The following is a 72089-nucleotide window of genomic DNA, read 5'->3' as shown; positions in this document are numbered from 1 at the left end:
CCCAACAACAACTAGCAAGCCAAGAACAACCACCCACAACCACGGCCAAAAATCCAAATTAGCCAAAAACCACCACACAAATCACCACCAAAAAAAATCAAATTCAAGCTAACTTGGCCAAATTGAAATGATTTTGACAACTAAACCATAAAACAAAATAAACCCAGAAAACCCAATTGGCAATTTGGCACAGCTAGCTAGTGGAAACAGCGCCGAAACTTAATTGTATCACATAGCAATAATTAATATTGGTCTAGCTAAAATATCCCCTCAATCTCAAATATTATAAAAATGTCTTTTTTGTTGTGCTGGTGGATAAGATTGAAGAGCCTATTTCAAGCCAATCTTCTATGTTACTGTTCGAACCAAAGCCATCAAAGGCAAAGGAGCTTGGTATTGGACTCACTTGGAACCCATTCTTGTCAAAAACCCAGATACCAACCTTCCAAAAGCTGTGAAGCTCAAGTGCTCTCCATGCAACGCCGTTTTCTCAGCCTCTAATCCTTCCAGAACCACCTCTGAGCACTTGAAACATGGTACTTGTCCAAATTTCAACTCTGTTACTGTCTCTTCCACAAAACCCAGTTCCTCTTCTTCGCTCTCTCCAATACCCATTTCTTCAATTCCCTCTTTACACAACAACAATAACAGTAACAACCATAGAATGGAACAGGGCCCGGCTTCAACTCGGCGGTGGCGGTGGCTGGGTGAGATGGGTCTCAGCGATGAGGGAGAGAAAAAAAAAATGAGAAGGAAAAAGGTAGAAAGAAGAGAAGTCGGAGAGAGAGGAAAAGAAAGAAAAGGAAAAATATTTTTTTAATGAGAGAAGAGAGAGAGTTTAATAAAATATTATTATTATTTTTAGCTATTTGCTACAGTGCACATCTATATATGGCTGTGCACTGTAGCAATGAAGGTAAAGTTTTTACCTTTAGCTCCACTGCTGTAGAATGAATTTTTGTGTTTTGGTGAAGCTAAAATTGCTATATAGTTATTTAGCTTCACTATTGTGAGTGCTCTAACAACAAATCAGGAGAGATACATAAATCCCTCCACCCCATGGTTGCCTTTCCTTCATTAATTCTGTCCATTATGATAGTTCACTAAAAAAAAGGTAACAGCATTTTTTTTTTTGATAAGTAAAGGAAGATATATAAAAAAGAAGAACTCAGCCCCGTACATAGGAAATGTACTAAGAAGGCAAAAACATCAAGAAACCAAATTACAAAGATCAAACAAAGCAGGAAGAGATAAACAAGAAAAAGCAGGTAAAACTAAGCACCATTCGAGAAGAGTAAGAAAGAAAAAAGACTTAAACTCAAGAATGGACCGTTCACGACCCTCAAAGCTTCTAGCATTCCGCTCCCTCCAGATACACCACATCAAACAGTGAGGCACCATCCTCCAAATAACTATATTACGATGACGCCTGAAGTTGCAAGACCAACAATCTAACAAATCCACTACCCTTTGCGGCATCACCCAGCAAAAACCACCCAAGCAAAAAACCATACTCCACATCTCAAAAGCAAAAGGACAGTGAAGGAGGAGATGATCAACAAATTCCCCAGACCTTTTGCACATATAACACCACTCAAGAATAACAAGATGCCTCTTCCGAAAAGGTAACAGCATTTTAGAAGTTCCCTTTATCACATTACGCTTTACTCCCAACATCAGTTACCAATAAATAAGGGAATAAAGCACTATGAAGCATCAATGATAGAAGAACAGTTCCTAATGAGCAAAACCCAAAATGGTGATGTGGCAGACAAATTGCTACTCCCCAATAACTGGCCCTATACAAATAAAGCACTCTTTAGGCCACCCATATCTTCGTAATATAATGGGATACTTTCAAGCTGATCAAAGCAACCATTAGTCAGAATGTACTGTGATTGGTCAAGGCAACTGAGTGGACACATACCTCTTCCAGATTCCTTAAATGGGTAAGGCTCAGAGTCTTTACAGGACAGAATTTCTACATTTGTAAACCCAAGGGAGGGGAGGTTCCCAGCCACCAAAGGCTCTAAATGGCATAAGAAGGAGAATAGCATGAAGAATATGCGATTACACATTACCTGAAAGCTAGCTAAGTGCTGCTGATGCTCAGCAAGAGTGGCAGCTAAAGACTCAGCATGGCCACTTGTACCACCATCCTGTGTGTTTCGTAAAATTTCTGGACCTTCTCCATCATTAGCTTTTGCCTATGAAACAACATAAAAATAACAAAACCACATTAAACAGGATGGAGTTCTCTAATTTTTGTTTTTAAAGTGATTTAAACCATATTACATACAGAACAAAATCACTAAGTATGGTACAGCATGAAATGGAAGTGTTTAAACTTTTAAGCAAGGGAATTGTTGCTCCATTCTGGAAAAACCAAAAAACCTATGAGTCACCATAAATGAAGTTTCTAAGGCTATCCAAGCATGCAGGCTAACAAGGGTATGCCCATGTGCCAACAAGCTCTGGCTCAAGTGGCACTTCATCCTCCCACAAGAACATGCGGACGGTGAAGTCATGGGATCAAAGCCCACAGGGGGAATGTGTAACTTACCAATAAAAAAAAAGGGTCAGCCCATGTTTCAAAAGGAAATCAGCAAAAGACTTCATTGGAGTAAATACCAAGAGCCATTTCCTTAACATAAAAGAGAAAGAGAAAGTAGCCGTATAGGGGCTGGTATGAGTGAAATACAATAGTGACCAAAGTACATCTTCTACAGTTGTCACCTAATTAATGAGCACAAAATCACCTATCAAACCAAACTTTGAGAAAAAAACTAGAGTAACAGCAGAACAATAACATTTCAGGGATAACAGTGGAGGTGTTAAATTCAATCAAGTTCCAGAACTAGTAATTTGAATCACTAAATAACATGTCTCAACTGCAACCAAAATCTCAAACACACCATTGCAACAATGACTAATAAAAAATTTTACATCATAAAAGACAGCTTTAAAGAAAAGAGCATACCAGATGAAGTGACTGCTTATGAATACGCTGTAAAGCATGTGTCCAACGCCTGATGATTTCAGCTACATCAACAGTGGGCAAGACTCTTCCACTTCTATCATCTACTCGAGAAACTGTTTCATCATTTACTTGTGAATGGGATGAATCTAAGTTCTTCTTCAGCTTTTCCCTATTTACGTTGACATATGATCCATCACTCTGCTCTTTGTCATCCATATGTGTTGTAGGTAGGTCACTAGGCTGGACGGATAAGACATCGGAATAAGGAACCTGAGAACTCTGATCCATAGCTGCAAGCAAAGATGATCCAGAGATGCGGTACCTAAAAAGGAAATTTATGCATGAGTAGGTGTGTTGGAAAATGGCATCTATGAAACTAGAAAGAAATGGGATGCTAAATTACCTGTGTTCACGGTGAGCTATCAAGTCCTCAATAGGACCTGAGGCAAGAACTTCATGTTGACCTGTACATTAAAATGATCGGCTTTAAAGTCATCAGAGTATAATCACAAGATAGAAAGGACGAAAAGTACGCCAAAGAAGGAAAAAAAATTTCAGCTATTCTTGTTTATTCAGGAACCAAAGCAACATGGATTATTTTCCAAGACACATGTCAGTTTACAGAGAAAGACAGCTCAAGTATTTCTCAAAAATTTCCTTGGTAATTACTGCAAAATCTCACTGATATAATCAATCTCAGAATTTCCCTTGACATAATATGACCTTAAAATAAAGTTACATCCAAAACTAAAAACAATAATAGCCTTAGAAGGAGACTACAACAATTAGAGGAGAAAGCCTTATGACCAAGGCCACTTCTTAACCTATAATCTGCATCTAAACTTCACAAAACAGCAGGCACAAACTACCTCAACCACAGAACTGATGTATTGTACTAGTTTGCACTCAAATGTTTTTTTTTTAAGAAGGCATGAGACAAGATTTAACTAAAAGGACAAGAACTAAATTATCTACTCTCCCCAGTGTAAAATGCCAAACACTGTTCTAGAAAGAAGGGAACAAAATCATGGAAGGCATACAATCTTAGAAACAAAAGCACTCATCCTTCCAAACTCGGTATTAATCCCTAAATGATATAGATTACCAACCTCAATAAATCTAGGAGACTAAAATGAAATAATTTGGATTCTGTAAGAAAATTAGAAAAGAACCACAGTGCTCCAACGCTTACTTTTACGAGCTAATATTGACTCCCACAAGCGAGTAGCCTTTGAAACTAAATGGGAATTCTGACTTGAACTAGATACAAGGTCATCCCAGAGCTCCCCTTCTGACTTCACTTTATTTCTCAAGTCATGCATTTTTTCCAGCTCTTGCTGCAAATAAGCCTAAGTCCAAGTTTTCCAAGAAAAAGCATAAGAAAAATTACAAAGCCATGTGCAAGAACATAAATCTTCTAGTTATTAACCAAAAGCCCATCCCATGAATGTTGATGAGTCTGCACCATACCTCTTCAGCACAAAGACCACGAAACTCTGCAGTCATTTCGTGAGCCAAATTTGACCACATAGCTTGTCGTTGTACTGCTGTTTCTGCATTCTTAAGAAATCTTCTCCGTTCGAGCGCTATTCTTGCCTGTTTAAGACATGAGGTTCATATCACTGCTACTGAATGTCAAGTAGATTTGAAAACTGACGCTAATGAGAAAGCCAATTAAAAACATAAACCAAAAGAAGAGGAAGTAAGACAAGTCAAAACACACACTCACATGATTTTTTTTAAAACATGGTAGCAACCATTATTAGCATTACACTTTAACAATAAGTATTAGAGAACACCAAGTAGTTAATACAGATCATATTAACATTGGTGCACCCAACACAGAATATATGTGACATCCTTGAAAAAGCAATATTTGTATGTAAGGCTTTTTTATATCAAAAGAAGACAATTCAATGTCAAAGGCCGCATCATATTAGAATTAAGAAAATTAGTTCTCTAAAAGAAAGAAAGCGGTGAAACTAGAGAACTATGACTGTCATTCATTTTCAATAATGTCAAACACCTCATTTTGACATAAACCCTATATGAATACAGAGATAAACATTTCTGGCACCTTCTATCACTAACTTCAAATAGTTATGCTTTGCTACTATTATTCAAATGTGAAAGGGAAAAAAAATCATAAAAACAGTACTACCTTTGTTACAGGAAGTAATGTGGCTGCATGGGAAAAGGCTACATCGGTCAGTGATCCAGGCAGTGGATTAGAAGCTACATCAGCTGCAAAAGTCCGTCTATGAACCTCTCGCAAAGCATGCAAAGAAAGTTGCCACAAGAGTTCTACAAATCTGCAGCAAACACATAAAGCTTATAATCTACTTCAGTTACATTGACAACCACCATCCTAAAAACGCAAATTAAGCGACTTTGAAGTTAGTAAGCATTGTCAGAACAAAAGAAGCACGAATGTTTAAGTGCTCATTCCCCCGTTTCATGAATTACAAAATTGGGGCTTCTAACAAATACTATTCACAATGCACCTTTTCTTAAATCCTCAATACACTTATCTTCCATAATTCCCAAAAATAAAGAAAGAAACTTAAAAATCATACAGTTTCCATCTGGGACCAATGTAAATAACCAAAAGTTCCCACTTAAACACCACCCATTTTGGCTTTTACTCGAGATCAGATAATAAACTTCCATTTTCTTTTTTAACTTTCCTCAGTTTTCTCACAAACCAAACACAATTGTACTAAACCCTCAATGTACAGTACAACCAACCTGGGTCCACAACACGTGGCGAGCGAGGAAACCCTGGAATTGCTTCTGGGAAGAGCCCCTTGTGATTCGAGCTCACTAATTATCCCTTGCACAACCTAACCAACCAAAATCCCACACAAAAATTTCAAATTTCAAACCCCCAAAAAAAATCCCAATATGAAAAAATAAAATTTCACCTTCCGAAAATCCCTCGATTGCGCCGAGTCGAAGATTGGCCACACCTTGTCGAAATCCTGAAGATCCCCAAAAAAACCAAATTACAGAAACTGAAAAAAAAAAAAAAAACACCAAAGCAGATCAAAGTAAAAAGAAGGGTAGAATGGGTACTTTGGAGGATTGAATGGGTCCACGGAGAGAAGAGAGAATGAAGTAGAGAAGCTGTTCGCCCAATTTAGGGTTAGAGTGGCGGAAGTTTCCGACCCGAGGAGGAGTTCCGTTGGAGCCTCCGACGACACCGAGAATTGTCGGATCCAGGCCCAATAGCAAACAGTTGGTGTACATTGCACTCTCTAGCTCTATCTCTCTCTCTTTCTCTCTATCCATCGTCATCACCAAACCTGTGTGAGAGAGAGAGAGATTTGTTTCTGTTTCTCTGTGTGTGTTGTTCAGGTTTGTATTTTACTTGTTCTATTTTTTTTTTTTTTTTTTTAATTTGGATTTTTTTTTTTTTTTTTAAACGAAGGTCCTTGGGGAAATATATAATTGTGGAAGTGGGTCTGGAAATTTGAACGGTTAGGGGTGAGTTTGTAAATTTGGGAAAGTTGTTATTATATTTTTTTCGGTTGTTGTTGCTTGTTTGCTTGTTGTTTGTTTGTTTATTATGCTGTAGAGTGAGAAAAAGGGTGTGTGTGGGCCCATGACGATGATAAAAGGAGTGATCGATTCGAAGTCTCTCACGGTTAGTTTAGGATTTTTGAAAAGGGGCTGGGGGGCAGAGGGTGAGTGTGGGCCAATACTAACGTGCGCCGGAACAACTGTTTGCCTGCCATCTTTTCATTTGGTCGTTACTAATGTTTTTTTTTTACCCTCATGGTTGGAACTTTGGAAGATATAAATAATTATGACATGCTATAGATTGAAAATTGATTTCTCTTCAAAAAATTTTTTTTATTTTTTAAATAATATATTTTATTTACCACTTAGGTGTGTCTTTGTAATAGGAGTCTTCGTATTGTTTTACATGTTGTTTAGAAAAAGTTGACTGGTTCAAACAATCAGCCAAAAAAAATTTTATTTTAATTTTTTTCTTTTGTGATGGTATTTATTTTGTTATTTTATTATTATGGGCTAAATATCCGTTTCGAAACAGCTCATTTAATTGAAATTGAAAACTTTGTGCTAAAAGTACTGTAGATAAAGGTAAAAGTTAGCTGAAATAGTACAATGAGACTATGAATAGTATCAAAAAGTACAATGAGACTTATGAATAATAGTAGAAATAAGCCAATGTCAAACGCAACCTAAAAGTAAGATACAATTCATTAAGTGGAGTGCATTATTAGGTTCTCTAATTGAATTCAAACATCTAGTTGTATTGATCAATAAAACACAAATATTGTTTTCATTCCTAAGAACAATTAAGTTCAAGGAGAAAGTTTAGGTCTAAATCAATTTGAAGTTATTTTCTTCGACTCACTATGTAATGATTTATAAAACTTATTTAAATAATGTACATTGATAATCTTATATATAAAATGCTACATATTAGACAGGAGGAAGATAATTGCAAACTAGTTTGAAGTTAAACTTTTTCATAAATTCAATGCAACTAGATGTTTGTGCCTAAGTTTTACCTTTATAAACTCTTCAACATAATGTAAAGGAAATCGCGAGTTTCTTTTCTTGTTTTTCTAATTTAGCTCTAAACCAATTTGGAGGAATCTTCTCCATTATATGATGATTTATAAGATTATTCATGTGTATTATTTAAAAAAGTCATGTGACTAAAACTACATATTGATAATTTCTTTAATCGTCATGTATTAGGCTTAAAGAAGATTCCCATCAGTTTGCAACTAAACTTGTTCCAAAAAAATATCATTAATCTCTTTCTCATTTACCATCAACGAACACATTTGTGCCCCTCTCTTTTGAAACTTGCATGGTTATCTTTCATTTCACTCTCACTCTCACTCTCTTCAATGCCGCCACCACTCTATTAGAGATGGTTACATGTTATTATCCTAGCTTGAATGGACTTACTTTATCCTAACTAGGAGATAGGATATTTATCATTTTGCCCCCAACCCATCTTGTCATCATCCCTAGTAACGATCGCTAAAGTTTTGTCACGAAAAAATTATAAGTGAGGATAAGAAAATAAAACACACAAAATTTTTAATTCCATAAACCTTGTTTATTTTAAATATCAATAAGCCAGTTTCATAGACAAGTTCATCCAAAAGAAAAAATCATAGATGAGTTATAAGTTATAACTAGTAACTACAGAACTCTTCCTGTATTTGGTGTAATTTTTTTTGGAAGGGCAGGGAGAATTAAAAGAGAAATGAAAACACAATGGAAAGTCCTTTTCCTGTGCTACTTTTACCACATTTGATAAAATCATAAAATGTAAATTAAATATCTCCATTGCATTTGCAAAAAATCTTATGCTTCCAACGCCAGTTACTGGATTGTATTAGTTGCTTAGCTTGGTTGTCAATAATTCCTCAATCCTCAAAAGTGCAAAGAATGAGTAAAATAGAATGGTATATACGACACCATGATATGATTGGTTATTGATGGTGATATATATATATAATTCACTTTCCAATAGAAGCCATTGATTTTATCTCCCTTTGATTGCTTCATCCAGCACATTTATGCAAAAAGCTGGTCAGCCAGCTTTTACATGGCCTTTTCATATTATTTTTGTGTCTATCTATTTTTTTTATTAAAAAAAAAGTCTTTTGTATTTATTTTAACTATTTCTTTTGCGTGTGAGAAATAAATGGCTTTTTTATTTTTCAATATGTGTGTTTAATATTTTTCCTGACATTTTCTTTATCTTTTCTTTTCTTGTGAATGCACGTTGTTTCAATTATTATAATGACCAAACTTGTTACACTAATGATTATATGATTAATAAATTCATAATTTATCATTAATTTTAGCTTTTAAGATTAGTGATGGATTATTTTGATATCATAACCACAAAATGATTCTAAATACAAATATTGTTTCCACTTCACATCTCATCTATCAAGAAAAAGTCTAATCTGACACACGAGGGAGTCTTTAAGCCTAAGATTTTTGTATCAATAATAATCTATGATTAAGTTCGATGAAGACATTTTTATCTATTTTATATATATAATTGGAGTAGAATGATTTAGTGTCTAGTTTCCTATACTTCAAAAAATAACCATATTATCTAGTTGAAAATGATTTAACAAAGACGAATAAAGGACACAATAATAAATTGAAAAATACAAAATTGTCATCAAAATTTACTCTAACTAATAATCTCACATACACGCACACATTAAAAAAAGAAAAAGAAAAAAAGTATTCTCAATGCAAAAGATTAAATGAAATAGGTATAAAAAGTAAAAGTAAAAGTAAAAGTAAATATAAAATATTAAAATTCATTAAATTAGGAAATACCTTTTATACTCAAACTATAACCATTTGTTATCCCGACTTTAAAATGTTATATTTTTAATTAAAAGAAGAAGATACCCTAAACAAGCTCATAGTCCATGTAAAAGGACCAAGAGGCCATTTTTTTTTTAATTATTACTCTTAATTATTTTAAATAGGTAAATTAAGAAACTTAAAAATGTTATCAAATTCTACTCCGAATTGTGAGTTCAAGTCAGACCAATTGATAAAATCTCTTAGAGTCGAATAAGAGATATTAAGTTTAATTTATGCCTACACCAAAAATCTATTGGTGTATTAATATGATAATAAAAAAACAATTATTAAGAGCAAAAAAAAGTCATATTCTCAAAACAGGATGTTGAATAAAATAAGGAATGTTTGAGACTTGAGTTATTAAGGGTTGTGAGGGCTTACATATTGAAGGTTCTAAAGTTTTAATTGTTAATAGGGCTTTGTTTGTTGGGCTGGGTTTGGATGATCGAAAAGCCAATGTTAGTTTGGACTGATAAGCCCATTGTGAATGCAAAAATCAGAAAGTACGGCCCGGCCCAAATAAAAAATCCTTAATTGAGAAACTTACACACGTGTGATTCCCACGCGTAGTAAGAGTAGCCTTGTAGGAAATGGAAAGGAAGAGAATTTATTTACAAAGCCCGAGAAGGAGTGAATGAGAGAAAGACCAATCCAGAACACACAAAATTCACAAAAGACATATTTACGTACGAATCGGTTTGCTTTATTCTCTGATGGTTGTTGATGCTTCTTTTCCAATACCTTTGAAAAGAAGAAAGTTCACAAGCATTGATTCCATGGAGGCTGAAACTGCTAAGGTCTTGTCTTTTTTCTTTCTTTTTTTTTTTTTCCATGAACTTCACCCTTTGCAAGATTTTCTTGATTTTTAATCTATGTACTTCAAATCTTTGTTTTTGATATTGGGTCGATCTGGGTTTTGTCTAAGATGGTCAGATTGTGCTTTAATTCTTGGATATTGGAAGATTCTGGTTGTGGGTTTGGTGCCAGTATTGTTTGTGTTTTTCAAATTGGTGTGGTCTTGTTTCTACTCTTCAGATTTCTGTAAAGTTCAACCCTGGCTTCGGGAACAGAATCCAGTGGTAGTTTTTTCTTTTTCTTTTTAATAATTAAATTGTTTGGCAGAATTAAGGAATTTGTGATGGTTCACATTGAGGCAGACAATAATGGATAATATAGATTGAAAGTATTGCAAATTTAGTTTATGGATAATAAGCTTTGTAGTGTATAGGGAATATAGGAATTTGTGATGGTTTACATTGAGGCAGACAATAATGGATAGTATAGATTGAAAGTATTGTAAATTTAGTTTATGGATAATAAGCTTTGTAGTGTTTAGGTGGTATGAAAAGCTCTTTCCTTTTTTTTGCATATGATGGATAGTAGAGTTTGTTATTTCCTTAACCTTGACTTAATTAGAGTTGTAGAATAGCGGAAGCTCAACATACCCAGATTGATTTTGAAAATATTTTGGGCTTTAGAAAGATCTCCAAAAACAAATATTATGAACGAAGAGAACCAACACAAAAGAAATATAGATGCGAACACACCAAGAATTACATGGTTCGGCAACAACCTATGTCCACAAGCGACAACAAAGAAATTTCACCAACAAATTTGGTGTAGAGATACTCTCACACAACCCAAATCCCAAATACACCCAAGCAGCTCTCTTACACAAATAGCAAATAAATAGATGAAATTCTATTCCTATTGTAATATTTGCTGCAGCACCACACTCTAAGAGAGAACTCTTTCAATTTGGCCGAAGACCTGAAAGTAGCATAAATATAGAGAGAGCTTAAAGACTAATAAGTCGGATAAACAACTTCCGACAAGTCAAAGTCGGCTATCAATTGATTGCCCACACAAATTTCCAAGCCATGTTAACAACTGATGCTTTTCTAGCTCTTTAATAGTTTGAATTGGCTAGTAGAACTAATATTTGCTACTTTGATTTCTCTCTATGTGCATTACTTTCCCCAATAAATGGTGATATATCCTGTTGAAATCTTGAAGAAAGTTGCTGAGTGTCTTCTCATTTGAAGGAAGCTAAATAGGTTTTTTTTCTCTTCTCTGCTTTTGGGAAGGGGGGGTGGGGGTGGGGTTGGTAAGTAATAACAATTTTATTGAAAGGAAGAACATTTAATTACACATGATTATCAAAATACATCCTCTCAAAAGTTAGAACTAAAAATTCAAAACAACAATGAAATCCTAGAAAAGCTAAATAATTATTGAAAGGTCTTGTAATTCTAGAAGAAGACATGAGTATTATGGCAGCTTGATATAAGAGGTTATGGACTTTAACTCCCAATTATGCTGCCGCCAAATGACCTTTTGGTCAACGGGCATTTCCTAGTGTTTCCAACTTAGATGTCAAGGATTTGAATCGCCCCTCTCCCCCCACTTAAAGATGTATTTAAGAAAAAAAAAAAATCTCAATTAAGCTGCTTGTTCTTGTTACCAACCAATTGCTCTGTCAATGATGGTTCTACCATGAGAGATCAATTAATGGAAGTTTTAAATATCATATTTCCACCATTGTGAGTCTTAAGGTATTCCAAGTAGCATTATAAATACATTATCATAGTGAGAATCATTGTATTTTTGTTTCTCTTAGTTTTGTTAGTATCGACTCTTTGTTGCCTCAAGTCACAGGTTGTCCAGTTTCTTATACGATCTTGAATGGTGAAAGTTTAATTACCAATCTCAGACCAAGATTGTTTCCATTTCAGTGTTGTATGGTTTGTAGTCTATTGTCCTGCTGTGACCTTATGTTGATTTTTTATTTTTTTTACTTTGTTTGGAACGGTATCAGGCCAAGTTTGCAGCTATTCAAGAAAAATTAGGACGAGAAATTCGTGTGTTTGAAACATCAGCACTTTCTCCGTCCTCAAATGAAGTGTCCAACAGTGGTATGAAGCATTTTAATTTTTGCATATTCCTACCCTGTTCCAAAATATGCACAAAGTCCTACAAGTTACCTGTCAGGCCTGTTATGTTTCAGAAGATTCATAAAACTAGTTTTTTGCATACCATGATGATCATATCTCTTTTTCTTTTTCTATTTTTGGATGTTTATCATAGAGGAGACAGATGACTTCTATGAGTTCACAGCAGAGGATTATTATCGCATTTTAGCAACGAAAAAGCAAGGTAATATGAATGATGACCCTATTTTACTAGTAGTAATATTAAAAGACAAGGCTCTTCTTACACTGCACCATTTCTGAAGTTGCAGTTTTCAGAAAGAACTAAATGTAATTCTTATTGATAAATATTATCTTATTGGTGGTCCTCTCTCGCTCTTATTTCTTGAAAGTCGTGTCCCCATATATGTATTTTCTTGTTTTTTATATTTCCTGAGTATGGACATAAAAATTGAACAATAGAAGTTCAATAGAATCCCATTCGACATGTTTAACACATCTTTATACACATGTAGATAAAAATGTGCAAGTGTGAGTGAATGTGCATGTTTGTGATATTGGATACTTCCTCTAATGCGTTAATGGAATAATCAACAGATAAATACTTGAAAACACGAAAACTTCGAGAAGCAGAAGAGGCAGCTCGCAGGTCAAAAATAACAAAGGTGCTCAATGGACCTTTTCTTTTATAGACTTTTTTTAATCATGCACATATAATTATGATCAAGAAAGCCCAACTTTGGATTGATTCAGTAGAGTATTAACCTTTTTATTGAATTTTTTTCTGACTCATGTATTGCAGGCTGTAATTAGGATTCGCTTTCCTGATAATCACACGTTAGAGGTCACATTTCACCCATCTGAAACAATTCAGAGCTTGATTGATCTTCTCGTGAAAGTGGTTGCTCGACCTGAACTACCATTCTATATATGTATGCCTATGGCAATCAAACTATTACTTACCTCCATAACATGTATTTTTTTTTTTTGGGTAATAGTTATCTGAAAGTAAGATGTAAATAGGGATTTCTAAAACTGAAGCAATTAAAGCATAAATTTTGGTTATGTTGCAGTTACAACTCCTCCTAAGAAGCAAATAAAAGACATGGCACAGGATTTCTTCAGTGCTGGCTTTGTTCCTGGGGCAATAGTGTATTTTTCATATGATCTACCAAAAGGTTAGTAATTATTTTGAATGTCAAAATTCAATTGATATATTTCTGGCTGAATGTTCATGTCTAATTGTAACTTTTTCTCGACCATATTTTTTGTAGCCGTAAATGCACTTTTAGTTCCTATATTTTGACCCTATTTCTATTTTGGTTCCTACATTTTGTTTTCATCACCCAACTAACAACGAAAGTTGACGTGGCTGACGGTGGAATAAAAAAATATATAAAAAAATCACGTCAGAAAAAATAAATTAAAATAATTAAAATAAACTTATGAGGATTTTTTTAAAAATAAAATAAAATATTCTTTTCTTTTTATTATATTTTTGGAAGATGTGTTCTTCACTAGAACATGATTGTTCATGTTCTTCGTTGCCCAGAAAATTTTATTTTCTCATTGTTATTTATTTACTTATTTGCTGAATCTTGAGGTCCTTGTTCCAACTACCAACATAGCAACTACTATCAAGCCTTCCATGCTTCCGATCGGAGCTCCACGACCCGCAATAGGTGTCCCCGTCGGATCCAATGAAAGTACCCAACCCTTCCATCCGACCCGACTTGAAGTCCCCCTCGTAGGTCGCCCCAGATGGCCACGAGAATTTGCCCTTTCCGTATACTTTGCCACGTCGCCACTCGTCTTCGTACATGCACCCGTCCGTCCACAAGTACTTCCCAGATTTGTGTGGTGCGTTCCCTGACAAACCCCCAATGTATGCAATGGCACACTCCGATGGTGGGTTTGTGGCTTATGATTTTTGTTGATCTGAGTTTTCACCTTGTTCAAATTTGGGTTGGTGAGGAGGGCTTAAGGTTCAATCAAGGGGATTTTCTGACAGAAAGAGTTTGAGGTGTGCTGGGTTAATGCTTTTGTAGGTATTTTGTTCAAATTTGGGTGGGAGTTGTGTTTGATTTTCTGGGTTTGTGCTTGAAATTTCTGGGTTTGGTGTTGGTGAGGATAGTTGTGGTTTCTTTAAAGATTCTGGGTTTGTTGTTAGTGTGGAATGTGGATAGTTGTTTGTAGGTTATTTCTGCCTTTTTGAGTGTTTGATTTGTTGGGTTTGTGTTTTGATGATTGCTAGATTTTGTGTCTCCAAATTGAATCTGATTTTGTGTTTCTAATTTGGATTGGTGGGTTTCGAACTTGGAGATTGGTGTTGACTTTGTGAACAAAGAGGATACAGGCCTGTTGATTTTGATTGGTGTCCATTGGGTTCAAATTTTTGGGTTCAAATTTATGTGTTCAATTTCTAGGTTCGGTTTCTAGATTCAATTTCAGATATATAGATCTGTTGATATTGGTTGATTATTGTTTGAATTGAATTTTGAATTTTAATGTGTTTGGTTGTAAAGAAAATACAAGAAAAACAGAGAAAAGAAAATAAAACAAGGATTAATTTGACAAAAACATGAAGAACATGGACAGTCATGTTTTGGGAAGAGGAACACGAACATGTCTTCCGAAATATTAATGAAAAGAAAAGAAAATTTTATTTTAATTATTTTATTTTTTAAAATCAAGTTTAGAATTTTATTTTAATTGTTTTTCTGACAAGAATTTTTTTTTATATTTAAAATTTTGACGTGGCAAGGGTGATGAGTGCCACAGTAGATTTTTAATAATATTTTTATTCCACCGTCAGCCATGTTAGCTTTCGCCGTTAGTTGGGTGACGAAGAGGACCTAAATGTCAGACGTTAATTGGTTTAGGGACTAAAAGTGGTAAAAACAAAATGTAGGGACCAAAATAGAAATAGGGTCAAAATGTAGGGACTAAAAGTGCATTTACGCCTTTTTTGTATACCTACCATAATGCTAATTAGGGTTTTTTTTTTTTTTCCTCTATGATAATGCCTTTGTCCTATATGTGCTCACTAGGCTGAGGATTTTATTCTTCTTGGTCCTTTACGATTACTCTCTTTTATGTGTTAGACAATGACTGATTTTACCTTTTTTTTGTTGATAAGTATGATTGATTTTAATAGCATGCTTAAATTTCAACACGGCAGTGATGTGTATGGTGGAGCAATTGTATAGTGAAGCACTTAATTACATTGACATCCAAAAAATGTATTATTTTTTGAACTATGTTAGCCAATAAATGCTTTTGCCTAATCTAGGAGCAACTCTTGCTTGAATGAAACTGTTGACCTCTAACTCTTAAGAGTCTACCATGGAAATCACTGGATTCATAATTGATCTGCATGGCAATGGTACTCCATGCTGTGAAGCCCTTAAGAACATTGTCTTCTAAAAGATGGACTTGTTTTTGAAACTTTGATAGCCAATAAATGCTTTTGACTATCTAGGAGGACAAAGTTTGGCTACAAACTTGGTTGTAGCCAAGGACTTGGCTACGACTTTCACCAAAAAAAAAAAATTTGGTTACATATTTTGAAAATCTAACCGTTGAATTGCTTGTTTTTTATGTTCTTAACACGCATGTCAAAATTTGTGCCAATTGGATATTATATACTATTCGATTCATAAACTTATTTTTTATGCATAATTTTAGACTACAAAAACTTAAAATTTAAACATTTAATTGATGATATAGCTATTGATTTTTGATTTTCTTGAAATTTTGCAAGCATGGAGGATATAAAGAGAAAATGTTATCCAATGGTAGATTTGTCAAAATTTGCATCTAATAAAAAGATATTGGGTAGAGTTGTAGCCAAACTTTGTCCAAAATGGGAAGAATTTCCAATTTTTTGTTGACTATTGAGGTTAAGGATCTTGGGCTGGTTCCTTTGTTCACAACTACTTATGGTTCAGAAGAGGAAATCTATTTTTTTCCTTCATTTGGACATTTTAGTGGCTTGTCTTGGAGAGTAGGATAGTGTTAACTTTCCTATCAAAAAAAAAAAAAAAAGGAGAAGGATAGTGTTAACTTGACCTTTTTTCTACCACAGGTTATTTGCCTGATCCATTAATCCCCTCTTCCTCTTAAAAAAAAGTGCTTTTAAATTATTTTGTAGGCTATTAATTATCATATGATTACCTTAGAAGACCATTTGGAGCTCAAAACTGAGACTCAGATCATATAATGTCCTCTGAAATTTAGATCCTAGTTTTACTTTTTTGGGGTAGCTCTTGTATACATCCCACGTATTAGGGTTGCACCCATTTTACAATATTTCTTATCCCAAAGAAAAAAGTTGGTCATATTAATTGAAGTAAATATTCTAAAATGCTAGGACATAAAGCAATGAATTTAGTCACCCAATGCACCTGGTAAGCCTGATGAGCGTGCCTGTTAATAAAACACAGAACAAGTGTATATCCACAAAACTGGAGTAATATGTAAATGACATATACTTCAACAGTTTAACTATCAGCTGTACAAACATAAAATCTAGAGTAATATGTAAATGAGATGCACTTCATTGTTGACTGCATGTGTATTTAATTACTCAATTCAGATCATGTAATACTATTTCATAGCTTGTACAAGTGAAAAAGTGTTCTACTGTGAAAAAGTGTTCATGAAGAAGTACTTTTAAGTTAAAATCTAGGTGGCCCAATTCCAAAATTGTAATTTGCATCACTGACAAAGAATGCCAGCCTCACCTCTCTCATTTTTGCGTAATTTGTTTCTGACTTTGTGTTATGCAATTATATGTAGCAGTAACTAATGTAATTTATCTTCTTCAGGTGATGTTGATGATACAACAGATGCCAATTCAGGTCCCTTCCTACAAGAAGAGATCGTGTCTTTGAAAGGGTTGGAACTCATTATTGATCAGGGGCAGCAGGCAGAACCTGCTCAGTCTGCACCGGAACCTGTAACAGCAGCACCCTCCCCCGTGGTCCAAGAACGGAAGCCTGCTGAGAAAAAAACTGTTAAGCCAAAGTGGCTGAAAATGTGATGTGGCTGACTCTGGAGGTCAGCTCCTTGTTCCTTTGTCGAACTTCCATTTTCAACTGGGGTGATTTCTGTTCTTCTCATTATGCTGATTCTGGGTTTAGGTTTGGTTACTGCAGGCAAGCTTCTACATGTGACCTTGCTAGTAGTTGATGTAATTACTATCACCCTTGTCCTTCTGTTAAGGTTATTCATACTCATACAGTGGCAGGGTTGTTGGATGATGGATTTTTTCGTTTTACTTGTATCTTCGAAACCAAGTTTCGTTTCGTTTGTCAATGTGGGCAAATCCCCTTCCCGCTTTCTTCTTCTTGAAAGCAATCCCCTTTCCTGCTACTACATACATTGTACATGAACAATAAGCTAAATAAGCTCTAAAAGAAACCAAACCAACAAGGATGTTGTTCAGTTGGATTACAGGTAGTGGCAAGTCTAGGAAAAAATATCTTATAAGACAATCTCATGAGAACTACCTCTCACAATATTTTTGGGTTCTGTGGCTTCCGCCACACATGTAGATCCCACATGTTCTGAGAATGGTCTTGTGGGATACCATTTCCAAGTCTAGGCCGTTTCTTGACTTATTCAGCCCTCTTGTACTAGGTTTACCTTTTAGAGATTACCCTCTAGACCGTGTCCTATAAAAACCAGAAATTTTCAATATTAAATAGTCATGAGATTGAGGAATCAACCCTCAAGTTAAAAGGTCCTCAACTCAACTTGCAGGGATGGGGTTGGATGGTCGGATTAGGGTCATTTTATCACAGTTAAGAAATTGCATTCTCATTTAATTATTTAAGTCCATTAGTCAATAAATGATTGCAAGTTGTATATTTGGGCATTGGAATGACACGAGGAAAGAATTAAGGATCGGACATATTAACTAGTGTCAGTAAAAAATAAATAAGATATATATATATATATATATATATATATATATTAACTATTGATATGCTCTCCTAAAAAAAAAAAAAACTATTGATATGCTAATATCATGGGTTGGTCTACTCATGTTCAAATCTTTGTCAATCCGAAACAGTCCCAATCCAAGCTTTAAAAACAGTTTAGAATCAAAGTCAACAATTAGCCCATAAAAGACCAATCCAAGAGTTTGGATTGGATCAAGTTAGGTTGAGTTTATGGGCTGAAGACACACCCCTATCCTCGAGGTTCTGTAGCACAGTTTAATTAATCATAGTCTTCCTTTATACCCTGGTCATATTTTAAACACGCATTATTCAATCGACTGCTAGTGCGAGGCCATGGAAGGTCCTTCAACCAAATTTAAGGATAAAACATGGATTATTTGGGGAATGATGAGTAGTGAGTTTGCGGATGAAAAAAGACTTGATCCCCAGTTGATCGTGCTACCCCTTGATGTTAAAAAGAAAAAAAAAAAAAAAAGTTTGGCCTTTTACTTTCAGAGCATAGCCAGTTTTATTAAAATTCTTACTCTTCTCCTCTAGTTTTTTTTTTTTTTTTTTTTTTTTTTTTTTTTTTTTTTTTTTTTTTTTTTTCTAATGATTGCCAATGTGAAAGGGAATAATAAATATAAATCCAAGTTGCTAAATCGTGTTTGATAGATAGCCTTGCAATCTCTACAAATCATTTTTAAAAAAATACAAACTTACCTTACACACTCGTATTAAAGGTATTATATAGGCTACTTCACACTTAATTTACAAAATTCTCAAAAATAGTAGATTTTTATTATTTAGATAAGTAGGTAGGAAGCTCTAATACCAATGACATAAACACAAATAGATATCTAAAAGAGAAGCTATGGAAGAAGCAAGAAATCTATATATATATATATATATATATATATATATATAATTGCCCCTTTTATCTAGTTAAAGTGAGATGCAAGACTACAAAAACTAAAGAATCACCTAATATAATAAGTGTCTTAGATGAATAGTTACAAGCTAAGAATGAATCACGAATATATACATATGTGTCTAGCTTTCATGATAGAAGAAAATAAAAGTTTATACATTAGGTAATTTAGGTGGCATGGGTAAATAGTTACATACATACATGGATGTCTATTTTTTGTTTGCAAAGGTCCAAAGTGCTTCTTATATGCTTATCTTATCCAGTTATCTCTCCATCTAGTTAATAAGGTTGTGATATTCTTCCTCGTCTAATGATGGCAAAGAAACAGAACTCTGACTGTCATCAATTTGACATAGTACTTCGATGTCTACCAATAAAGACAACTTTAATGGCTCATCAAGATTTTTTTCTTGTAGCTAGCTCTACCATATAGGCCATTTAGGAAAATTGCCTTGTTCCCTAATTTTGGTGACAATATTATACTCTTATAAGATATTAAAATAGAATATATCTCATATATATCCTTTTTTTTTTTTTTTTTTTTGAAGTGATCAATGTCTAATCTTACTAAAATTAGAAGAAACCCATATATTCTTTTTGATCTCTCTATGTAGACGTATTTTTGTGAATCATTCACCATTAAACCCACCTTTTTTTATCCTTTCTTTTACCCCTAAACTGATTCTCACGAGTCAACATTTGAAAAAATCTGAGAGAAATCTAAATATAATAGAGAGAATTTCATTGATCAAAATGTAATACACGAAGTTAATGAATAAAATACACTATGCTCTGTTTATATACACAGTGAGAATAACTAACTATCAAATGTGGCGCCAAAATCAGTTAGTTAAACTTCTAGAATCATACACGTGTCAATTGCGACTAACTACTCCCTAGAATCACGGGAATCAAATCCTCAGCGCTCTTGAATGAAGAACTCGTGATGTGGGACTGCTTCAATTGCTTCCCAGACTTCAGTGCCACTCTGGTCAGACATTGATGCATCCTGTGTGGCTTGGTCCCTGCACTGCCTATCAGCTAGTGCTGCACTCCCTATGACCCCCGTGGCTTGGTTAATGCTCTTCACCTCAGCAACAACTGCACTAGCCATCACACTTGTATCTTGTCTCATGCTACTCTTCATGCTACTCTGCCCTGCACTATGCCCTGCAGTATGCCCTGCAATTTTAACACTCCCCCTCAAGAGCACAGCTCTTGCCTTCTGACTTGACTTAGGTGGGGAAGGATACTCCACTACATGAGCAAAGATATTGATTACACCTAATCTAGTGATCAATCTCAAATAGTTTTCAACTCCTAAGGCTTTTGTAAAAACATCCGCCAACTGATTTTTGGTTGAGACATAGAAGGTCTTAAGAGTACCATCAAGAATCCTATTTCGCACAACATGACAATCAGCTTCAATGTGCTTGGACCTTTCATGAAACACTGGGTTTGCTGCTATGTGAAGTGCTGCCTGGTTATCACAGTACAACAAAACAGGTCTATCATGTTTAACATGCAAATCCTCTAATAAATGTAATATCCAAGTCAACTCACATGTGGTTGTGGCCATTGCCCTGTATTCTGCTTCAGCACTTGATCTAGACACTATACTTTGTTTCTTAGATCTCCAAGACACCAAGGCATCACCCAAAAACACACAATAGCCTGTCAAGGACTTCCTTGTGTCAGGGCATCCAGCCCAATCTGCATCACAGTATGCTTTTAAATGCAAATCAGAATCTGAGGGGAAGAAAACACCTTGTCCAGGTGTGCCTTTAATGTATTGAAGTATTCTGGTAGCAGCCTTCATATGTGGTACTCTAGGTTGTGCCAAGAACTGACTAAGCCTATGTACTGCATATGTGATATCTGGTCTGCTCAAAGTCAGGTACATTAGCTTCCCAATAAGCCTCCTATACTGGCCAGGATTAGAAATCAAGTCCCCACCACCTTTGGATAACTTCAATTGCTGCTCCATTGGTGTTTGAGTTGGTTTGCAACCTGTCATTCCAGTTTCTTCAAGCACTTCAAGAGCATATTTCCTTTGTGTTAAGCTGATGCCAGTCTTGTTCCTTGCAATTTCCAAGCCTAAGAAAAACTTGAGTGATCCCAAGTCCTTGATCCCAAACTTCTGATCTAGGACTGACTTCAGAGAAGTAACACAATCAAGATCATTACCTGTAATGATCATATCATCTACATAGACCAGTATTGCAGTGAACAAAGATCCTTTGCTATGGACAAACAGGGAATGGTCTGCTTGGGACTGGACAAAACCAAGCTGTGTAATTGTTGCTGACAACTTTGTGTACCATTGCCGAGAAGCTTGTCTCAAGCCATAAAGGGATTTCACCAGCTTACACACTTTAGGAGCAGATGCTGCCTTAGGAATTGAAGAAGAAGAAGAAACTGAACACTCCCCCTTACTGTGAAAACCAGGAGGCAAGGCCATGTAAACCTCCTCATCCAAATCCCCATGAAGAAAGGCATTATTAATGTCTAATTGATGTAAAGGCCAAGACTTAGCAGCAGCCAAAGCAATCAAGACCCTTACTGAAACAGTCTTGGCAACTGGAGAGAAAGTCTCTAGAAAATCAAGGCCTTCTCTTTGGGTATAACCTTTAGCTACCAATCTTGCTTTATACCTTTCAACACTTCCATCAGGATTGAGCTTGACTTTATAAACCCATTTGCAGCCAATGGGAAGTTTACCAGGAGGTAAAGTAGTCACATCCCAAGTGTGATTGTTCTCAAGAGCTTGAACTTCCTTGTCCATGGCAGCTCTCCAAAGAGGATCTTGAACTGCCTGAGAGAAGCTTTGAGGTTCTTGAGGACTAGAACCAACTGTCATGAGGTAAGTTTGGTAACCAGGTTCCAAGTGAGAGTAAGTGATGCACTCAGCCAGATCATAAGCAGCACCAGGAGCAAATGCAGTACAAGCATAATCCTGCAAGTATGCAGGAGGTCTAGTGTCTCTAGTTGATTTCCTGATAGGCACTGGAGAGGCTGGTACACCTGGTGGAGAAGAAGGTGCAGCTGGAAAAGGAACCTGACTAGAACTAGGTGAAACATCAGTAGACATTATGGAAGAAGTAATGTCATTGTGTATAACAGGATCAGTAGAAACAGAAGAAAGGAATAAGGCATTGTCAATATCCTTTGGAACAAAATCAGGAACACTAATGGGAGTGACAAAGGAATCATTACCTGCTGAAGAAGAGGGAGCAACAACATCATCACAAGAAGGAATGGAATCTGAAACACTAACAGAAACAGAAGCAAAGGGAAAGGAATGTTCATGAAAAACAACATCCCTAGAGAGAAACACACTTTGAGTGGCCAAGTCAAGAACCTTATAACCTTTTACCCCAAAAGGATACCCTAAGAAGACACATTTCTTTGCTCTAGGAGCAAACTTTGTTCTATGATTAGAAAGGGTAGAAGCAAAACACAAACAGCCAAAGACTCTCAAATGGGAATAGGATGGTGGAGAACCAAACAAAATTTCAAAAGGAGTTTGATTGGATAAGACTGAAGATGGAGTTCTGTTTATCAAGTAAACGGCTGCAAGGACAGCATGTCCCCAAAGGTGTAAAGGCAGGTGTGATTGAAACATGAGAGCTCTAGCTACATTTAGGATGTGTTGATGTTTCCTCTCAACAACACCATTTTGTTGAGGGGTTTCAACACAGCTCAATTGATGACAAATGCCTTGCTTAGCAAAGAAATCCCTCATGAAAAATTCTGTACCATTGTCAGTCCTAATGGTCTTGATCTTTTTAGAAAATTGAGTTTCTACCATGGTACAAAAACCTTCTAAAACAGATTGGGTTTGAGACTTATGTTTTAAGAGATAAACCCAAGTACACCTTGAGCAATCATCCACAATAGTTAAGAAATATTTGCAACTATCAATGGTAGATACTGAAAAGGGACCCCATAAGTCACAATGTATCAAATCAAAACAGGAAGCAGAAATTTGAGAACTTTTATTGAAGGGTAAACGTTTTTGTTTTGCAAGGGGGCAGATTTCACAAGTAAGATTTTCAACAGAAGTACAAAGTGGTTCACCATTATTCCTAATTGAAACTAATTTGGCATTAGACAGATGTCCTAATCTAGAATGCCATACATGAGTGTTAAAAACAGAAGGTATTGCAGCAGAAATGGAAGCAGCAGAAATGGAAGCAGATAGTGAAGTGGAGTTGCTCCTTTCCAGCAGGTAGAGCCCATTGCATTCCTTACCCAGACCAAGTGTGCTCCAATGAGCAAGGTCCTGGATAAAGCACAATGTCCCAAAGAAGATAAGACAACAAGAAATAGATTTGGCCAACTGACTGACAGAGATGAGGTTAAAACTGAATGATGGAACACATAACACATTGTAAAGAGTAAATTTGTCTGAGATCCTCACAGTGCCAATGTGTGTGACTAGAGCTATCTCACCATTTGGCAAATTAACATGAGTATTTAGGACAGTGGTGATAGAAGTAAAGCAAGTGACTGAATGTACCATATGGTCAGTGGCACCTGTGTCTATGACCCAATCAGTGGAATGAAAAGACTCTTTATCAACTATTTTAGCAGAGAATATAGAGTGCTTCAAAGTAGGTTTGAAAGAGAGGCTGGAAGCAGTACCTGACATAGTGTCAATGAAGTTGGAATTGTTAAGGGCTGATGAGAGAGGCACACCAGTTGCAGCAGCCACACCATGAGCTTCAGTAGTCAAACCAGAGACACTTCCACTTGTACTGACAGATGCAGCATGATGTTTTTGACCTTGATCAAAGCCTGGTTTGAAAAGAGCAAGGAGCTGCTCACACTGTGCCTTAGTAATAGGACATTGAGCAGATGTGTTCTCAGCATCAGTTCCTTGTGGAAAGGAAACCTGATTAACATTGAACTTCCCCTTTTGCTTATAACCTGGTGGATAGCCATGGAGTTTGTAACATTTGTCCACAGTGTGTCCAAGCATGTTACAGTGGGTGCACAAGGGTCTTTCCTTCTTAGGTCCAGCCTTGTTACCAGAATTCCCTTTGGCATTAACATACATGGCCACCGAATCAGGTTTAGGAATGTATGCAGCACCATTACCATGACCAATTCCTTTATGTGCCTCCTCTTGAAGAATCAAGGAGTACACCTTGCTCATTGGTGGAAATGGCTCAAGCATGAGAATGTGACTCCTCACAGTCTCAAAATTTTCATTGAGCCCCATTAGAAACCTCATCACATAGGATTTCTCATGAGCAATGCTGAGTGTCTTCATCGCACCACAAGTACATGCTGGCAAGGGTTCATAATGAAGTAGTTGATCCCAAAGTTTCTTGAACTTAGAGTAATACTCAGTCACTGACAATTGACTCTGAGTTATCTGTGAAATTTCTTGTTGAAGGTTATAAATCTTTGGTCCATTTCCTTGAGAAAACACACGTTGCAACTCAAGCCACATCTCCCTCGCAGTCTCACAGTACATAATACCACTTGACACATCAAAATGCATTGAATTGATCAACCAAGAAAGCACCATTGTGTTACAGCTTTCCCAATCTTCATACAATGGAGAATCATCTTCAGGTTTCTCAATCTTTCCATTTACGAAGCCTATCTTCTTCTTGGCAGTGAGTGCTAGAACCATAGCCCTAGACCAAGATTGATAGTTCCTCATTCCCAACAATGGCTGTGTGACCAAGATATTTCCTGGATTCTCACTTGCACTTAGCAGAAAAGGATTGGATGAATTGGTCTGTGTATTAGAACTTGAAACTGGTCGCATGGATTGAGGTTGTGTTGAATCAGAGTGATCATTTCCTTCAACAGAAGCCATGAATGATCTTCAAAGCTTGAATAACAAAAGAAACTTCAATGAAAAGAAGAAACAGAAAGAAATTCTCGAACGATTTCTCAGCAAAAGAAAAACAAGGAAATTTTCTTGAGAAAAATTTCTGTTTGGAACGAAAGAAAATCTTCTGGAACCAAACTAAAAGCTAGGAAATCAGTGTAAACTGTGCTAGCTGCTCTGATACCATGAAAAAATCTGAGAGAAATCTAAATATAATAGAGAGAATTTCATTGATCAAAATGTAATACACGAAGTTAATGAATAAAATACACTATGCTCTGTTTATATACACAGTGAGCATAACTAACTATCAAATGTGGCGCCAAAATCAGTTAGTTAAACTTCTAGAATCATACACGTGTCAATTGCGACTAACTACTCCCTAGAATCACGGGAATCAAATCCTCAGCGCTCTTGAATGAAGAACTCGTGATGTGGGACTGCTTCAATTGCTTCCCAGACTTCAGTGCCACTCTGGTCAGACATTGATGCATCCTGTGTGGCTTGGTCCCTGCACTGCCTATCAGCTAGTGCTGCACTCCCTATGACCCCCGTGGCTTGGTTAATGCTCTTCACCTCAGCAACAACTGCACTAGCCATCACACTTGTATCTTGTCTCATGCTACTCTTCATGCTACTCTGCCCTGCACTATGCCCTGCAGTATGCCCTGCAATTTTAACAACATTTAAAATAAACAAGTTTAGTTTATTTATATACTACTCTTTATAAACAATTCACGTGAAAATTTTTAGCAATGATTATTTGATATAAGAAAAAAAATATTACTTGAATTATCGTCTGAGGCCTTAAATACTCTTCTGGCAACTTTTCTAGTTGATTGGTGAGATGAACTGAATAATTCAAGTAATTAGTTGGAATTAGAGCAGAAGAGCTATCACAAACACAATAGGTCATTGGAATATTTTTCTTAAATAAATGAAACATTATCCACCATGTCTCAATTGATCACTTCTGTGATGGAGTGGACATTAATCATATAATATTTATCTGTTGGCCTCAGTTGTTTAACTCATACTTCACCTGTGTGTCTACTCTTGATTGGGGTAAAAAAATATAATTCCATTAAAACAAGAATATACTCAAAAGGTTCCTTTTTTCAGTAGGAAAGAGAGATTCGGTCAATATCAAATTACAAAATGGGATATATAATTGAAAATTTTGTTAATATTATCCACACCAAACCCGGCACCTGATTCCAAACCTACAAGACTTGTTTTATGGAAAGGACAAAACTGTGACCCTGTAGGATTTTATTATTGGCTGAATATGTCATAAAATTGAATGAAATTTTAATGCATGTACCAAGACTAGCCAGGGAGACAATAATGTAGTTATTATGTTTAATTATTAAGTTTGATGGAGGTTGAAATAGTATGGTAAAGTGTGCACCTGTGACATAATAGAAGTTATCCATGCGAGTAATTCTAGTACCATATAAAAAGTCACAATTTTTGTCACAATTATTCTACATGACAAATTATGATTGGCTGCATATCACTTTCACATGAACCTACCACTTTTTTCCTACCAATCAATGTCTGCTACATGAACAGTTATGGCAAAATTGTAATTTATTATGTGGTCTCAGAATTTTTGCATACAGGGTATGACCTGTATTTAGCCATGCAATAAGTCAAAATGGTAGGATTAGACATGGTACAAGCTTTAATGCTAAATTTAGCACTATAAAATGGCCCATATAAAGTTATTTGACGATTGCTTAAAATTATATTAGATATATAATTTGATCCTAACTTTATATATTTATGAAGAGTGATGAAAGCTTATATGTTGAAGAACCAGTGTCTTAAGATCCTACACCTTACATGCCTACCCTCAAATGAATTGAGCCATAACCTAACCTCAATCCCACTTAAAAATTAGAATCTGATAGTTTCGGATTCAAGCGATGAAAATTAATATTTTTTTATCTGAACCAGCATCATGTGCCATCACTCTTAAATGTTCAAACTCAATATTTATTTCATATCTACAACCCCAACCAACTATTAGTATATAAAAATTCATTTGTAGTCTTTTGGCATTGTTTAGTTTCATTGGTTGAATTTGCTTTATATATATATATATATATATATATATATATGGGAAATATACAGTAAAACCTAGAAATGTGATAAGCTTATGTCATGGGTTGACAATGATTTCACAAATTTCTTCTCCAAATCCAGATCCTAGAAACAAAAAAGTTGCTTCCCTCATCTCCAAATTGGCCTAGACTCATGAAGTTTTTTGGGAAAGAATTCAACTTTGATGCAGCTCATATCAGTTGGGAAGGCTTGTATGGTAGTTTTTCCTAGAGACCATAATAATAATGGTTCACTCATATTAAGGCTTGGACCAAAATTCTATAGTAGTTAAAAGCCTATTCTGCTTGTTGAGCTATAAACTTAGCGTTGAATGTAAAGTGAGCAATGATTGAAGGTGATGCATCAGTAGTTGTTGATCCCTTAAACTCCTACCAAAAGACTTGTCGGATGACAATTGACAAACGAAGTTGTCATCAAATGTTGGCTTCTCCAACATAAGGAGAAAATCTATCATGTATCTAATATATATATCTACCCTCTCATATGGAGTAAATAGATGTATCGAATACATATAATGATATAATATCATCTCCAACTTTAAGGTGTGAGTTCCTTTAATCGGATTAATTATGTAGAATTGTAATAATGTTGTTCGTATTTTAGGGGCATTCCACCATGGTGATTTGGGACTCTCCTCCTTGCGAATTTCCCTGAGGAGGTTTGAATTCCTGTTACCACTTGATCTTTTGTATGATTTTGTTGTTCAATGATGTATCCCCTTTTAGCAAAAAGAAAAAGAAAGAAAGAACAAAGAAAATAAACGTAGTTAAAAAAATTTCCAAACAGTTTTTAAAGTACGAAGATACAAGAAAAAGGTTTTGACCTTGAAAATTGAATGTGGCTTGAACAATAATTAACTTTAGAAACAACTTTTTTTTTTTTTGGGTTTCCCAAGGTATCCCCAGGCTTCGCCTGGGACTAATCCTCCGAGGTACTGTCGGGCACCAAAGGTGGGGACCTCTCCCAAGAAAGTTTGCTGCATCCACAAGGGCTCGAACTAGAGACCACTTGCTTAAGCGACCAAAGCCCCTTCCACTCAGGCCAACCTTCGTTGGTTAGAAACAACTTTTTATAGTGGGAAAACTTGTATATGAACCTTCTCCTTTTTAAAGTCCCATTTTTCAAGCTGGGCTTTGATTTCTACGGTTCTATGTTGGTATGCTAATCTGAAATACACTTTTCACCCTTAAAACTTTGAAAGGAAGGAGAAGACAAACAAACAAGTGAACAACACAACTTGAAAATATCTCCATAAATTCTATTGCAAAAAGTTTTTTAAATTTTTTTTTTTTAAGTTTCATTTTTATTTTAAATTATTTAAAATATATTTTTTTAATAAATAAAGTTAAGACTAAAATGTTATGTTTGTATTATCTAATTTAATGTCTAAGAACTTTGTAGCTCAATTCGTTGGCACTTCTTGATATTTCTATAGGAGAGATTTAGAGCTTAAATCTCCTTCCTCCAACCATAGAGTTATTAAAACAAAATACCAAAAAAATCCTTAACATGAGTATTCACATCAGATGACATGTTTTTATTGTGTGAGGGTAACAAACTATAACACATTAATTGTATTAACATAATTAATTTGCTCTAAGTGAAATTTTATTTAAAAAATGTTAAGAAATTTAAAATATTACTTAAATTAAAAATAAATTATCAAAAGTCTAAAGAAATTTTATATAAATTTAATTATTATTTTAAATTATTTTAATGGTTCAATAAATGTTTAGTTTTTTTTTTTTTTTTTTTTAAATCATATACATTGTGAATTGCCACATAACTTAAACTATTTTATTATTATTTTATTTTCATATTTATTTTATTATTTCACTTTCCATTATCGCTATGTCTGTTTGATTTAAAATGTTTTCTACATAAAATATTTATAGTGAAAAATGTTTTATGGTTTTTAAAATCGTAAGATGTTTTCTATCATTTCTGGTGTAATTTTATGTTGACTGCAAAATCATTTTTCATTTACTAAAATTTTCAATTGCACCAAATACAGAGAAGCATAAAAATTATCATTTTAAAAAAATATTTTGCACAGAAATAAAATAGGCCGGGCCACATTATTGAATTATATATCCTTTATTCACAAAAAAATAAATATTTATCCTTTGGTTTTAATTATAGTTCCTATTAACATGTTCATTACACCGACAAATGTTGTTATTTTTTAAATGAGTTAGGGGTAATTTTTTTGTACAATTTTTACACAACAGTAAGTTGTTAGCAACAAATCACAATTTGTTGCTTCACTAATTATGAAATTTTTTTAGAGAGAGAGAGAGAGAAAGAAAGCTTGTGAAACACACATTAATTATTTGCAACAATACTACGTGTCTTCACAATAAGGAAGACCAATCTTCACAACACTGTGCATATGTACAAGTATATTTATATATATGATTTAAAATCTAATTCGATCTAGACTTTTTAATTTTTGCACTTAATAATTCACTTGTCACAAAAATTAAAAAAATTAGATAGGATATGTGGCACAAAATTGAACTTTAATTTAGAATCTAATTGAATTTAGACTCTTTAATTTTTAAACCTAATAATTCATTTGACACACAAATTTAAAAATTAGATAAGATACGTGGCGTAAAATTAGACTCCAATTTAAAATTTAATTAGATTTTCTCTTAATTTTTCCTATTAATATATATATATATATTTATAGAGAGAGAGAGAAAGAATAGTTAATAATATTTTTATATATATATATAAGATAAAAATTCTACTTAAATTTTAATTTAAATATATATGTGTGTAAAACTTTCTCCTAAAGATTCAAACCACACCCTTTATCTCATATGGCAAGCACTTATATATATAGGATATTATTATAGTACATTGGACTTCTAGGTTTGAATTAGTGTTTCATTAAAAAAAAAAAAAAAAAAAAAAAAGAAGTCTGAATTAGTGGATCCCACCTAACCATAAGTAATAATTGTAGATTTGTAGTTGAAACATGCGTTTAACTAACACTCATTCATTACATTTCTAATTCTTAAGAATAACATAATACTCAGTTTATTAATGAACAACATAACACTCATTAATAAAGCTTTTTCCCTATTCCAAAACGAGGTCAAAACTCAAAAGAACCAAACTACACCAATCACCTACTACCAACCACTGAACCACATCATCATACCTAGAAAGTTTAAAAGATAAGCCAATTCCTGAGATCACCTGTGACCTCACCATCATAGTGTTCCACAGCTTTGTGATAGAGAGTCTCTATAGCATTGCTCTTCCCTTTTTGTGATATTATACTCCGCTTGGATCCATCCTCTCTTTGGGTTCTTGTTTGCCGACTACATAATTTCAATTGCTTATTTACAAAAAAACTCGTTTTTTTTTTTTTTTTCTAATCATTAATATAGTATTTTAAGTTGAGAAATGTTAATAGATGGCTTAAGGATATTAATTTAGGATTTATTTTTTAAAATTTTTTATGGAGAAAAATAAATAAATTTGTTGACAGCTTTTTATATTTTTCATTAAAGTAGTATCAAAACTTTCTTATAATAATTTATTATTAATTGCCCTAGAGGCACCCGTTAACATGAATTTTTTAAATGAGTAATTATAGATACTCTTGAAATACCATAAATGCATACTCCTTCCTCTCACATAATAATGAGTTTCATTAATTAAATTCATAGTAGAACCAACAATTCATGTGTGAGGGGGAGTACACATTTCTAATACTCTCAGAGTATTCATAATTTTTCATTTTAAATTGGAATATTCAAGAAATAAAGTGTGGTTTCTCAAAAAAAAAAAATTTCCATTTTAAATTTTATAGTGTTCGCTCTACGTTGATTACTATTTATTATCAAGTCAAAACATCATTCGATCTTTAGTGTAAACAGGTGGAAATTGAATTTCATTTCTTTTATTTGAGAGACAATAAAATTTTTTAATTGAGTTAATTAAAACTGACAAATTAATATACATTTTAAATATAATCACAAAACCTTTTAAAAAACATATATGTAATGACATAAGATAAAACTTGTGTATAATCTAGTGGACCCCAAGTGAATCTTTTGCAATGTCCGGAAAGTCCAGACTGGTGACGTGGGGCCACGTGGCCATATAGTGAGGGAGCATGAGACTCTATCAATAATTAAACGTGGTCCAAACAATTGTGTCAAACTTTGACTTTCCTTTGGAATGATCAAAAAAATATGATTCGATGAGACCAGCCATTTTCTGTGGTCTTCGAAGCACCAAATCAACAGTTTAGAAAGCCGGGAGTCGTTTTCGCGGTTTCCGTTCGTAGTAATTCAACAAGCAAATTGTATTTTGTATAGCACATCGTAATTCCGCGTTAACCACTCGCTTCTAATATTTTCGGTTTGGCCTTAAATTGCTTAATTGAATCTCGTCTTCACTTAATCCATGCCGTTCGCCAACCAAAAAAAAAAAAAAAAAAAAAAAAGGGTGGAGTGAAAAACCAAAAAAAGAAAAAAAAATTTGTGAAGATTTTATTTTTGGAGAAAAACAGAAAAAAAAAGGTTTATATTTGTTCATTTTATTTTATTTAATTGGGTTCAAACCTATCATCAAACAAAATTACACGTTCAAACTTAATTTATTTTATTATCGAAAATTTGTATGCACCTTGAAATTGAAGGAGTCCCCTATATTTATAGAGGGAGAGAAGCCTTGAGGTTAGAGAGTTGGAATGAGTTTAAGACTCTTAAAAGCTTTCATTTCACTAAATTAGTCCAAAGAATTTGGAGTTGTGGGCTGGGAAATCGAAAAAAGTCATAGAGAGGTTGATGGTTTGTTTGGATTGAGGGGGAGAGAGTGGGAGTAGAGTAGAGTAGAGTAGATTTAGCATAAAATTAGCTTATTTTTAGCCAACTCTACTATACTCCCCTCCACTCCCCTTCCTTCCCCACTCCATCCAAACTGGCCATGAGTTTTGGAGACTTCGAGTTTGAGTGCCAATTCGGCACTTGGACTTAATTTCCCATTTGTGTTATGTTTTGATTTTAGACTACTTCTCAAATTTATATTTTTAATAATTTCTAAGAGTTTGAGTACATTAGAGAAAGGCTAAAATTTAGAGACTCTAAGTGTCTATTTGAGAACAGTTTATTTAGTTTTTTTACTGATTTTTTATTTATTTATTTTTTTTTTTATAAATTGTGTTAAAGTATACTTGTATCTTAAAAATGTGAGAAAAAAATGGGAAAAATAGTTTAGAGATGAAAGTAAAGGACAAGGACGACTAAGGTTTCAAGTGATATAGAGAAATGGAGGGCGAGGGCAATAAAAGCTTGGCGTTGCAATGACAAAAGGGTGACGGTGGCTAAGAAAATAAGGTGAAGTGAGTTGAGATTAAGGTATGACTTACTCGAGTGAGAGGCAACCATGGGGTTTAGGAGCAAGGACAGAGCCAGGACTTAGAGTTAAGGGAGGTGGCTCTATTGTTCATTGTGTGCGGCGGCTCTGACCTTTGATTCTACTGCTTAAGAACTGTGGATTTTTGTTTAAAACTTTTTGAATGGTTAGGTTGTTTGTTTTGGGTAAAATAGGTTAATTAGGCTTAATTTTTTTTAGCTTTATTATTGGTAATTTTTATTGTTGGGCTAATTTTGTTGGGCTTGTATATTTTGTTTTAGATTTAATCTATTAATTTTTTTATGGTCTTTAAAAGGTGAAAAATGCTAAAACTACAAAATGTTTACAAATTGCTAATGTGGTGAGCAATTATAAATAAGTAAAAAGTGATGCAAGTGTATAAACCAATAAGAATTTGCTACCTCAATAGTTTGTAAAATTGTTGTAAAAAAGTTTGTAATTGTAACATTACTCTTAAAAAAATTAATGGCTTTGTTACGAGGGGTAAAGTGTAATTTTATTGAACAAAATTGCTAAAATTAGTACCTATTAATATACTAATATTTTTTTAAAAAAATTGGTGGAGGGGGGGTGGGGGCATTGCCCCCCAAGTCCATACGTAGCTCCGTCCATGCTTAGGAGAATGCTACTAGGAAATAAAATAAGTTTATATATCTAGGATTTTAAAGGGTATATTGGTAAAATAAAATTTAGTTAAACAAATTAGACAAGTCAAACGGATTTTGTGAATTGAATATAAATACAACACATTTATTAAATGAATTTGTCAACCCTTTTTTTGAGGGGGATGAATTTGTCAACTCTAATATGATATAAACTCGTTAAATCTTAATCTATAATCCACAAACTTTTTTTTTTTTAAGAGAATCCATCCTGATGTTATTAAGAATCATGTTGGAAAATAAGCAATTACAAGAGAAGAAAATTCTAGAGTAGCAAACTCCATCCAAACAATTAAAAGGAAATAAAGTCTAACTCTCCTAGACCTAGTTAAGGCATGGGCTATAGAATTATCTTGCCTTATTACATGAGAAAAGGAGTGAGCTCTAAAAGAGTTCAAGATAGACTGAATGTATTTTAACAAAATGATCATGGAGAGAGGGATGGGGAGTAGCCAACAATAATGCCTTAAACACAATTTTAGAGTCCCCTTCTAAGCAAACCTGAAGAAAGCCAAGTTCAGCTGCAAAATGTACTGCTTTCCTTACTGCCAGCAGCTCCACCAATTCCACCGAGCAAGGTATAGGGATTTTCTTCAACAATGCAGCTATGACCAAACCACTATCATTTCTAATCACCACCCCCAGTCCTGCCTCGTTTGAGTTCGTGAAGATCGCACCATCGTAATTCACCTTCACCCACTCATGGTCGTTTCAGATTTAGAGTAAAGACTAGTAATAAAATTCGATGTATGGGTAGGAACGTAGCTATGCTTGGACTAGGGGACCCCCCTGGCCCAATTAGAAAAGGCAAAATATAAAATATGTAAAGCTTGGTTTTGAATTTTCATACTCTATTTTTGTTCAATACTTCCATGCTTTGACAAAAAGTACACTTTTTTTATTCAAATTTTAATTCTTTTTGTGAGTTTCTGTTTGGATTCTAAATGATTTATGAAATTTATTTTAAAGCATTAGCATAGGATAATTGCAACTTAAGTGTTTGATAAAGTTCTCCAAAGAAACTTAGGATAAAAAAGCACACACACATATATATTCTTTTATAAGTAGCTTGGATAAAAAAATATGAGTAACTTTGGGTTAATCTAGAGTTACAATTATGAAGGTTTAGACTATAACAATTTTTTTAAGTATTTGATTTTGAGTGTATCTTGCCCCCTACACTCGTAATCCTAGCACGGTCAATGTGTACGATCCGTCCAAATCAATATCAATTCACCTTCCACACTGGATAAAGATAAACCAACACCCCGGTCCCTGTCTTGGTTTCCATTTTCCAACATTTTAAATAAAAGCCAATAAAGGATTGTAAAAAAAGATCCCCATCCCCCACTTGTATGGGGTTGATATTTCATGTTTTGTCGTATCCCCCATATGTATCTCTTATTATTATTATTATTTTTAAAGTATATACATCCCATGGTGTCTATCTTTAATAAAAAATTTAAAAAAACAAAGCCCATATGGTATTCGGATGGTGGACTTATTGCTTCGTAGTGTGATATAAATCTCTAATTATATCTTAATCTTGAAAAAATAAAGGAAAAAAAAGAAAAGAAGAAGCCAAATAATTATAAGCTCCTATATATATATATATATTGTGGGGCCCAATAATTTGTGGGTCAGGCCCATTTATTCGTTGGGGCCCAAAGGCCCAAGCCGAGGAAGGTTATGGCCCAGGCTCGGTAATACAAGTACAAAATAGCCTTGGGCTACAGCCGAGGACGATTCAGTCCTCGGCATGTTCGAGGTCTCACCGGAAGGAAGGGCAAAAACGGTATAGGACCAGCTTGGAAGAAAATCTAAAAATATCTGGGTCAATAGAGAATGATACGCTGGAAAGTATAACGACCAGGGAAAGCTGCCCTTACTGCCATTCAATACTTTGCACCTGACAGAGCCATACTCTTCAGCTTTTACAACCACCCCCAACCACTCTGGGTATGGGCTGATGGGACAAGTATCAGTCTGGGAAAAGTCGATCCTACACGTGGACGAAGGATAAGGAACACATGCGAGTATAAAAGGAAAAGAAAGGAATCCAGAGGACTGGCTGGGAAAAATGGCAAAAAACCAGAGCCTTCCAGCCCGCCTCCAGGAGAAAGACTCCTAGGGCGAAAACGACTTAACCATGTATGAACACCACGAAAAACCCACCGTTTGGTGATTAAGGCCTAGCCTTTCAAACCCATGCTCTACAAATGATATTGTTTGGGCCTTTTTACGTACGAACCCAACACTGTTACGGGTTGTTACGAATCGTGTCCTTACATATATATATATATATATATATTTTTTTTTTTTTTTTAAATTCAGGAAAATGGTAAAAATGCAATTTGCACCAACTAATTTTACCTAAAAATCATTTTAGTTTTAGAATTTGAAGTTTGTCATTTTAGTTTGGTAACTTTGCCAAAAAAATCATTTTAGTCATTTAAGTTTAAAATTAGTAATTTTATTCCGGTAACTTTTCTAATTCAACTCAAAATGATGCTATTTCAATATATTAAGAATTGAAATATTATTTTATTAATTCATCAAAATAAAAAACAAAAAAATTAGAACAAATTGTTCTAAAGATGTTTTCTATCTACTTCAAGTAACATAACAAAACAAAACCCTTAAAAAAGGAGAAATAGTATGTCCATAATATTTTCACAACAAATCTTAAGTGGTAAGTTGTTATTGGTGTAAAAAAAATAAGTTTAGTGATAAGTTTAAATTAGAACCAATAATAATTTAACTTTAAAAAAAATTTCCCCAACATAGCAAAGTTAAAATCTCCAATTTTTTTCCCCTAGCCTCAATTTTTAGTGAAAATTATTTTTTGAGCAAAGTTACCAAACTAAAATAACTGATTGAAACTCAAAATGATGCTATATCAATATATTGGGTTTGTTTAGATTGAACTTATTTTTGCTAAAACTGAAAACTGAAAGTGAAAATACTGTAGTAAAATAATTTTTAAATGTGTGAATAGTGCCGTGGGATCCATTTTTAATAAAAAATTTGTTGAAAAGTGTAATTTGTGGGTCCGTAAACAGTGACGGATCACTGTTCACCATGAAAAAGTCAACAAATGCGGTATAAAAGGAAAAAAAAAAAAAAAAAAAAACACGGATTTCAACAAAACGTGGACGTGGAACGTTGAATCCAAACGGATACATTAAGAATTAAAATATTATTTTATTAATTCATCAAAATAAAATAAAGAAAAATTAGAACAAATTGTTTTAACCATGTCTTCTTTCTACTTCAACTAACATAACAAAACAAACACCCTTAAAAAATATTTCCCCAGCAAAGCAAAGCTAAAAATCTCCAAATTTCTTTTCCCTTTCCCATTTTTAACAAAAATTCTTTTTTTGAACAAAGTTACCGAAATAAAATAACTAAACTCATACTTTTGGATAAACTTTCACAAAACATAGTTTCATTTTTGGAAAAAAGAAAAAGAAAAAAAAAAAAAAAGGAGGAGTTTGGCGTGAAGTGAGAAAACCTATTTACGGTCATCTACCTGAATGTGATAGTATTTCCTATACGTCGGTAGGTACCAAAGCACAAACCAAGTACGACCCGAGAGTCTGTGAAATATAGAAAGAGAGAGTTGGTAGAGAAGTTGAAGTTGAACAACACAAAACTGTTAGATAAAAAATCACAAAAATTAGAAGCCCACCATTTCTGCCTCAGTATTTTCCAAAGCTCTGCATCAAACAATAAAAAGGTACTACTTTTATTCAACACAATTACTAACACGTACGTGTACACACACGCCCACTTTCTCTCTTTTTCTGGAGCTGTCATTTCTTATTATAAAATTTGCAAATTCCTGGCAAATCAATCAAAACTCTATTTTTTTTTTTGCTGTGGTATCTGATTCTGATACCTATCTTGATACCATTGTCACAACCCGGTTCGTGGTTCTTGATTTTCTTGTCGTTCTGTTGTACTGCTTTTGAATTCCATTTTCATTGATTTCGAATTCCCAGAGAGAGAGAGAGAGAGTTGGTGGAGAAGTTGAAGTTGAACAACACAAAACTGTTGGATAAAAAATCACAAAAATTAAAATTTGCCCACCATTTCTGCCTCAATATTTTCCTAAGCCCACTATTTCTGCCTCCCCCACTATCTCTCTTTTTTCTGGAGCTGTCATTTCTTATTATAAAATCTGCAAATTCTTGGCAAATCCATCAAAACTCTTTCTTTCTTTCTTTTTTTTTTTTTTTTTTTTGGCTGTGGCATCTGATTCTGGTACCTGTCTTGATACCATTTTCACGACCCGGTTCGTGATTCTTGATTTTCTTGTCGTTCTGTTGTACTGCTTTTGAATTCCATTTTCATTGATTTCGAATTCCCAGCTTGGATCTGTCAGTTTATGCGTTTTTGGAGTTTGGGATCCGTTTCTTGAGTGAAATTCTTTAGTGTTTTTTTTTTTTTTTTTTTTTTTTTGTGGGATTTTTAGTTTTTATTTTTTGTCTTTTGGCTGTCGAGAAATCCGAGGAGGAATAAAAAATTTTGAATTCTCCACTGTCAAAAGCAATATGTTTGTTTGTTCCAACGGTCAGGTAGGTAAATCACATTTTTTTGGGGGGGTTCTGATCCTATATTTTCTGAGAAACCAAACAGAAAACTAGTGGGGGTTTGAGTTTGACATTCAGTTATATATATATATATATATATTTTTTTTTTTTTCCTCTGAACTTTAAGAGTCTGATGGATCTGAGTGGTTAAAAAAGTAGTTGGGTGTGAATTAAAAATGGGCCATTGAATGCATGTGGCAAAGAAATGAAATCATTATATATGCATACACCAATACCAGTCATTTTCAGTAGCTCTGTTTTATAGTTCATGCTTGTATTTATTTATTTTTTGTTGCAGATTACAAGCAATTGTTAAGGTAGCTGTGAGAAGTTTCTGTTCAGCCTAAAAAGATGGAATCAGGATGTTGGCACGTTGAGAAAAGAGTTGGTTTAAAAAGCGATTCGTTCCGGAAAGACAATGAGAATGTCCTTGAAACTGGGTGTCTCTCAATTGTTGTGCTTGGTGCTTCTGGCGATCTTGCCAAGAAGAAGACTTTTCCGGCACTCTTCAACCTTTTTCGACAGGTTTGGCTGGACCCCTTTGTAGCATTTTGTATATAGTTTTCTAGAATTATAGTTATTGGAGGTTTTTAATCAGTTTTAGAATCAAAGATTGAAAATTTAATGTTTTACTTATTCTATTGGAATTTCAATATAGTTGGTCATGAAAATGTATAAACGGAACGATTTTCTAGTGTTCTCATTTGATGGAATTCTCTTGCAACTCTGATAGACAACTGAGAATTCTGTTTGTTAAGACTTTTTGGGAACTAGAGTTCATGATTTTTCTTAGGAGCTGTGAACTGTAATACTCACTTTGAAATGCACTGGTTGTCCCCAGGGATTTCTACAACCTGATGAGGTTCACATTTTTGGCTACGCAAGGACTAAGATTTCAGATGATGAGTTAAGAAACCGCATACGGGGGTGAGTTATGTTTCTGTTGTCTGTTTCTAAATATTATATCCTAATCAAAGTGAATATAACGAGAAGAACAACAATGTTTGATATCATTATCCATAATTTTTTCCCTGCTTGCAATAATTTCAATAAATTAATAAATATAATAAATCTTATTTTCTTGCTCAATACTTAGAAGGAAGAACAGAAATGCACCTTCTAATTTTTCCTTGTTTTGTTTACTTTCATGTTTCTTTGATTGTTATCTTATGTCTGTTCACAAATTGTTTCTTCAAAATTATATTTTAATTGTTTATAAGAATAGCAAATGATGAGGATTAATTGAGATATGATTAATAACTGCAGATATCTTATTAATGACAAAAATGCTTCACCAGAGCACGTGGAGAAATTATCCAAGTTTCTAGAACTGGTTAGTACAAAACTTATCCTGCATCAACCTCAAGGGGTGAACAATTGGCTATGAAGTGGAGGCCGCTAGTTCGAATCTCTCCTTCCTCTACCCCTTATAAAATAAAAGACCCCCTTTTTATGCATCATTTTGGAATCATTTCTGTGGTGCACCCAAGTAACATGTAATTGCTTTAATTTATTTTTGTAGATCAAATATGTAAGTGGTTCTTATGATTCTGAGGAGGGCTTCCGGCTGTTGGATAAGGAAATTTCAGAGCATGAATTATCAAAAAATAGTGTGGAGGGAACATCTCGGAGACTCTTTTATCTTGCACTTCCTCCATCAGTTTATCCATCTGTCTGCAAGATGATAAGGAATTTCAGCATGAATAAATGTTAGTTTTTCTAACCCATCTTTGGTTTATGGCTGGAAGTATTAATAAACACTGGCTACTATTGTTTGGTCATTTATTTTTAGAAGGTGCATTTTTCATTCATATTGTTGTTCAAAAATATTTCATGAAGGTTGTTGTTCAGAAATAGACAATGAAGTTGTCTTCCTATATACATTCCTAAATTTTCTTTGACATGCTTCTTAATAGGAGCTTAAAGATTAAAAAAAGGAAACATATGGATGCATCTGAGGAGCCATTGGTTGAAGAAGACAGGGCACTATGTTTTAGTCTGGCAATGCTTTAGAAGTTTCACTTTAGGCTTCTTTTATGCTTCTTTATGTAAAGTAAAAAAATTTATAAGTGAGTTTTTGGCCCCAACTAGAGCGGGAAGGGGAGATTAAAAAGTAATGTTGTGTATACAAGGTGCCTGTTTTTTTCATTCATGCTTCATATCTCACTGTGCACATAGAAATTGATTCTGCCATTAAGTGTGACTTTAGAAACTTGAATTCTGTCATTGGATTTACAAAGATGTTATTGCTAGTAGCATTGAGTTCTTTCTAGCATTGCTCTGATGATAAGGGGAAATTCTGAAAGATATATATATATATATATATATATATATAATATATTTGTTTACATAGTTGGATTTTAGAAAATGAAAAGTAGGCCTTTGGATTTCCCATTTAATGTCACAATTCCGTCTATGTTGTTATTTTGTCAATTGTCCGCATCCTGTGTTTGCATAAAGAGGTATATTGACAATTTGGCAATTTTAGATGGTTGAATCTTGCATGATGGCATTGCGGTTCCTGAATAAGATGCATGCTTAGAATATCTGATACAGAAATTTTTGAATGATTTCATCTTATAATTTCCAGCTGATCTTGGTGGATGGACACGGATTGTTGTTGAGAAACCTTTTGGCAAAGATTTGGAATCTGCAGAGCAACTCAGCACCCAGATTGGAGAGTTGTTTGAAGAACCACAAATTTACCGTATTGATCACTATCTGGGAAAGGAATTGGTGCAGAATCTGGTAATATATGTATAAAATATATACTTATTTTGGCCAAATATCTGTATAACTAGATCTTAGTTATTATTCATTTAGTTTCATGGACTCTGCTTGATTCTATTCTTATATTACATATGCAGTTGGTTCTTCGTTTTGCAAATCGCTTCTTCTTGCCCCTTTGGAATCGTGACAACATTGACAATGTACAGGTGAGAATCCTTTTTTCACAGATAATTTTTGAAACTTGAAAGTTACTCACCTGTGGTGAGGCTGTGAAAGTACATAAATGGTGATAAAAGTAAGGGCAAACTATTAGTTCAAGTGATAATCTTGTGGTCCCCTTAATTACATGTATAGTCTTGTCAATTTTTAATATTGTGACTTTCATTTTCACCTACTGTAGCTGTAATATTATGAAGCATTAATAAGCCACAAATTTTAATTTATATCTTGCTTTTATTTTTCTCTGGCAGATTGTGTTTAGGGAGGATTTTGGGACTGATGGTCGTGGTGGATATTTTGATGAATATGGGTATATGCTCAGTACATGCTTGTGTCTCAGTTGTTTGTTGAGCAGGACTCAAACAAACATTCATTCCTTTGCCTTCTTTAAAATTTTCTTTTTACTATTCAATTTTCTTGTATTTTAAAACTTGCAATGTTTTATTCTATAAATTTGGTATTGTTTTTCATTATTAATTCAATTTCTATACTCTGCTGATATGGAAAAGAAATTTTAAAAATTTCAGTTCTAAATGGCTTATAACATTTTTGAGAATCTGTTGTGTTTGCTTACCTGGTTTTATATAATAATGAATCTTGATTAGCAAAGAAAACTAACTAATTAATTTTTTTTTCTGCGCAGAATTATTCGCGATATCATTCAAAATCATCTCTTGCAGGTAACGCCTTGGTATTAGGATGAAATAGATTCATATGCTTAATGCTGTCATCTTTGCATGATTGATTGTCTTTATTCTGGATTAATTATTTCTGCTTGAGCATTTAGGAAGCAACAGTGCCATCTTGTGTCTTGAATTGTAGTGTTTGAGTTCTTTTTGGTTATTCATGTTTGACATTTGCTTGGGATAGGATACTTATAGGAACTTGGTGGACCTTGTGTCTGTAGTGTTAACATCTCCAACTGTTATCTATCAAAAAGAAAAAAAAAATCTCCACAACTGTAACCTTCTTTTCTCATATTTTTATTACCCAACCTTTCCTTGCAACCCATTACCATACAAACTCCCAACATATCACATGAAAAGAAAGGTGTTTTACTTTTGACTTATTTATATTATTTATTAATTATCTACCAACTGCAGGTTTTTTGCCTGGTTGCTATGGAAAAGCCTGTTTCTCTCAAACCTGAGTACATCCGGGATGAGAAAGTGAAGGTAGGCATCTTCACTACTTGTTGCAGGGAAGTCATTTTAGCTATTATCTACTGATATTTATGCCCTAAAACCTCTCTGATATAGCAAGAAACCAAAATGTCATCATGAAAGCGAGATTTATTGATGAAAATCTACTTTCTAAATGAATAAAAGGAGCATATATATTTTTTTATTGATTTTGAGGAGCATAAGGGCTTTCCAAAGATGTTAAAATATATATATATATATATTCATGTTTTACCATTTGCATAAAGCTCTTTTCTCTATAAAATCTTTTCTTCTTATTACGTGCTTTGAGTTCCAGACATGCTTCCTTACATTGATTACTCTTTATTACCTGAATCTCAGGTTCTTCAATCAGTTCTTCCAATTAAAGATGAAGAGGTTGTTCTTGGGCAATATGAAGGCTATACGGATGATCCAACAGTTCCTGATCAGTCAAACACTCCAACTTTTGCAACTGTAGTTCTGAGAATACATAATGAAAGATGGGAAGGTACAATCTATATTACAATTTTATTTATTTTTCTTTTGAATCTCATTTATATTTCAGTGAAAAATAATCTCTGAACCTTTACCTTGGGGTGTCTGTAAATATCTTAAAGGCCTAATACACACACACACACACACACACACAGAGTTATGCATTGATTAATGAAGTTGAAAGCTCAATTTTGTTTTCAATATCTTCTCAGGTGTCCCGTTTGTACTTAAGGCTGGGAAAGCATTGAATTCGAGAAAGGCAGAAATAAGAGTTCAATTTAAGGATGTTCCTGGTGATATATTCAAATGTATGGCACCAGAACTTAAGAATTATCAGTGACTAATCTTCAACATTTTGCTTGCTTCCATTGTACGTCTTCTATAGTTTTGTATGTTAAGTGATTTGCAGAAAGGAGCTTTCTGATCTGGCTTAATTTGTGTGGACAATCACTTTCAATAGGTTTAGCATATTCAATGGATGTTGGTTTACAATTTTTTTTTATGGGGGAGGGGGGGTTCCTTTTTACCGGTAGTGCCTTATGTCTTGTAGTTATGATCAAACTGGGGCATGAATGATTGTATGGTAACAATTTTCTAAGGTATTTCTTGTACTATAGTTTTGGTATCTAAAGTGAATAGTCACGATTATTAGCTAAGTGAACATTTTTTGTGAAGATTATTGCACTGGGGAATAAGAAGAATCACTCATTGTCTATTTCTGAAATAAGATTGTTCTTTACTACTATTATTTTGATAAGTACTCTTCTTGCTTATTATACAATACCATACAATAACTACTCTTCTTGCTGCCTCATAGCTACTTGATTTCTACATTCATTCTGTACTTTTTAAGACCATAAATGCTGCTTTTGTATTATGCTTGTCCTGTCACATGTTTGGTTACAAGTTTTTGATTTATTTGTTGATTGAACATTATGTCATTGTTTAGGTAAAAAACAAGGGAGAAATGAGTTTGTAATACGCCTTCAACCCTCAGAAGCCATGTACATGAAGCTTACGGTATGTTAGTGATTCTAATTACGTCATTACAAGAATTATTTTTCCCACAATGTTTGAGCTGGTACCTGCTTTATGGTTTCATGTGTGTGTGTTGTTGAAGACTTTGTGGGGCATCATGTAAAGTAACGAACATTACACTTCTGCTTGTCTGTAAAATTATATGGGCTGCAGATTTTTCCTTGACTATCTTTCAAAATAACATTTTAGTGCATATCTGAAAATTTGGTTCTGATCTGAAAATAGTTCCCAATGTAAAGCTCTGAACCCTGTATGCCAGTGTACGTGTTCATGTTTCACCTATCTTGGATCGGGGATGGCTCTTTCTCCACCGGTTCTGTGTATCTTAATTGTTTACTTGTGATCATTTAAGTATGCCATATTGGAGATACCCACTAGCTTCATGTATGCATTGATCAGTAAAAATAATGATTCAAGCACTTGGATTGCAATAACTTTAGTAGCATCATACTATATCATACTTTTATGGCTATTGTTTTGTGCGTGTATATATATATATATATATTTGTTCACTGCTCATATTATCAGCTTTTACAATTACAAAAAATTTTAGAAAAATAATATAAATTTTAATTTTACTGAAATCCTCTCATAAGGGTCACTAAAATTGTTCTATTTTGCTCTGAAAACCCATTGCTTAATGTGTCTCGTGCAGGTCAAGCAGCCTGGACTGGAGATGTCTACCGCCCAAAGTGAATTAGACTTGTCATATGGGCAACGTTATCAAGGGGTTACAATCCCAGAAGCTTATGAGCGTTTAATTCTTGACACGTACGATCCTTACCCTTCCATACACAATTCTAGTGAATATTAATATGGGACAAGGGATTTGAGGATTAATATTTTTGCAATGCATTGAATTCTTAATTATTGAAAATGGGAATTTTGTTTTGCAGAATAAGAGGTGATCAGCAGCATTTTGTTCGCAGAGATGAGTTGAAGGTATGAACATTGTAGATAGCATAACATATAGTAGCATGTAGTGATAGTTCCCACTCTGATGATAATATTCTGTCAATCACAGGCGGCCTGGGAGATCTTCACACCTCTTCTGCACAGAATTGACGATGGTAAAATGAAGCCACTTCCATACCAACCAGGCAGCCGAGGTCCTGCAGAAGCAGACAAACTGCTAGCAAAAGCTGGTTATGTTCAAACACATGGTTATATATGGATCCCTCCCACCTTGTAGATGCAGCTTGCTTCCTTTTGTTATGTATCTATGATGTTGCCTGCACTTGGTATTGTATGTCATAAAAATTTGCTTTTACATACTGTTTATTCGGAATAAGAATATGGTATGGTCTGTATTGAGAAATACTTGCATTATGCAAGCAGCACGATGTATTTGTATTACCATTATAAATAAATTGTTGATGTTCATGGCTTCAGGCATGGTCTACCTTTCAGAAATAAAAGAGAGATGTTGAGCAAATACTGTTCCGCACTTTTTAAGCTCCATTTTTCTTGTTTACTATGTCGACATAAAAAAAAATGAAAAGAAAAATGAGTATATAAGAAGAGCCACTTGTCCACTTTCACATAATTGAACTACTGTCTTTTGTGGTAATTGTGACTCCCGAAACATAAATGAGGAAAATGTTTGTGTTAATATCAATATTAATATAAAATACTTACAAACTAATATGAAAATAAATGTGATTGGTGTTACTTCAACAACCTAACAAGCAAATGTTTGAATTGTTTTTTTGTGATTGATAATGCATTAAATTTTGTAAAGTTTATGTAGTAAAAGGGTAATTTATTTCTCACTCACGTGTTGGTCAAAACCATAAATTTCATAGTTTTGTTAAGAACACAATATATATATATATATATATATGTATAATTTTTTTCCCACAACATGTTGAAGTGGTAAGTTGTGATTGATATATCTCTTTCATACAGGTCTATTGTTAATCTTATTTTTATTGTAAACCAATCATAATATATCACCTCATTAAATATAATAAAATGATAAAAATTATGAAATTTTGTATTACTAGACTTATTCATGGCTAAACGGATAAGTCAAGCTCTCAACTATGTATTTGGATGGTTTGAGGCTCTCTCTTGTGTAACTAACCCAGACTTTAGAGTATTGGAACATTTTTCAATCATTGGATGAGTCATTGCATCACTTTCTCGATGAAAATCAAAACAAGTGAGTTTTTTTTTCCCACTTTCTCCTGCAAAAAGAGTACTTTGATATTGTAGGGGTGAAATTCCCAAAATCAACAATGGGCCTGGGGACCCACACGAAGCTTAACCATGACCCAACAAGGAATAGGGGCCCAAGTGACTTTTGGCCCAACCTTGTTCAGCCTGGTTTGTTTTAAAAGACGTCCGAGGAGGAATGCCTCCTCGAACACACAAATATGGGCCCAATGTGCGTCCCCTCCATAGTGAAGAACCCGTCCAGGTGAACGTGGGTAGGAGGGTGAGCCTCACACAGCAGGAAAGAGGAAAATGTAAGACATCAGGGAGAAGCCACAATTGCCGCATTAAATGCAAGAAAGCTATTTTTTCAGTCGTATTAATGTGGAGAAGACAGGCGAACAGTGTTATATTGGCCAGTGCAACTCACAGAAAGAAAAGGAAGATGTTCGATGGGACAGGCACTCAAGTGAAGGTCTAGATGGTTAACAAGTATAAGGTCCTTATCAATTTAAGGAGGCTATATAAGAGAAGGAAATCCCCATGAAGAGGGGATCGGAGAATGGAGGGAAAAGAAAGAGAGAGAGAGAGGTGAAAGAATTCTGTAGTCTGTAATCAAGAGCAAGAGGTGCACTTATACGTCTCCTCGGATCGATACCCTGTGAACTAAAATGGAATATTCTCACGTTCAATATGCTGCATGGCAAACATCTAACTGACGTTCACTTCGTGTAGCCCTAATTCTGTAACTCGCTCTCTACAAATTCATTGTCTGGGGACTTTTGGACCAGAACCACTTACTTGCTGGGCCTGGGTCCCAAAAACCGCCCCTACAGATATTATTACCTTCTAATCTTCTATGGTTATTTTTTACTATTATATTTAAAATAGGCAATGATAGTTGAGAGGAAATATTTTGTGTAACTGTTATATATAACATCTCTTTCACATGAGATGGACCCTACAAAGATGAGGAGGAGGTATACCATGTTTGTTACTATACGGATATATGGGTCTTCTCTCTCACTAACTGTGAGAGAGAGGACTCATATATCCGGGTATATTTTTCCCAAATATAAGACTCCCCTCATGTGAATTGAGATTTAGTGAGAGAGAGGACTCATATATCCGGGTATATTTTTCCCAAATATGAGACTCCCCTCATGTGAATTGAGATAGAAGTTACAAATCTCCATCACTCCAAATACCGCTTGGTGGAACCTAAACCTTTGAAGGCTTGAAGCTGTAGTAAAATGTTCACTTCACTATCTTTTCCTAGGGACTTTCGTATACTTCCTTTCAAAATAAAGTACTTATAAACAGGGACGAAACCAAGATTCGAACCTGAGGGGGACCAAAGCTTAAAACAATTTTTTTTTTCTTTTTAATTTATGAAAATAAAAACTAACATCTATTTCATATTCAACAAAATATTACATATAAAATAAGTGTTTCTTAAACATTTGATATTATAAACATTTGGACAAAGTATAACATACAAAATAAGTATTTCTTAAACATTTCAACACATTTGTCGTTTTTTTTTTTTTTTTGAGAGTTTGTTGGTTATTGATGTTATACTTTCAATCCATATTTATTTATTTTTCTTGTGGGTCAATATCTAAACATTTCAAAGGAGATCCAAAAATATATATATAAGGGAAATCTTAATTTTTCAGATTATATATGTATACCAGTTTTTTTTTTTTTTTTTTTTTTTTTTTTTTTAACTTTGGGGGGGGGGGGGGGGGGGGTCGGTCACTGCTTATAAAATTTGATTTGGTCTTCGTCTTCTAAATATAGCATCCTAGACTTTAGGCGTTGTTTCCAACTTCCAAGTTGATATTCATATAAAATCTGTTGTATCAAGGTAATGTCCAACGAGAAACAAAAGCCTAACTTGGATGGAGCTAGAGGGAGATGAAACAAAGGAGAAGAATATGTGTATATATATATATATATATATATATATAAATTAGCACATTCTGATTATCCTCCACTTTTTTTCTTATTCTTCTTCTTTTTTTGGTTGAGTGTTCAAAATTCTTTGAATATCTAATTATTCCCTTGATATGTCTAGTTCCTCCCTCCCCCTCCCGACTTGCATTGTGTTGTTTCCATCTTCTCAAAGTATATAATGTGTCACTTTTATTTCTCCAATAAAAGTTGGTTCAAAAACACCACTCATATCTTTGAAAATAAATTAAGTATGCAAGCTAGTAGGACTTTTAAAAATTGGATCTGATCCTAATAACTCGTGCAAAATTGAAGGAAAAATACTGATTAGGGTAGGATTTTTTGGACCCGCAAAAATGAATCAACTTAATTATGCTTGTCCACGGGTCAGGCCGGGTCGGTTTTGGACCCAACTCAGACTCAACCTGTCGGTGTTGGGTGGAGGGCAAAGGAACCCAAAACCGATCGTCGACATCAATCGGTTGAGTTGGTTTCGGGTGAGAGTAGGCATCAGTCGGTTTGTCGGTCACCGAAATTTGAAAAATGTGCTGAAATATTGTGAGAGACTGCGCCCCCGACCCCCGTTTTATAGGATGTTGGGCCAAACCCACGTGAATGGGTGGAGTCGTGTTATTGCCTCTCAAAATGAAGGTTTGACTAGTTATATTTTCCCCTTTAGATTAAGAGTTTTACAATGGAGTCGCCACTTATTTAATTATTGGGATAAATAAGAAAACCAAAATTGAAAATTTCCTCATTTTATTAATTTTCAATTGAATTTACATTGATCATAGGAAAATTACATGGTTTTGGTCCTAAATACAATCTAAGATAAAATACATAGCTTTGTTGTCTAGTTACAATCTAAAAATTGAAAATTGCAAGGATAAACATTGGTCTATTAACCCTTGATCTAAGTTCGGAGACTATGTTACAAGGTGGGAAGATGTTAGGCACCCACCTTGCCCGGTGAAACCGGTTTTTAGACTATGGTGGCCAACATTCATATCACATCATCCAATATGTTATCAATCAATTTGCATGTTAAATTTAAAGTGTGTGCATATGATAAATCCTAATTCAATTTATTAAGCATTTCATTTGGATTAAAAGATAAATTCTAGTGAATGTGTGTGGATGGTGATATCCTAGATTCAAGAATTTAAAAGAATTATTAAACAAACATATTTTTCATATTTTTGATGTGGATTTAAGATCGAAACTAGTGTTATGCATGAATATGTGAAGAACATATAAGAACAATTAAAAATATTCAAACATATTTAAAGGAATTTAAATGATTATTATCATGCTTTAATCTTAAACTTTCATGATGGTAACACAAAAAAACAATTAGAGAAAGGGATTATATCTTCATGCAAGATCCATATGGTGGAGGAGGAGACTCTTGAGGGAGGTCCTAAGGGTGGAGGAAAAGAAGAGTTAGGAGAGGGAAAGTGAGTCTCACTCAATACCTTGAGTCTCAGGAAGACCAAGATATGACAAGACTACTCAACTTCACTAGAACTCAAGAGAGGAGAAGAGATGAAGTTTTTTTTTTTTTTTTTTTTTTTTTTTTTTTTTTTTTTTTTTTGTCTTGGAATGAAGAAGAAGGGGAATTTATATAGTAGTGGTGGAAGAAATATGAATGGAAGGCCATTTAATGAGGGTTAACAAAGACTCATGAACCTAGACCTCATTTTAGCATTGGGGTAAATCTGGTGCATTAAATGGAAAGATTGGTGGGAGTGAGGAGCAAGCCAAAATTCGGTTTTCTCGTAGCTGTTGTAACAGCCTATAGAGCCAACTTTGAAAAATCATGTATGACTCAATTCTAATCGGAATTGTCTCATTTTTGTGCTCAAATTGAAGCTTCGGATGTCTAGTTTTTAGGAAAATTAACCTCATTCACAGATTCAAAATATTCTGAGAGATATTGATGAAATAGTGAGCATAGGTTATTTGTTAGAAAATGGTTTCAGCACAATTAGCATTAATAGGTCCCAAATTAGTTCCCGATTAACATTAAATGATTCCAATCACTCTCATTTCAGACTTAACTGGTTCCAAATTTACTCTAATTAAAAAATAATTGCATAAATTAATCATTGAATAATTAATGTTTAACTATCTAGTTAATTAGGTGTATGCAACCCTACCATAAAATGTAGTCCTAACCAATCAAATTATGACACATTATCGTTCTCAAATTGATTATACTTATAACCAATTGACATCAATGGTTCATAATCACATATAGTCGGACGCAATTTGTGATAGTGCATCTCGGCTATTAGAACTTGATTTGATGATAACTTTCAATCTGATGGTTCAATTAGGGCTTATGACCAGCCGATTTGATCGTTACAATATCAAGATCATTTTGGTGAAATGAGATTAATGATCTAGTGACCAAAATAAAGATGCATATTTCTAAGGTGAAATTATCCTTTTACCCTCCATGTGAGGTTAAATGCAGGTTGTAAAATGGGGTGTCAACAAAATGCCTCTCACTGGCAGAGCTTGAAAAGCGAATGTTAATGTATGAAAGAGACACCTAACTTTGCAATCAGTATTTAACCGTGGTGAATGTATGATGCATGTAGATAAAAATGTAGGTGGTCATGTTGTGGATCAAAATGTGGACCGAATCTCGAGGGAGATTGCCTACGTACCTCTTGGTGGGGGGATCAGGTCCAAACGTAGTTCATGCATGCAATTTTGTTTTTGAATGTGTACAAGACATGCTTACTTGAGGTCAAGAAAATATGGAGATTCTAGTCATGTGTTTCTGAGGATCAAAGGTTTTGGATCTTGGCTCACGTTTTCAGAGGACCTAGGATTTTTGGGCTTTGACTCATGTTTTCAGAGGACCAAAGGTTCTGGATCTTGGCTCATGTTTTCAAAGGACCAAGGGTTTTTTGGGCTTTGGTTCATGTTTTCAAAGGACCAAAGGTTCGGGATCTTGGCTCATGTTTTCAGAGGACCAAGAGTTTCTGGATCCTGGCTCATGTTTTTAGAGGACCTAGGATTTTTGGACTTTGGCTCATGTTTTCAAAGGACCAAAGGTTTTGGATCTTGGCTCATGTTTTCAGAGGACCAAGGGTTTTTTGGGCTTTGGCTCATGTTTTCAGAGGACCAAGGGTTTTTTGGGCTTTGGCTCATGTTTTCAGAGGACCAAAAGTTTTGGATCCTGACTCATGTTTTCAGAGGACCTAGGATTTTTGGGCTTTGGCTCATGTTTTCAAAGGACCAAAGGTTTGGGATCTTGGCTCATGTTTTCAGAGGACCAAGGGTTTCTGGATCCTTGCTCATGTTTTCAGAGGACCTAGGATTTTTGGGTTTTGGCTCATGTTTTCAGAGGACCAAAGGTTCTGGATCTTGGCTTATGTTTTCAGAGGACCAAGGGTTTTTTGGGTTTTGGCTCATGTTTTCAGAGGAAGAAAGGTTCTGGATCCTGGCTTATGTTTTTAGAGGACCTAAGATTTTTGGGCTTTGGCTTATGTTTTCAGGGGACTAAAGGTTCTAGATCTTGGCTCATGTTTTCAGAGGACCTAGGATTTCTGGGCTTTGGCTCATGTTTTCAGAGGACCAAAGGTTTTGGATCTTGGCTCATATTTTCAAAGGACCAAGGGTTTTTTTGGCTTTGGCTCATGCCGATGTGTGTGGCCTTTTACCCTAGTACCTGCAAAATAAATATTTTCAATTAGTAAAAGAGTTATTCATTGAAAATAATTTGGCATACCTAGCGAATGCCCCTAGTTTGGGACATATTCCATGCTTCGATGAATGCTGCAGGTGGACAATTGACTTGATGTTGCACCACTGGAGAATATGGAAGAGGATCATAGCTTTCTGTTCTTGAAGAAGAATTTAATGAAGATTTCTTCAAGGACCATTGAATTTTTTTTTTTTTTTTGAAAAATTTGGAAATCTTTTTTCTTTTTCTTTTTTTTTTTGAAAATTTTATCTTTTTTTTTTTTTTTTTTTTTTTGAGATTTTAAGATTTATTCATTATCAAAAAGTGAAGAAGATGAAGATGAAGATGGAGTAAAAGTGATGAAGATTTATTTATGATGATTTTTTTTTTTTTTTGAAAAACCTATCATTTGAATGAGAATAACTTTGGTTGGAAGTTGATGCGGATTGCTGGATAAGTCCTTGCTTAATTCCTGCAAAAAGATAATTTCAATTAGCAATGGATTTATTCATTGAAATGAATTGGAAGTACTTACCCAATGCCCCTAGTTTGGGGCATATTCCATTCTTAAATTGAACCTGAATTCATTGGATGTTGTGACCATTGGGGAACATGAAAGAAGATGGTCTACCATCCTTGGTTCCTGCAAAAAGGCTTTCTTTATCTAGCTTGTTAGAAACCAATTATCGTGAAAACATTTTTTTCCAATGTCCTTAGTGTGGACATGCTTGCAAACAAATGGATTAATGCCTCAAATGAAAACATACTTCCATGCAAGAAGAACATATTTGCACACAATATAAATAGGCCAATGCTCCAAGTTTAAACATGCTTAATGCAAACAAATGAGCTTAACCTAACATGCACCCAAATAGTTTTGTCACATTGTTTTGACTTTGTTCTCCAAGGTTGTTTGGGTGATTGGGACCGGGCCTCTGAAAGGCTGAGTACGTACCTCTCTCATAGAGGATCAGGTCAAAATGTAGTTCAAGAGAACTGGATTTTGGAAAAGAATGATTTTTTTTTTTTTTGAAATGAGATTTCTCTTTCTTTCTTCTTCTTCTTCTTTTTTTATTTTTATTTTTTATTTTTTTTATTTTATTATGAACAAGAGGTGATCCTTTAAACAACCGTTTTGGCAAATCAAAGTGTTTAAGAGTTAAACAAATCTCTTTGATTAGGAAGGATCAAGATCATTATACTCATGTAATCAAATTTGCTTCTTCTTTTTGAACATTGTGAGATTAAGTCTCCAAAGGCAATCAAGAAATGAAATGTGATAATATTTATGAATCACATTGTTGGGTGCAAACAAGGAGAGTGCTGAAAGTTTAGAAGTTATTTTGAGTCATTTTGAGAATTTGAGAATTTTTTTCTCGAATATGTCATCCTGTGCGGTTTGACAATTTTAAGTATTTTTCATTTTTAATTCAAGAGAAAATATTATTAGAGTTTAAGATGCGCCTACAATTAGCAAGACTTCAAGGAGGTTTCATTCATGGGTTGTAACGTAGGCCGGGTTTGGGTTATGAAATGAAGATATAAAAGGCTCAAAATTCCCTATGATGTTTCCCCCAAATATGCATTACTCAAAAATCAAGTATTGGAGGAGTTTTCTCATTTCTTCTTTGTCATCTTCTCACTAGTCTTCATTGGTCACTTATATCAACAATCATTTTTATGCTCATTCCTCTTGAATCATACCTCTAGACTTTCATCTTGTAAAATTATTCTTTTTTTAGGTTGCATCTTTAAGTTTCCAACTTGGTAGGATCTTCCAATTTTTTTTCTTTTCTTCTTCTTCTTTTCTTTGGCCCTAACTTTTGCCTAAATTGCCCTTTTGGGTTTCCGGCCTAGCGGGCTTTCTTTTTTCTTTTTTTTTTTTGTTGTCTTTTGTTTTTTGTCTTCCATCTCATGATTGAATGAACTTTTGGGTACATTTTGCCCTCCTTGCTTTTCTCAGATTAATGATTTTTGGTCATTTTGATGCACTCTCTAGATTTCTTTCTTGCGTCAATGTGCTTGCACATTTCTATGCTTGATGAATCTTTTCCTTTTTCAATGAACTCTCTTTTGGATGAACCTTGTATTCCTCTTGGAATGATGAATTTTAGGTTCTTCGAACTCGATGCACATTTTGTTTTCTCTCATATTGATGGAATTTCATTTCTCTTTCCTTGATTGAGTGAAAGCTCATTTTTCTTTGATGATCTCTTATCTTTAACTTAATGAATTCTGCATTTGTCTTTCATGTCTTCTAGGAGAGCTTTATCAATTAGCTTCAAAGCTACAAAGTCGACTCCTCCTCAACATGAGATTTAAGCATGCATACTTGAATTTTCCCACCCTAGGTTTAGATTTTAGTGGGTTCATAACAAAAAAGGCTAAATGCTTGAAGGCTCAAATGGGCTAGCAATAGATGATGAACATTCTAGGTAATAGGAAATAATTTGGTTTAATCAAAGATGGTCTCTTATCCCTAGTAATGCTTGCTTATAGGCACAATGACTTAAGCTCTTTTAATAAATTCATCTTAAAAGAAAAAGTATGAATGCTCTAATGATGTGAAACAAAAGACTTTTGAAAATTAGATCAAGCGCATGGATTCTTGGGATTTTCCGATGGATGGATTCTTTTTTATTGCCTTTTAAGACCATTTCTTCTTTTATTCAAAGTAATTTAGCAAAAGTGTTTACATTGATCAAATGAAATTAATACTTTCTCAGTACAAGTTGATTCTTCAAGCCTTTAAACATCACAATTTAGAAAAAGTTTTGTCCAAGGGATCCTCATGTACCATTTTGAAAAGAAGACTTTAAAGAATCTTGAAATCTTTGAAAAAAAATGGGCCTTTTTGAAAAAGTCACTAGAAAGACCAATGCCCTAGTTCAAAGAATTTTTTTTTTTTCAAAAAATGACTTAAGGGCTCAATGCCCCTAGTCCAAAGACTTTTTTTCATTTGAATTTTTTTTTTTTTTGGAAAGATTTGGAAATCTTGAATTTTTTTTTTTATTTTTTTATTTATATATATATATACACAAACAAAGCTCATTAAATGCTACATGAAAATTTTGAATTCAAAGAAACATAGAAACATGGAATAAACAAACAAACTTTAGACTTAACCATGATGTTGCAAACCAAATGTGGACTGAGGCAAAGTTGGGCCACTTGCTTCTTCTTGATCCATTTGGGATGCTTGAGACTTGGTGGGCTTGAACCTTGATTATGATGAAATAGCTTGGGCTTGCACTTGGAAGGCATGCATCTTGTGAGCTTTTGGCCTTTGATGTTGATCATGTGTATACACCTTTGATGGGCTCAAGTGGTGGGCTTAGAATGATTCAAGAAACAATTTTCAGTTTCCATACAAAGTAGAGTTCAATCACAAGCCTTTGGGCTTGAGTTCATTCATAGCATACAAGGTTCAAACAATTATGATGGGCTCAAGCGTTGGACTTGGGCTCATCATGGTTCAAACAATGGCCAAACAAATGTGTAACGAAATGCAATTTACATGGACCGACCTAAAGGTAGGTTTTATGGGTAATTACAACATGGGTAGAAGGTGGGTTAAAGGTTCCCACAAGCTAGGACGTCGTACCTCCCAACTTGTGATGTCTCTCCCAACTTGTGACGCCAGGAGCACCGTGTTGGTTCGAATGGTACAATTTGTCCCTATGAACCCCCATGGCATAACCATGATGATCATTGTCGCGATGGGTGGTAGGTTCACCGCTGGGTATGTGAGTTTCAGGAAGACCACAATCCACGACTAATACTACCAGGTTTCCGGGCTAGCACACAAATAAAATAAATTTCATTCAAGCAAATGATGCATGACATGCAATATAATGACATATTAGACATATTATATACAAAAAACAATCAACAAACAATGACATGGTTAGCCACCATAACCTAATTGAAGCCTAGCCCTCAATATCTCCAGTGGAGTTGCTACTGTGAAAGACCGCTCCCCCGGCCCCCGTTTTATAGGATGTTGGGCCAAACCCACGTGAATGAGTGGAGTCGTGTTATTGCTTCTCAAAATGGAGATTTAACTAGTTATATTTTCCCCTTTAGATTAAGGGTTTTACAATGGAGTCGCCACTTATTTAATTATTAGGATAAATAAGAAAACCAAAATTGAAAATTTTCTCATTTTATTAATTTTCAATTGAATTTACATTGATTATAGGAAAATTACATGGCTTTGGTCCTAAATACAATCTAAGATAAAATACATAGTTTTGTTTTCTAGTTACAATCTAAAAATTGAAAATTACAAGGATAAACATTGGTCTATCAACCCTTTCTAGACTATGGTGACCAACATTCATATCACATCATCTAATATGTTATCAATCAATTTGCATGTTGAATTTAAAGTGTGTGCATGTGATAAACTCTAATTCAATTTATTAAGTATTTCATTTGTATTGAAAGATAAATTCTAATGAATGTGTGCAGATGATGATATCTTAGATTCAAGAATTTAAAAGAATTATTAAACAAACATATTTTTTTATGTTTTTGATGTGGATTTAAGATCGAAACTAGTGTTATGCATGAATATGTGATGAACAACTAAGAACATGTGAAGAACATATAAAAACAATTAAGAACATTCAAACATATTCAAAGGAATTTAAATGATTATTATCATGCTTTAATCTTAAACTCTCATGATGGCAACACAAAAAACAATTAGGGAAATAGATTATACTTTCATGCAAGATCCATATGGTGGAGAAGGAGACTCTTGAAGGAGGTCCTAAGGGTAGAGGAAAAGAAGTGTTAGGAGAGGGAGAGTGATTCTCACTCAATACCTTGAGTCTCAGGAAGACCAAGATATGACAAGACTACTCAACTTCACTAGAACTCAAGAGAGAAGAAGAGATGAAGTTTTTTTGTCTTGAAATGAAGAAGAGGGGAGTTTATATAGTAGTGGTTGAGGAAATATGAATGGAAGACCATTTAATGAGGGTTAACAAAGACTCATGAACCTAGACCTCATTTTAGCATTTGGGAAAATCTGGTGCATTAAATGGAAAGATTGGTGGGAGTGAGGAGCAAGTCAAAATTCGATTTTCTTGTAGCTGTTGTAACAGCCTGTAGAGCCAATTTCGAAAAATCATATCTGACTCAAGTCTAATCGGAATTGTCTCATTCTTGTGCTCAAATTAAAGCTCCGGATGTCTAGTTTCTGGGAAAATTAACCTTAATCACAAATTCAAAATATTCTGAGAGATATTGATGAAATAGTGAGTAGAGGTTATTTGTTAGAAAATGGTTTCAGCACAATTAACATTAATGGGTCCCAAATTAGCTCCCAATTAACATTAAATGGCTCCAATCACTCCCATTTCAGACTTAACTGGTTCCAAATTTATTCTAATTAAAAGATAATTGTATAAATTACTCATTGAACAATTAATGTTTAACTATTTAGTTAATTAGGTGTGTGCAACCCTACCATAAACTGTAGTCTTAACCAATCAAATTATGACACATCCTCGTTCTCAAATTGATTATACTTATAACCAATTGACATCAATGATTCAGAATCACATATAGTCGGACTCAATTTATGATAGTGCATCTCGGCCATTAGAGCTTGATTTGGTGATAACTTTCAATCTGATGGTCCGATTAGGGCTTATGACCAGCCAATTTGATCGTTACAACATCAAGATCATTTTGGTGAAATGAGATTAATGATCTAGTAACCAGAATAAATATGCATATTTCCAAGGTGAAATTACCCTTTTACCTTCCATGTGAGGTTAAATGCGGGTTGCAAAATGGGGTATCAACAAATATGCAAAAATGTTGTCGGAATTGGCAAAAAGTCGTCGATTGCTGCATTTTCGCTGGAATTTGCATTTTTTTTTTCACTAAAAATTGCTAGGATTTGGCTGGATCTGGCTAAATCCCACCAAATTTGGTCAAGATCTAGCTAGATCTGGTTAAGATCTTACCTGATTTGGTCGAGATCTCGTTGGATCTGGTTAAGATCTCACAGGATCTAACTTGTTTTGCTGGATTTTTTATATAGCTCTAGTCGGGTTTGAGTTGCTCGGGTTTTAGAGAAGCAAACCTGCCACTTGACCCATCAACGTCGGTTCTTGGAATCGAAAACCTGCCGCCAACGAACTAAAGCTTCAGTTCGGGCTAAAATTGGATCAACATCGGGCATGTTGGTTGGTTTTTCGGGCCATGGTCGGGTCTTAACACCCCTAAACTCAATCTTGACTTGCTGAAATGTCGAGTCAAGTTGGCCTATTGATCACATGGATTGACTTTTTTTTTTTCAAATGGATTTTTCCTTCACTTTCTTTGTTTGTTTTGTTTTTTTTCTTTTTAGGATTTTTAACTATTAGTAAGCTTCGCTTACTTTTTTCTCAAAAAAAAAAAAAAAGAAAAAAGAAAAAGAAAACTATTAGTAAGCATGTTTTGCAGTTTCAATTTTTGCTCTTTTCTTTTTTAAGTTTTTCCCTCTCACAGATACTCATAAATTCTTTCTTAATGTGGTGGATGCTTGAAGGTTTTAGTTTAGTGAATCTTGAACTGTGTAAAGTTAAGACTATGCATTGTTTAACTTTTATTTTTTAGTGTTTTTGTTTAATTGTTCTCTTATTTGTATTGAAAAGAAGACAAAGAAATATTATCAAGTTTTTTTTTTTAATTATTTTTTTTTCAAGGAATAAATTATGGGTCATATTGGATTGATCAACTTATTTTGTAACCTGTTTAGGATGAGTTGTTTCTTACAATCGAGCTAATTCATTTGCTAGGTAGAATAAAAGATGAAGGAAGAAAAGACATAACAAATTACACTCCTTCAAGTTAAATGCTTTATTAATTTTTTAGGGTGGGAGGAAATAATTTGAGAGGGTTTAGCATTTTTAAAAATTCCTTTGAATTATTAAAATTGGGAGGGAGATGATTTTATGATACCTTATTCAATGATTTTGTTTTAAAGCTTTCCTATTTAGTGTTTTCCTTAAACAATTTGTCAAAATTTAAATGATTTCTAAACAAACCTGTAAGGACCAGAATTGAGTCCCTAGCCCAGACGATGTATATACTTAGGCCCAAAAAGCCCAAAACAATGAATTTGTAAAGAGTAGGTTGGAAAACTGGGTTAAAATGAGTTAGACAACGAATAAAGTGGGCTCCATTGATAAGAACTGGAAAGTAGATTGAATTAATCCAAAGAAAGTCGTTCTCGGCACAGTCAGAGGAAGTCAGTTCCTATATTTTTCTCATAAGTTTGATTACAAAGTTGGTTTCTGATTGCTACAGTATTTCTCTCTAGATTTCTCGATCCTTTTTCCATGAAGGGTCTTTTCTATTATATAGTTCTCCTTAGGCGATCTTGGCCCTTCACTTGTTGATCATCCAAGCCACCACTTGAGTGCTTGTCCCATCGGACACCCTTTCAGTCCCTCTGTGCATTGGGGTAGCCAATGCAACACTGTTCAGGGGTCTTCTCCACATTAATGTGGCCAGAAAGTTAGTTGCAAAGCATTCAATGCGGTGGTAGCAGCTTTCTCCTTAGATATTTTAGGACTCCTCCCTGTTTTGTGTTCTTGTAGTGCTTATCCGTATCAACAGAATGTTCCTGGAACGTTCCTCCGAACAGCAGACCACCCCTACGGATCTCAGCCTTGGTTAGCCAAGGAGGCATTCATCCTCAGCACAACCCCCTAGGCCGTTATGATCAAAACTGATTTCTTCATTTGCTAACATGGGCTCTCTTGACAATGTTTACCCCCCTTAGACACTTTCTAGTCCTCGGCTTGGGCCTTAGGCCCATTATATACCTAAATAATGAGCTCTTGGGCCCATGCCCCTACAAAACCTTTTTATCAACCATTTCACTCCATTGTCAAATATATATATATATATATATATATATATATATTCTTCTTTCCACCTAACAACTAAAGAATGATAGACTAAAAAAAAAAAAAAAAGAATGATAGAGATATCTATTCCTGTCTCTTTTAATTGATTAAATATATATATATATATATATATATATATATACAAAACATGGATAACTTTTCTTTCTTTTCAACCTTTCATCTATTTTTCACCATTACAAACTTTTAAACAAAGGATAATATAAAGAGAAATCCAATGAGGTTTGATTTTGGGGTGGTAATAGTATTTAGTTCATTAGGTTAATTTGCAATTGCATCTGAGTCCCTCTTAAAAAAAGAAAAAAAAGATTCTACTTCTTGTTTTTGCTAAAGTAAGTGGGACCATTGGGCCCACATCTAACAACTCTTTGTTACATCTATTTTTGAGAAAAAAAAAATCAAGATAGATAAGTGTGGGGGCCGGTTAATCAATAATTATTAAAACCGTGTTAACTGGGTCTGTGGCCTATCCGAGGACGTTAAACCATCCGAGGAGACTCATATAAGGTTATAAGGGGAACTAAATGAAAAGAGGAGTAGATATCACATGAGATGGGTCCAGTATTTGTTCGAGGACAAAATCCTTCTCAGCAATATGTGTCCGAGGACGACCTGAACGTCATATTGTTACAAACACACTTCAGAGCTACATTACCACTAAAGGTGGGACATGGGACCAAGGGTAAGAAAGAAAAGAAAAACAAATATCTTTAACAACTACTGCCTCCGCATTAATTGCCTCTTAACCAACTCTCTGGCCGCATTAATGTGGAGGTGATGCCTGAACAGTGATGAAGCAGCCTTACAGCTGCTGGTTGAAGGTTCCTGGAAGTGTTGGATGGGACAGGAAGTGATCCCCCGAATCCAACCTACACGTGTGTGGTGAAGATGACACCAAGATGGCAGTATATAACATGGAAGAATGCATTGAGAGAAAGGATCGGAACTTCTGAACAATTGATGCCTAGAAGAAAATCTTATGAAATAAAGAACTTAGCTTGCTTCAATGATAAACTGATCGTAAAATTTGTATTAATCCATCTAGAAACGTTAAGTTTAATCGTTTTTCTTTTGAAGTTAATCTAATTCTTTTATATCCACGCTCTACAAATTTATTATTTGGGTCTTTAGCGTTCGAACCCAATACAAGTTTGGGATCGTTACAAATTGAGTCCTTACAATAAGCTTTTAATATTACCTTTGTTATTATTACAATCAAGTCCTAATATTATCATGCTAAAAAAAATCTCTAATATTGCGAAGAGTTTTGTTGTTCAATTAGTTATCTTTTGTTATTTTTAACGATAATATCTAGATTCAAATCCCCATTCCATTGTTATCACTATCAAATTGTTTAAAAATAAAAGGCCCTAATATTACCACATATCATGTACATCATTAATTAACCAACAATAGCATATATGGTAATTCTAACTCTATTTGTTATTATTTATTTTAATTTTTTTATCAACAACATTTTTTTGGGTGATAATTCTATAGGTTAAGGATAGCTTAATTTTATTGACTTATTTAGCTTAGAATATAAGTTGTAAAAAAGTACAATTATACCAAAAAGAAACAAACCTATAAGAAGTTGTACATAAACTGAATCAACGGAAAAAAGATAGATAAGAGGGTTAGGAAGATTCGATTTCCAAACATTCTCCACTCAAGGAGAAAGACGTGCCAATTGGCCTACAAGACATTGGCAACAACCTTAATCTTGTCCGCTAATCGTAATTTTTTTTCTCTTTCCACATTATTACAAGATATTTGATATTAAGAGTTTCCCTTGTTATCATTTTTTACTTCTTACAAAGAATATATTAATCGTAGGGATAAGAACACAATATAGAGTAAAAAATAAAGAGAGAAAGAAAATCAAAAACCAAAAAAAAAAAAAAATTCCCAAAAGAGAAGGAAAACCTTTTTTTTTTTTTTAGAAGAAAAAAAAGAGAAGGAAAACTTAAAAATAAAGACACGAAAAAAAAAAAAACAGAAAAAGGGAAAAAGCAAAACTAAAATAATAATAAAGTTGTTAGTTTACAAGTTAGAAGTCATTGAACCAATCCAAGACATATCCAATCCCCGAAAGCGAAGTCCCACATTCTAATTGGTCAAGGATCTGGGGTTTTTGATTCCTCACCGCCTCCTTCTCTTTCTCTCTCTCTCTCTCTTTCTCACACAAACACAAACACACACACACTCTCTCTCTCTCTCTCTCTCTCTCTCTGTGTTTCCTATTATATTTTGTCATCCTTGTTTTTTTCTCTACATTGGTGTTGGTGTTGGTGTTTGTGTTTGTGTTTGTTGCATGTGTGGGTCAAGAGACGCTTGAATTTGTCTTTCACCTTTCTCCTCTTCACTAACCCCCATTCCCCACATACACACAATTTCCAGTTCTAGCCCATATCTCATTAGCTTCCCTCTGTTTCTCTCTGTACCTGGTTTTGTTAAAAAAAAAAAAAAAAACCCACACACACACCCAAATACCCAAAAAAAAACCTTTCTTTCTTCTCAGTTCTCACTTGGTCTCCCTTTAATTTCCTTGTTTTTGGTATGTTAATTTGATCTGCTTCATCCTCCTCAAAAGGGTCTGTTTTGAACTTTCATTTACTCCCTGATTACCTCAATTGTTCAATCTGATTTCTAGTGCTGTTTTTGTTATCTTTGCCACACGAATCAAGGGTTTTCTTTTTCTTTTTTGTTCTTTTGGGGTTTGTTGCCAGGGTTTCCTTTAGATTAATTAGGCTCCTTTTCTATCTTTTTCAGGGGGAGAAAAAAAAAATTTATGGGTATGATTGAGTTTGTTGTTTCAGACTAGGTCTCTTTGGCATAGGGTTTTTGTTCTTTCTCTTGGTCCCCAAGAATCAAGAATGCCTCTAGATTTTTCTTGCAGTTCAATCAAGAATATGTCTGAATTGGAGGCCTCTTATTGCGAAGGAATGGATGGGTCTGAGTTGGCTTATGGTGATCCGGTTGGTGATGATGTTATTGACAAGTTGCCTATTGATCCTTTTGGAATGGATATAAAGTCTAGGATTAGGATCACGGGTTGGTTTCAAAACTTGGGAGAGAAATCTGATTTGGGTTCTATTGGTTTTGGGGTTGATGATGCTGAGAAAAAGATGGGTGATTATCATCAGCTATTCACAGGGCTGAATTGGGTGTGGAATGGTTCTATGAAGTTTGGACCAGAATTGGGTAACATGAAGATTGGTGGGTTATCAATTCCATGTGATGAGTTTAATGGTTGTGGTGGGGTTGAGACTGGATTGCTTGAGGGTGTTTTTGGATTGGATGGAAATGTGGATGAGTTTATGAGTTTTAGCCATTTGGGCAACTGGTTTCGTAACAAAGGAGCTCAGGAATTGAAGGATTTTGGGAATGGGAAAACTAGTTTTGATGGTGAAGGAGGTGCACCTCATGATGCCATGAGTTTTGCTTTGGGCTATTTGGGTGTGCAGGACCTTCTGAATGTAGAAAGGGTTTGCAAATCTTTGCGTGTTATGGTCAGGAGTGATCCTCTTCTATGGAGGAGTATTAACATCGATCATCCGTTGAGTGGGAGGATCACTGATGATGCTCTTCTGAAGTTAGCTGACAGGGCTCAAGGCACTCTTCAGTGCTTGAATTTATTGGGGTGCATGAGAATCACAGATGGTGGTTTGAAGCGTGTGCTTGAAACCAATCCAAGACTGACAAAGGTTTGTATTTGTGACTTAATTGGTATGCTTTAAGAAATAGGTTTTATGCTTATCATATGTTGTTTATATCTGATATAATTGTTGGGACTTCTTATGGTTTTTAACAGATGCTTTTATTTTGATTTTTAGGTTGTGAATATATATAATCCTTGAAACTACTTTCATTTTTAAGTTACTATGGCTAGTATGGTCTATTCTTCCATTCTAGGTAGTATTTTTACATGTAGCAAAGAATACATAAATATTCATATATTATTTTCTCTCATATGCGTGACTCGATATAGTATTTTGCCTTTTTGTATGTCAATCAAATCATATAGAGTATTTGGACATCCCATACAACTTGAGCAGTATATTGTATTTCAGATTTCTTTTGAAAGATTTCTTGTGTTTCTGATGGCAATTAATTATCTGAAAAAAAGGCATGTGTAAAACATAGGCCTCTTAGGATTGCATTTGGTGATCCCATTCTATTTATGTTGGTAATTATGAAGCACAAAATTTGACATCTTTTGCAGCTCTTGATGCTGCACATGTACCATATTGATTTTAATTTATTGGTTTTAATTTAAAATTGTAGTTGACCAAACTAATAACTTCTGACTGTTGTAATTGTTGTTAGAGATTTCCTTGTTCTTTGTGCTCATCATGTCTATCTTGAACTTTATGTTGACTCATTATTGGTTTGTTTCTATATTGTTTTTGTTCTTCCAAGGTTAATAAACTTACACATTTTCTCTTCTTGCCTGCAGCTAAGTGTGCCAGGATGTGTCAGACTTAGTGCTGATGGCATGTTGAATAACTTAAGGGCCTTCAAGTCTGTTGGCTCACCTGGAATAAAGCACTTAAGAATCGCTGGTGTCCGTGGTGTAACAGAAGAGCAGTTCAAAGAATTGCTATTCTTGCTGAATGTAGATAATCGTGTGCAGCTGAATGCCCGCAAACCACAGATTTATTGTGGGGGGAATTCATATCTCTCTTGTGATGATGATCGTGCCATTGATATTGAGGTCTGCCCCAAGTGCCAGGAATTGAGACTAGTTTTTGATTGTCCAGCAGAGAGTTGCCAGGGGAAACATCAGGCTGCTCAGTTGTGCAGGGCTTGCATACTCTGCACAGCACGTTGCATCAATTGTGGACGCTGCATTAAGGACCATGATTATGAGGAAACATTCTGTCTAGACTTACTTTGTTTGGATTGTTGGAATCAGCTACTTGATTGCCAAGATGGGCCAGGCAAAGAAGGTTCTTCTAAGTGCACTATCATTCACCAAGCCAGCTACCAGTTTTGCTTTTATGGCTGATGGAGAAGATATTGTATATTGTCAGTTGCTGTTGGTTTTGGAGTAGAATATGCATCATTTGCTGTCCATTGAGTGATTTAAAAGCCCTCAAATGCCAAAGGTGGAATCTGCTGTTGCCATGAAGAACACGCAACTTTTGAATGCAGAGAAGAAAATGAACTTGTAGCAGACCTATAACTGCATAGTTCGTGCCCTGTTAACACCTAGTAAGCACAGACACTTTATTTCGTACTTGTGTCATATCCGTGTCGTACCAGCGTCATACCGGTGTCGTACCAGCCGTTTCATGTTATAATTTTTCAGAAATTGCTTGTGTCATACCCGCTCTGGTGTCCGTGTCCGTGCTTTCTAGGTTAACACTATCTTATATAGGAATCTAGCTTAGGATGTTGTTAGGGGAAGTTTTTAAAAGGAAATAAATAGGACAAAGAAGAAGAAGAGATTTAAAATAAAGAGAAAAAAAGATGGATGAAAGATGGGGAATAAAAGGGAAAAAAAGAAAGAAGAAAAAAGAGAAGGGTTGTGGGGATTCTGGTAAAACCAAAATTGATAGTTTTTGGTTTCTAATTTTTATTTCTAGTAAGGGAAATTTCATGCATCAGTGGCTCCTATCCTCCATATTTGCATCGTCTGAGGACAATGAAGATGTTATTTTGTATGCGTGGCTGTGGAAGCGAGGTAGCATCTGTTGCTGTTAATGGTTGCTGAAGTGACTGTTGTTATAAAAGTTGGAATTCATTTGATCGATGCAGATGAGGAGTCTTATTGTCAGCAGCAAGTACTGGAAGTAGTAGGGCATTCGTGTTCTGTGTTAACTTTGTGATATATGCAGTAATGTTGGCAGTTGTTGCAGCTGGACTGATCTTTTATTTTTTTCATGGGATCTTTTTGTTGCAAAGCTGTACAGTATCAAACTATCAATTTTTAGTCTAGTATTCCAGTTTGTATTATGTTTTGTTCTTGCTTCTTGGCAACCTCGTTGTCTTACACTTGACCAGAAAATGACGGATGATCATATATCCGTTTTTGTATGTAGTATCTCATTTTTGATAATGTAACCTTAGTCCTTTTTACATTAGTTTCACAATGAATAATGATAATTGTTATTTATCTTTTGCAACTAATTTACATTAATCTTTTCCCTCACAAACAGTGATCACTTTTGCTTTTACCAGATGTGATTCTCTTTGCCTACTCTTTGCATGGTGCATGTTATGAATGATCACGAAGAATGGGTTGAATGGTTCTAAGTCCTCTTGTACTATTAACTATTTTGATACTTCAGTGGTTGAAAAGACATATTTAGTAACTATATTTACTAGCAACGGTCAATAAAAAGTTGTATGGTATGTTTCTTGTCTCTACCGAATTTTACTCAACCACTATACACCTGTATTTTCAATCATACTTATAATTTAAATTATCATCTATTTTTTTTGGTAGAATTATCATCTATTTTGATACAAGTAAATAGTGCCACTTAATGAGTTACTTATAATTTAAATTATCATCTATTTTGATACAAGTAAATAGTGCCACTTAATGAGTTACTTATAATTTAAATTATCATCTATTTTGATACAAGTAAATAGTGCCACTTAATGAGTTAGAGAAGATTACTCCCTTCTGGTTTGGACGAAGACATAGTCTGTTTTTTCCCCAAAATTAATGAAATTATATGTTGTAGCAATTGAATATATCTCACTTTCTATAAATAGTGGAAAGAATGATGCATTTGGTTGGTGTTGTTGACAAACTAGTCTAGGTGTCAACTGGTGAGTTCATGAAAAGTGATCCCATAGTCTTGAAATAGGAGAATGATTAAAGTATCTTCATGTTAAAACTAAAACTGTTCTCACACCATTCTTTATGAGTATCACAGGCAAGCAAAGGTGATAATTAAGGAAATTTTAATGAATGCAATTCCTTAATATAGAATGTTAGATAATAGATTGCAGAATTTTATGATTGACTCATGAAGTGGTATTCGTTGTGACCTCCGATTTCTGCTAATTTGTTTAGTCATGAAATGTATGTGTTGGTGAGAAAAACTAGTCCTGAAGAATTGGGCTGTTAAAAGTTGATTTTAAGACATGCTAATTTTGCATTTGGCATAATCTTTGATTCCTTGTCTATGAGTGACAACTATGATATCATGCACTACGTAATGGCATGAGTTTCCACAATATCAATTTTTCCTTAGCTTAAAAACAAAAACATAAGAAAAGGTTCAGGTCCCATTTTTATGTTACCATTTATCTTGCTTGAAGCTGAAGGATCACGCAATAGTTTTTCTCCAAGAATTTTTTCACGAGGAAAGCTGAAAAATCTGGTTAAAACCGAAAGTGTCACTAGCTTTTTCATCGAAATGGAATATCTTTTTTGGGTTGTGGTGGGTTTTATGGTATTGATATATCAAAATGAAAATTGACTTTTTAAACATTGAAATTATCTATGATTAATTTTGTATTAAATTTGCAACAATTTCCTTTTTAATATACAAAATCAAAGCGTCTATTAGAATATTACCTTTCATTTTGTTGTGAAATCTAGTTTTGATAATATTCGTAATTGAAAATACTCATTACATAGTTACAATAGAAATTAAAAAAAAAGTAGTTGTAAGTACAACCACTCTATACCACAAATTGGTAGGCAATTGATTTTCTAGTCCTTACTAGGCATTGGCACCATTAAAAAATATTTAACAATTTTTTGAAGTCCTAATGTCAAAATTTGTATGTTCACTATAAGTCTAAACCAATGACTTAAATCTTGTAATTGAGAATTTATCATACCATAAAAATATGTAATCAATAATGAATTAATAATATTCAATTGAAAAGTCATCTAATTGATGGTTGAAAAAAAAAAGAAAAAAAAAGAGCAATCTTTTACGTGGAACTAGACAGTTTTGGGAAATAATTTTTAATTTTGGAGGATCATGTACAAATTGTTTGAATTTTTTTTAAAATATATATTTTATATATACTATTACTATTTAAAGAAATTTCAACAGACTAGGGGCCATGGACCCCTCATCGATCTATTGATAATAATTATTTTTTTTCACAATTAAGGGTGGTAAAATGTTTGTGGAGGTATTTTTATTATTTTTATATGAATATATCATGAGTTATGACACTTTTTTTTTTTTTTTTTTTAAGAAAAAGTTATGACACTTTATTTAGAGTTATTGATTCGTTGTATATTTTTAAAGTCAAATTGGCATTTTCTCGTACCTTTTCCTGTGTTGTCGTCAGGGATGACCGATTAGTGCTTTCTAAGAGCATCCACATCCGGATCTCAAATCCTATCTTATTTTACCATTCCAAAAAACTACTTTATTACTTATACCATACAATTTTTCAATATACCCAACATCCCAACTTTTATTTTCCTATCCTACTCATTAAAATAATATTTTTACACAATAAAATAATATATTCTTAAACCCAAATAAAAACAAAAACCCAATACCCAAATAACCTCTGCCCAAACAAACCCAGCAAACACCCACCCTCTGCCCAAACAAACCCAGCAAACCCACCATCAAACCCATCGGAACAAATCCCCCAACCCATCGGAAAAATTGACAAACACCGAAATAAACCCAGCAAACAAACCCATCGGAAAAAGGTGGAGACCCACCCTCTGCCCAAACAAACCCAGCAAACACCCACCCTCTGCCCAAACAAACCCAGCAAACCCACCATCAAACCCATCGGAACAAATCCCCCAACCCATCGGAAAAATTCACAAACACCGAAATAAACCCAGCAAACAAACCCATCGGAAAAAGGTGGAGACCCACCCTCTGCCCAAACAAACCCAGCAAACACCCACCCTTTGCCCAAACAAACCCAGCAAACCCACCATCAAACCCATCGGAACAAATCCCCCAACCCATCGGAAAAATTCACAACCACCGGACCTAAATCCAACCACCCAACGCCAACCCAAACACCACCCAAACGCCACCCAAATCCGACCCAAACCCAGCAAACCCATAGCAACTCAACCAACCAAACGCCGGCCACCAAACCCAGAAACCAGCCACCATGTGAACACCACCAAACGCTGGTCTCTATGCCAAGCTCCACATCGGTCTCTATGCCGAGCGCCACATCGGTCTCCACGCCGATCTCCACCGCGTTGACTTCCAACCACCACGCCCATCGCAGCCGCGCCACCAGCCTCGCCACCACTCCGATCTGGCTTGGTGATTTGGCGTGAGCTCCAAAAGAGAAGCTTCAAAATGGCGAGAGAGAGAGAGGGGATGAGAAACAGAGAAGGAAGAGAGAGAAAAGAAAGAGAAAAAATGAGTGAGGAGAGAGAAATTACCGGGTTTTAAAACGGTCTGTGAGTATTAAAAAATTAATATTTTTTATACCATTCAGCTACAGTACCATCTTACATTTGAGATGGTACTGTAGCTAAATCCCAAAAAAAATTTAGCCTTTTGGCATATGGCCTTCCCGTTACTGGTGTTTTTTGGGCTTGCATGCCAAATGCTCCTTACATTCAACTATCAGAGATTTTATCAATTGGTTCAAAAGTTTTTATTTTTATTTTTTATAAATAATTTTAATTGGATAGTAGGCACAATTTGGTGGTGAAAAGAATAATAAAGAGAATAAACCATGGAAACGATTTGTTCTATGTGTATTAAACATGATTCAGTTGTGTTGAATCTGTTGATACCAAAAAATATAAATTAATAGTGGAAATATATTTTTCTTCCATAAAATTTGTTTCAAAATCAATTTCATCCTCAAATTTAAAAACTTTTAGTTTCATCCTTAAAACGTTTATAAGGTATACCATAAAATATAAATTAATAGTGGAAATATATTTTTCTTACATAAAATTTGTTTCAAAATCAATTTTCATCCTCAAATTTAAAAAATTTCAATTTCATCCTTAAAACGTTTTTAAGGTGTCAATTTCGTTCTTCTTTCTATTTGTTGTTTTTGTGTGTGTTTCAATTCCTAAGTTATAAAATTTTTTGATAAATTGTTGTGTGTTAGTTGATACTGATTTCTAGATTAGAACTCATACATTTTCTATTTGGTTTTTAATTTCAGAGTTATAAAAGAGTATTAAATTGTTTTAGGTCAATTGAGACCGAATAGAACTCATCATTTTGTTAGGGCTTTGTTTGAAATAAATTAATTTTATTGTCTTATTTGGCTTAAAAAATTAAGCTGAATAAAAGCAAATTGAATTTAAAAAACACATAAAAAAGAGATTTTAAATCGCGCCTAACCAAATAAGCTAGCCGGTGAACCCTAGATGAAACAGCACCTCTTTCAGTAAGAAATGATGAAATGTGGGTTCAAACTCACTAAATTTCTGTAAATTTACCGAAAGAGAAATAAAAAAGAGGAATAAATTTTAATTTACACCTTTGAAGTTTGAAGTAATTGTGTTTTTATCCCCTAAAGTTTCAAAATTTGGATCCGTATCTCTAACGTAAAGTTTCATTACAATTTAAGTTCTCGGTCAATGCATTGTGATGATGTGTCCATTAAGTACCAACTAAGCTAAAATGACATCATTTTTTCTTCTTCTAAAAAACTACATCATGTTGACAATTGATTTTTTAGTCCTTAATAGCCATTGGTACCATTAAAAAATATTTAACAATTTTTTGAAGTCCTAATGTCAAAATTCATTATGTGTATGTTCACTAAAAGTCTAAACCAATGATTTAAATCTTGTAATTGAGAATTTATCGTGCCATAAAAATATGTAATCAATAGTGACTTAATAATATTCAATTGTAAAGTCATCTAATGATGGTTAAAAAAAAAAAAAAAAAAAAAAAAAAAAGAGCAATCTTTTAGGTGGAACTAAATAGTTTTTGGGAAATAATTTTTAATTTTGGGGGATCATGTATGGATTGTTTGAATATTTTTTTAAATATATATTTTATATATACTCTTACTATTTAAAGAAATTTCAACAGACTTGGGGCCATGGCCCCTTATCTATTGATAGTTATTATCACTTTCATAATTAAGGTGGTAAAATGTTTTTGGGGTTATTTCTATTATTTTCATATGAATTTATCATGAGTTATGACACTTTATTATACCTTAGAGTTATTGATTTGTTATATATTTTTAAAGTCAAATCGGTGCTTTCTCGTACTGTTTCCTCCATGGTTGTGTTGTCGTCAGGGATGACCGATTATAAGTGCTTTTTAAGCGTTTGCTATACCCTATAGAATATATTTAGCCCAAATACTTTTAGACATATTGTCCAACGGGTCTAGATATTTTTCTCCACTAGATTCGATGATAGGAACTTTTGCCTTGGAGGCTTGTCTTTGATTAATTTAAGGAACTTTTTTTTTTGGGGGGGCTTAAAAAAAAAAAAAAAAGAAGAGGTATACCAACCTTAGGTTATTTATTTATTTATTTTACCCAAACCAAATAAATAAATAAATAAATTAAAAAGCCAAGGAGGATACTAGTTAGACAATTTTGGTTTGTTTAGATTTTTTTTTTTTTGAAATAGTTTCAACTCATAGTGTCCGCTTGTGATGATAGTCATTTATTACACTAATAAGTTTTTTTTTTTTTTTTAGAGAACACTAATAAGTTTTTAGTGTAAACGGGGATTAAACTCTAAATTTCATATTCAACTATCAAAAAATTTACCAATTAATGCAAAAAAAAAAATTTATATAAATATTTTTAATTGGATAGTGGGCACAATTTAATGGTGAGAAGAATAATAAAGAGAATAAACCATGGAAACGATTTGTTTTATGCATATTAAACATGATTCGGTTGTGTTAAATCTATTGATACCATAAAGTATAAATTAATAGTGGAAATATATTTTTCTTCCATAAAATTTGTTTCAAATTCAATTTTCATCCTCAAATTTAAAAATGTTTAATTTCACCCTTAAAACGTTTATAAGGTATACCATAAAATATAAATTAATAGTGGAAATATATTTTTCTTCTATGAAATTTGTTTCAAAATCAATTTTCATCCTCAAATTTAAAAAATTTCAATTTCATCCTTAAAACGTATTTAATGTATCAATTTCGTTCTTTTTATTTGTTGTTGTGTGTGTGTGTTTCAATTCTTAAGTTATAAATTGTTGTGTTAGTTGATACAGATTACTAGATTAGAACTCATACATTTTCTATTTGGTTTTTAATTTCAGATTTATAAAAGAGTATTAAATTGTTTTAGGTCCATTGAAACCGAATAGAACTCATCATTTTGTTAGAGCCTTGTTTGAAATAAATTAATTTTATTGTCTTATTTGGCTTAAGAAATAAGCTGAATAAAAGCAAACTGAATTTAGAAAACACATAAAAAAGAGATTTTAAATCGCGCCTAACCAAATAAGCTAGCCAGTGAGCTCTAGATGAAACAACACCTCTTTCAGTAAGAAATGATGAAATGTGGGTTCAAACTCACTAAATTTGTGTAAACTTACCGATAGAGAAATATAAAAGGGGAATAAATTTTAATTTACACCTTTAAAGTTTGGAGTAATTGTGTTTTTGTCCCCTAAAATTCAAAATTTAGATCCGTACCTCTAATGTAAGGTATAATTACAATTTAAGTTCTTCGGTCAATGCACTGTTATGATGTGTCTGTTAAGTACCAACTAAGCTTAAAATGACATAATTTTTTTTCTTCTCAAAAACTACATCACGTTGAACTTATTAAATCCATTTCAAGTATTATTTTTGAGTAAATTGTAATTTATACTTGTGGGGGTCAGAAATACAAAACAAAGTAAATCTTTAAATGTGCTTGGGCTTCTAATCAACACAACTAATTTTCTAACTAAAAGGGGATTTGATTCCATAATGGGAAGATCATGTAGGAGATT

The 72089-nt window shown here is 34.2% G+C and overlaps 4 protein-coding genes across 7 annotated transcripts in view; 3 read left to right on the top strand and 1 right to left on the bottom strand.

Annotated features, from left to right (window-relative positions):
• The window catches only part of LOC126714698 (AUGMIN subunit 6), a 9217-nt gene extending 2858 nt beyond the window's left edge, over positions 1–6359 (bottom strand). Inside the window, exons 1-9 of the mRNA XM_050414963.1 lie at positions 6056–6359; positions 5905–5961; positions 5729–5823; positions 5142–5292; positions 4451–4576; positions 4173–4329; positions 3384–3444; positions 2981–3302; positions 2082–2207 (exon numbers count right to left, since the gene is read on the bottom strand). Coding sequence (XP_050270920.1) covers positions 2082–2207; positions 2981–3302; positions 3384–3444; positions 4173–4329; positions 4451–4576; positions 5142–5292; positions 5729–5823; positions 5905–5961; positions 6056–6277 — 1317 coding nt within the window. The 5' untranslated portion in view covers positions 6278–6359. The remainder of the gene's footprint in view (positions 1–2081; positions 2208–2980; positions 3303–3383; positions 3445–4172; positions 4330–4450; positions 4577–5141; positions 5293–5728; positions 5824–5904; positions 5962–6055) is intronic.
• A 3613-nt stretch (positions 6360–9972) lies between these two features.
• Positions 9973–17616, top strand: LOC126714697 (plant UBX domain-containing protein 1). Its single transcript, XM_050414962.1, has 7 exons — positions 9973–10164; positions 12186–12282; positions 12455–12523; positions 12895–12962; positions 13100–13229; positions 13371–13475; positions 17127–17616. Exons 1-7 carry the CDS (start codon positions 10081–10083, stop codon positions 17339–17341), a joined length of 768 nt encoding a protein of 255 aa, XP_050270919.1. The 5' UTR covers positions 9973–10080; the 3' UTR covers positions 17342–17616.
• Positions 17617–36791: 19175 nt separating this feature from the next.
• Positions 36792–44853, top strand: LOC126714695 (glucose-6-phosphate 1-dehydrogenase 6, cytoplasmic). Of its 4 annotated transcripts, none has more exons than XM_050414958.1 (16): positions 36792–36961; positions 38116–38342; positions 38659–38744; positions 39084–39150; positions 39340–39526; positions 40408–40565; positions 40685–40753; positions 41018–41076; positions 41410–41446; positions 41870–41941; positions 42290–42437; positions 42637–42732; positions 43374–43444; positions 44118–44233; positions 44359–44404; positions 44487–44853. In XM_050414958.1, exons 2-16 carry the CDS (start codon positions 38169–38171, stop codon positions 44652–44654), a joined length of 1554 nt encoding a protein of 517 aa, XP_050270915.1. In that variant the 5' UTR covers positions 36792–36961; positions 38116–38168; the 3' UTR covers positions 44655–44853. The 4 variants fall into 4 exon arrangements, with proteins under 4 accessions (XP_050270915.1, XP_050270917.1, XP_050270916.1 ...); XM_050414960.1 differs by lacking the exon at positions 36792–36961 and adding an exon at positions 36996–37150; XM_050414959.1 differs by lacking the exon at positions 36792–36961 and adding an exon at positions 37201–37519.
• A 16448-nt stretch (positions 44854–61301) lies between these two features.
• On the top strand, positions 61302–65298 carry LOC126714694 (F-box protein SKIP14). The gene is given in 3 exon segments (XM_050414957.1): positions 61302–62916; positions 63669–64172; positions 64174–65298. Coding segments are annotated over 3 exon segments (1428 nt in total). The 5' UTR covers positions 61302–62085; the 3' UTR covers positions 64267–65298.
• The last annotated feature ends 6791 nt before the right edge of the window (positions 65299–72089 follow it).

Source organism: Quercus robur, chromosome 2 (assembly GCF_932294415.1).
Source record: "Quercus robur chromosome 2, dhQueRobu3.1, whole genome shotgun sequence".
Classification (NCBI taxonomy): Eukaryota; Viridiplantae; Streptophyta; class Magnoliopsida; order Fagales; family Fagaceae; genus Quercus; species Quercus robur.
The sequence above is the reverse complement of the archived record's forward strand: the minus strand, read 5'-3'. Positions and strand labels throughout refer to the sequence as shown.

What these genes read in the sequence shown, in the direction of transcription:
- LOC126714697 (XM_050414962.1), top strand. Translation starts at nt 10,081, where the DNA reads ATGGTTGTTGATGCTTCTTTTCCAATACCTTTGAAAAGAAGAAAGTTC. An exon ending in TGGAGGCTGAAACTGCTAAG is followed by an intron (nt 10,165 to 12,185) that starts GTCTTGTCTTTT and finishes GAACGGTATCAG; the next exon opens with GCCAAGTTTGCAGCTATTCA. An exon ending in TTTAGCAACGAAAAAGCAAG is followed by an intron (nt 12,524 to 12,894) that starts GTAATATGAATG and finishes AATAATCAACAG; the next exon opens with ATAAATACTTGAAAACACGA.
- LOC126714695 (XM_050414958.1), top strand. Translation starts at nt 38,169, where the DNA reads ATGGAATCAGGATGTTGGCACGTTGAGAAAAGAGTTGGTTTAAAAAGC. An exon ending in GAATTTCAGCATGAATAAAT is followed by an intron (nt 39,527 to 40,407) that starts GTTAGTTTTTCT and finishes TATAATTTCCAG; the next exon opens with CTGATCTTGGTGGATGGACA. An exon ending in TTCAAAATCATCTCTTGCAG is followed by an intron (nt 41,447 to 41,869) that starts GTAACGCCTTGG and finishes TACCAACTGCAG; the next exon opens with GTTTTTTGCCTGGTTGCTAT.